General features: G+C 53.8%; 2 protein-coding genes across 7 annotated transcripts; one reads left to right on the top strand and one right to left on the bottom strand.

The window, feature by feature from the left end:
- Window positions 1–8,129: 8,129 nt before the first annotated feature.
- TMEM106C (transmembrane protein 106C) lies at window positions 8,130–13,494 on the top strand. 6 transcript variants are annotated; one of them, XM_032420580.1, is made up of 9 exons: window positions 8,160–8,277; window positions 8,445–8,555; window positions 8,779–8,990; window positions 9,891–9,954; window positions 10,444–10,603; window positions 10,695–10,835; window positions 11,284–11,333; window positions 11,825–11,878; window positions 12,758–13,494. In XM_032420580.1, the coding sequence occupies exons 3-9, from the start codon at window positions 8,807–8,809 to the stop codon at window positions 12,852–12,854; spliced, it is 750 nt and encodes a 249-aa protein (XP_032276471.1). In that variant the 5' UTR covers window positions 8,160–8,277; window positions 8,445–8,555; window positions 8,779–8,806; the 3' UTR covers window positions 12,855–13,494. The 6 variants fall into 6 exon arrangements, with proteins under 6 accessions (XP_032276475.1, XP_032276474.1, XP_032276471.1 ...); XM_032420581.1 differs by having other exon boundaries at window positions 8,160–8,319; XM_032420582.1 differs by having other exon boundaries at window positions 8,162–8,203.
- Window positions 13,495–23,710: 10,216 nt separating this feature from the next.
- On the bottom strand, window positions 23,711–54,287 carry COL2A1 (collagen type II alpha 1 chain). The gene is made up of 52 exons (XM_032421111.1): window positions 54,203–54,287; window positions 49,969–50,178; window positions 48,554–48,570; window positions 48,326–48,358; window positions 47,749–47,850; window positions 46,685–46,762; window positions 46,014–46,058; window positions 45,861–45,914; window positions 45,400–45,453; window positions 44,562–44,615; window positions 44,100–44,153; window positions 43,919–43,972; window positions 43,561–43,605; window positions 42,986–43,039; window positions 39,859–39,903; window positions 39,364–39,417; window positions 37,849–37,947; window positions 37,497–37,541; window positions 37,306–37,404; window positions 37,050–37,103; window positions 36,572–36,679; window positions 36,139–36,192; window positions 35,959–36,057; window positions 35,752–35,805; window positions 35,239–35,337; window positions 34,801–34,854; window positions 34,362–34,415; window positions 33,989–34,042; window positions 33,679–33,732; window positions 33,421–33,465; window positions 33,164–33,262; window positions 32,841–32,948; window positions 32,496–32,549; window positions 32,153–32,206; window positions 31,748–31,801; window positions 31,373–31,426; window positions 30,973–31,080; window positions 30,312–30,365; window positions 29,824–29,877; window positions 28,978–29,139; window positions 28,672–28,779; window positions 28,318–28,425; window positions 27,943–27,996; window positions 27,659–27,766; window positions 27,396–27,449; window positions 27,131–27,238; window positions 26,823–26,876; window positions 26,366–26,473; window positions 25,717–26,005; window positions 25,073–25,260; window positions 24,630–24,872; window positions 23,711–24,134 (listed from the first exon to the last, which is right to left on the bottom strand). The coding sequence occupies exons 1-52, from the start codon at window positions 54,285–54,287 to the stop codon at window positions 23,988–23,990; spliced, it is 4,380 nt and encodes a 1,459-aa protein (XP_032277002.1). The 3' UTR covers window positions 23,711–23,987.
- Between the last annotated feature and the right edge of the window lie 14,168 nt (window positions 54,288–68,455).

Here is a 68,455-nt window from a genome sequence, read left to right as displayed (position 1 = left end):
CTAGTTTATTTATTACTCTTTTCCCACCTCTCCACCCCTTCCCCACCAGCTGCTTAAAATATTTTTTCAAACAGAAAAATCCAACCACAGCTGGAAACCAACCCTAAAGTTAGTGGAGAACGTGGGAGCTGCCAGGGAAAATTGCCGGAGTTGGGGCGGGGCTGTGAGAGGAAGGGCCCCAGCCACGGAGACAGCCCCAGGGGCTGCAGAGGGCGCGGGGGGGGGGGGGGGGGGGGGGAGGACCCCGGGGGCCCCGGGCGGGTCCCAGGGGGGGGAGGGGGGGGGGGGGGGGGGGGGGGGGGGAGGCACAAATTGGCTTAAGTAAAAGAGGAGGACCGTCCCCTCAAGGAGCTGTGGGCTTAAGGAGGAGGTAGGGCACAGATGCGAGCATACCAATGACAACAGCCTCCATTGAGAGAGGATTTCCTGCGCACAAGGTGCTGGTCTAAGCACTTCACACGCATCCACTCACTCAAAGCCCTATCAACCCTGTAAGGAAGGTACTATTGTTATGCCCATCTTGCGGAGGAGCAAACTGAGGCACACGGAAGTTAAGAAACTCACACACACCATACAACTGGTATAACAGTCGGGCTCTGTGCCCAGGGGGCCCCGAATCCAAGCTCTCGGGCCCTGGGCTATGGTGCCTCTCCAGCAAGGCGAGAGGCAAAAACCCCCGGGGGAGAGAAGTATAAACAAATTAACGTGAGATCGTCCCTGGCAGAGGGTCAGGACTGAAGTGCTTCAGGGAGGAAGTAACACATGTGCTGCTTCTGGTATATGTGCTGCCGAAGCGAGCACCACATGTGCTGCTTCTGGAAGGAGAGCGGGACTGAGGGCCTAAGCTCAGGGGCAGGGACACACCGTAAGAGCAGAGAAAGCGGAGGCACGAGCAGAGGCAGAAACAGGACCCAAGAGGCCCAGCTCCCAACGTATGGTGCCCATGACGCAAGAGGCTGACCTCACAGCAGCCCAGGGCTGAGAGGAGAAGGATGCCAGGCCGCCACTGTGGACAGTGATCCGGATTCCCGCTCCATCTCTCCAGCACCCTCGGCTGCTTCTCTCCTCTGACACCTCCCTTACCTGCCCGGGTCTCTCACTCTCACTCTTGGTACTGTCCTCTACAAACCTGTACATAAGGAGGGGGGAAAGACAAAACAAGAACACTCAAAAACTCTTTATAATACAAATGTTTGGTGCCATTTAAGTTAGACAAAAATCACCAAGCTCTCTTGGTTGGGACGGATGGCCCGCTAGAGTGGCCACACAGCCACGTGGCCCAAAGACTCCAAGAGATAGGATAGTGGGTCAGTGGACTGGACCCTCCTCCCTGCCCTGCCTCTACTTGTCTCTGTGACCTTTACCAGGTCTCTTGGCGTCTCTGGGCCTCAGTTCTCTCTCTGGGTCTGTCTGGTGTGCTCCCTTTCAGATCCAAAAGCCCTGTGAGCTCAGAGTCCCTGGGTCCTCTTGTCCACACCTAAGGACTTGGAATGACCAGCTGGGGGGATGCTCCAAGCTAGTCCAAAGATGGCGACAGTACTGTCAGGACACAGGTCTAGCTCTTCTCCCGTATGCCTTCAACCGTAAGCTTCTTAGGGCCGGCTGATAGGGAATCACCATCATGACGATAGCTGTGATTTATTGAATGCTTACCACCTGATAGAGTCTGTCATGGAATAACTTATTGCATCATTTTAACAATGCTGCACATGAGGAACCTGAGGTACAGAAGGGGTTAAGGTCAGTGCCCAAGGTCTCACAGCTAGTGAGAGGCTGAGCCGGGATTCCCATGCAGCAGTATGGCTCCAGAAGCCACTGGAAGGAGGCAGGTGCCGGGCTTTCATGGAGGACATGGGGAGCACCTGACGGGTGGGGACTACGTCCTGTTCGTCACTGTCTCCCAGGACCCCAGACTCCCTGAAAGATTGGGTTGGGCTTCACGGGCATGGGGTAGAGCAGGGAGACAGCTGTGAGTTCTAACGAGTTGCTAGTGTCCAGGAATTTGTGCAAACTAGCTGCCCCCATGCCCATCATGTGAGGGGCTCTGAGCCCATTCCCAGCTCTGAACCAGTTCGGCCCCAGCCATAGCCACCAGCTGCAAGCCCCTATCTGTCCCAAGGTGGGCCTTGCTGTCCCATCTGGCCAGTCAGTCCCAGGCCTGCTGCTGCAGTAACCCAGCTTTGGGTGGGCTCCTTCCCTTAGAAGCTGGCCGCCTCCTGGACCCTTCTGTGGAGGAGAACAACGCCAAACCTCTGCAGGTTTTAAGGCTGAGCCTCAAGGGGAAGAGAACTTCCAGGGTGGAGGCCTGGGGTGCTGGGCCTCCCGCGCCCCCTGGCGGAAGGAACAGAGCTGTGCCCAGGCCTGTACTGCCACCTAAGTGCCCCCTTCCCTCCCCTCTCCTGCCCTCTGTCCTCTCTCCTTCTGCCTCTAGTCATTCACCTTGACTGCACGTCCACTGGGTACCAAGCACATGCCATGAGATGGGGACACAAAATGTGTCCTGTGACTATGACACTGTCCCTGCCCTAAGGTGCCTCCCCCCACACTCATTCACTCATTTCACTCAACAAAATATTTAGGCAGCTCCTACTCTCTGCCAGGCTTTCTTCTAGGCTTCAGGGACAGCATCCCTGCCCTCTGGGAGTGTACAGGACATCCACCCTGGTTCACAGGCAGTTATCATAAAGCGGGGAGAGCACAGGGGCTGGAGACGAGTCCCACGGACGGATGGGACGGCGGCGGCACTGACGCTGAGCGGGGTGTGTACGGGGACAGCGGGAGATCGGTTTGCAGGGAAGATTGCAGAGTGGCATCGGGGCTAGGCTTGGATGGCATGGAGGATGTCTCTGGGTGCAGGAAATGGGGTGTGGAGTGGGGTGGGGCAGGGAGAAAAGAATGTCCTACACAAAGAGGACAGAATGAGCAAGCACATACAGTGCTGGCATGTTCAGGGAGCTGCAAATAGTCCTCTGTGGTCAGAGTGTGTGGTTAGTAGGAAGAGAGCAGCAGGAGAGTGGAGAGGGCCTTGCAAGCTCTGGAAGGGGTTTGGGTCTTTTTCTGAAGCCTATGAGGAGCCTCTGAAGGTTTTAAGAAACAGGACGTCGGGGTGGCTCAGCCGGTTGGGCGTCTGCCTTTGGCTCAGGCCATGATCCCAGTGTCCTAGGATCAAGCCCCACATCGGGCTCCCTGCTCAGCGGGGAGCCTGCTTCTCCCTCCACCCCCTCCCACCACCCAGGCCACTTGTGCTGGCTCTCTCTCACTCACTCTCTCGCAAAAATAAATAAATAAAATCTTAAAAAAAAAAAAAAAAGAAACAGAATGACATGACTCCACTGGCATTTTATTAAAGGACCACAAGAGTAGACCACTCCCTCAATGGAGTGTGGGGGAAGAGCCGGAAGGGCAGGTGGCCAGACATGGTGTGGTGTTCAGATTCCAGCTGGGTGACATTGGGCAAGTCATTTCACTTCTTCGAGCCACAGATGCCCCATCCATCAAATGGGAGTGTTGATACCCAGCCCGCAGAGTTGTTGAGAGAACCAACCGTGAAGCTAGTGCTTACTACAGTGCCTGAAAGATACTCAGGAAACTATTACTTTTTTTTTTTAAGGCAGGAAACCTACTAAGAAGGCCATTGCATTGCCTCGGCAAAAGATGGACACGGCCTGACTGTAGATGGAGAGGAGAAGACACCAAGAGCAATTTCAGACGGTTGACTTTTGGGATGGGGTTGAGTATGCATTTTGTTTTTTCTCAAATCCTCTTGGAGCTCACCTCGGCTGTCTGTCCTCAGGCTCTGCCCTGGGGCTCCCTCACTCCTCGCCCACGGGTTTCATTGCCTGCTTTGCACGGGGCGTCCACTCATTCACGGCTCGTCCCTCTTCCATTCGTCTGGTGGGTCTCAGATAGAGGCTACTGGGGGCAGAGGCTCAATGCCCAGCACAGCGGCATACGCAGACAAGAGTTTAACGGCAGTTTCTGATAACAATCAGGTGTGGATCTGTTTGGCCACCAGGGTTGCCCCTGAGGCTGGCACAGGCGGGGGGGAGAAAGGCAGTGCTGGGGGAGGTTGACCAGGAAGACTGGCTGACTCCTGCTCGCCTTCCGTCAAACACTTGCTGAGGAGTTAAAATCCAGCAAGCCCACCCTCGGCTTCCTGATTCCCCGGCCTCGGCAACTTCCTCCCACATCTGGCCTGAGGCCGCCAGCTCCCAACACAGTGTCCATTCAGGAGGTCCAGAACCTCCAGGCAGGGGTGCCGAGGGGTGGCAGGTCCTGGAGCGGTGGAGGCCAGGCATGTACGTCACGGGCTTATAGCACGCACAGGCGTGACTCAGCGCGTGTTCCTCGGAGGTTGTCAGCGGGGGAGGGCCTTTTGGCATTTACTAAGGCCCAAGACCCCCACAGCCCTCACACGGACCCTGGGGACAGTTGTTACCAGTGTCCGCGGGCCAGGTATTTGTCTCCTCAATCTGCAAGTCCCCCTACAAGGGAATCTGGTTCTGGTGTTTGTTTTAAGACGTTAGCTTGTGTTTCGGTTTTCCTTGTACGACAGTCCTGCCTTCCAAAGAGATAACGGTCCTTTGGGTTTCTTTGATTTCTGTGGGGTGGAAATAGTTCTTAAAAGATTGCTTTAAGCAAATCCCCTCAGCTGTCTTTATTCAATGGCTCAGCTCTCTGGAGAGATGACACCGGGTGTTCCTGAAGTGCCATTGAGGGGAAAGGGGAGATCATGGGGAGGGCAGGGAGAGACACGGCCTGCGCCAGGCAGGGGAGCGAGCTCTGGCCGACCAGGCTGCTGGACGGTCCGTGAGCATTTGAGACCTAGGCCCTGGCATCGCCGTAGGGAACGGCTGCACCGGGCCCCGGGCCTGCTGGTCCCTGGGCACCAGCTCCGCCAGCCTAGGCAAAGATGCCCGCGGCCCAGGAAAGCAGTCACATCCCCCAAACCAGAGGCCCGTGGCACTCTGTACGAGGACAGGACGAGAGAGCGTGACACGGTGCTGGCCTGCTTCCGGGGCTCAATGAAGCAAGTGCCGACTCTTTCACATACCGGGTGTCACTTAACTTCAAGCAAGTTCTCCCGAGTGTGAATAAAGGGAGCAGAATGAAGACCTTGAAGAGTGCTCCTAGCTCTACACCCTCAGCCTCCATGTCAGTGCGGAGGGAGGTTACCAGAGTCCTACACGCTTCCCTGCACGGTCCTGGCCGTGGGTGTGAGGGGAGGGTACGGGGCTGAGCAGAGCCGGTCCCCCACCTCCCCCTCTCCCTCGGGGCCTTTCAGGAGGGCAGCCCCTGGACCTCTACCGCCCTCAGCCTGGGAGGCCAGGGCTACCTAGAGCACATGGAGACACTGGGAGTGCAGGGATCCCCAGGTGGCCCCACTGTGCCCTGGCCCACCCGGAGAGCCCCAGTGAGCTCATGTCTGCAGTGACCTCACTGCTCATAACCAGGATGGTGAGACAAACCTGGAAGCCAGGCAAAGGTGAGAAGTGATGGGTGGCTCCTCAGGAATGTGCTGCCCAATTAAAACTGCCTCCCGGATGGCACGGGCGGCTGCTGGGACTACTCCCCCAGGCAGTGCTGGCCAGCCTTCAGGCTGAGCCATCCTGCAAGCATTTATCGAGAGCCTACTATGCAGATGTCGAGCTGGGAGCTGGGGAGATGAGGAGATAGAAGAGCCACACTGGAGAGCGTAGTCTATCTGTCCCAGACACACTGTCAGAAGCAGATTGTCAGAAAGCCTCAGGGGTTCTGCTGGCTGAGTCCCCAGCCCCCTTCACAGCCCCTACCAACCCAAAGTCCTTTCTATCCTCACCACAGGCCCAAGTGCTTAGCCTGTTCCCTACCCTTTTCGAAGCATCCACAGCCCTCCATCTTGCTCTGGTCTCCACCTCCTCTTAAGCTGGTATAAATCAGGCTGCTGCCTCTTCACCCTCCCTGCTCCTGGGACAGCCTGGACCCTCTGTAATGTCCATCTGTAGTGTGGACATCAGTCCTTGGCAGGGTTCCAACAGAGGCCGCAAGGTGAGGCAACACCCGTATGACAAGAGGATGGGCTCATACCCCAGATTCCCCAGGTGAATTCCCTGTCAGAAGTGGGTCCTCAGACAAGAAAGCTGAACTTGGAAGAAAGGCCTCACACAGGAAAGAGGCCTCCCTCCTACTAAGAGCAGATGATAGGGGCGCCTGGGTGGCTCAGTCGTTAAGCATCTGCCTTCGGCTCAGGTCATGATCCCAGGGTCCTGGGATCGAGCCCCGCATCGGGCTCTCTGCTCAGAGCCTGCTTCTCCCTCTCCCACTCCCCCTGCTTGTGTTCCCTCTCTCGCTGTGTCTCTCTCTGTCAAATAAATAAATAAAATCTTAAAAAAAAAAAAAAGCAGATGTTAGAAGAGGATAGAAACCTAAGCGTGGCGTATGTAGTGTATGATTAAAGTCGTCATGCTGCCTGTGTTAAAACCCAGGCTTTACCCTTAATTAGGTCTGTGTCTGTATCTTTTAGGATTGTATCCCACGGTGAGAGACATGCCAAAAAGCACAATTTTGGTGGGGAGTGGTTATTTTTCTCATGTAATACGAAGTCATAAGATAGGTAGTCCAGGGCCTGAATGTGGCTCCAAATGCTACAGGGACTGAGGCTCCTTGTATGCTTCTACCCAGCCTCCCGTAGGATGCACTTCTAGCCTCGTGGTCACAAGATGGCTGCCCTGTCTCCAACATCAAGTCCAAATTACAAACAGGAAGAGGAAGGTGAAAGGACCAGTTGAGTTTCCGTCCCTTTTAAGGAGCTTTCCGGGAAGCACCACACAACCTCTGCTTATATCTCATTGGCTCAAACTGTGTCACATGGCAAGAAAGGCTGGGAAATGTATTTTTAATTGAGAATATTGTTTTCCCAAACACAATCAGATTTGTATAAAGAATATAAATTGGTATAGAGCTTGCAAAGAGAGAGGTGAAGACCAGATTTCAGGAAGGAGAAGGTATGGGCTGGAGGTAGAAAAAGAGGAACAATGGCTCCTTGTTGCTTCTGATAAAGTTCTTTGCTTGACCAAACTTTAGTCAGGCTCCTAAAACTTCTCATAGTCCCATCGGTGTGCTTATTGTAAAATCCAGTTTTAGCAAGAAAACTCCCAACTCTGGATACCTGATCTTTCTCCACCATCCCCTAGGAAATGTCTGATCACCCTGTCCTGTCTTCAGCAAGAATCCTGTTAGGTCAGTTTAGCCAGAATTCTCCTTACCCCTGATGTTTCCTCTTAGTAATTTTCCATCCACTGACCCCCACCCTGCTCCTTGGCTCTAAATTCCTACCTGCCCATGTTGTATTCAGAGCTGTGCCCAATCCCTCTCCCCCACAGCAAGTCCCCGTTGCAGCTGTCCCTACACCCATTGCCGTGGCCCCCTTTAGTAGAGTCTGCCTCACGGTCTTTAACAAGTGTCATTCGATATTTCTTTTTTAGCCCTTCTTACTCTAAAAGGCTCAGTGGACCGACTGTGACCAGGAGTTGGGCAGGTGGCTAGACAACAGAAGGAGCACCCAGCCTTCCCCACAGAATGAGGAGAGAGATACGGAGGTGGCGGACCTCGGAGGTCGCCAGCTTGGCTCCCATTGCCACCCAGTTCAGAATCTCTCCTCTCCCCAGTATCATCTTAAGCAATGTCACCTGATTAATGTCTGCCCTCTGCTGCAGGCTAAGCTCAAGCGGGTAGTCCGTACAAAGAAACCCACCCTTAAAAAAGTGTTCTCTAACCCCTTCTGTGCATGCCTTTGTGTGTGTGGACGACTCGCGAAGGGGAGGACTAAAAGCAGTAGAGGGGCAGGTTCCGTGTGTTCTGCATCCTTGTACCCTCAGCGTCCACACAGCCCCTGCACTCCAACAGTGGTTGAGAACGGCTTTGGCCGCCGCCGGCTCCTTCCTCGTCCCCAGGCAGAGACAACGCGGCTCGGGAACCTTGACTCAGGCCCCTCCCGGCGTTTCTGAGGAACTGCGGAGTGTCGCCCTCTGTCCCAGTCCGCCTCCCCCAAACCACTCCGGGCGCCGCTCTCCACCGCCCTCTGCCGGCGCCGCAGCTGGGTTCCGAAGAGCGCACGCGCGAGCGCACGCCGGCGTCCCCCTCCCCCCCACCTCCCTTCCCCGCGCAGCTTGGGCTTCGGCGCGTGCGCAGCCAGTCCCGGCAGCAGCGAGGACTGACGAGGCAGGTAATCCCGCCGGAGCGGGCAGGTGGCGGCGGCTGCGGCCCGGAGAGGAGCTGCCAGGAGTTGGCGCCCTGCAGGTCCGGGGACGTCGGCGTTCCGCTCACGCCTGGGCGACTCTGGTGGGCTCAGAGTGTCACTCTGCCAGGGGGCGTGACCTGAGCCCGCCTCCCGGGGCCGGGAGAGGAGGGGGATGGGGAGCTCGAAGCCCTGTTACTGATTTGGTGCCTGTTGTTTGTCCGGGAAGGTTTTCTCGAGGAGAGCACAGAGTTTGCAGATAGAGGACAGGAAGGGGCGAGGCTGGGACCAGGTGGGAGCTGGGGTGCGTCGAGTCCGCAGGCCGTGAGAAGCTGGACAGGTTGGCGGAGGGGGCTGTTCTCTGGCTTTATGTAGCGGGTGGGAGGGAGGTGGGGAACGTTGCTACAAAATGATCCTGGTGGAAATTGTGCAGCTGTTTGAAATCACGGGACGGCAGTTGGGTCATTTTTGTGTTTTCACTTTTCTCATAGAAAGATGCAGTTTCTTCTCTCCTGGTTTGGTGTGGCCACTAACCTGCATTCACTTACCTCTGTACCTCCTAGGACATGACACAAGTGGCACATCCCGGCCATGGGGTCCCAGCATTCCACCTCTGCTCGCCCCTCTTACTGCAAGCGAAAGAAAGAGGACAGGGAGGATTTGCTGGCCGACAGGGAGCAGGAAGAAGCCATTGCTCAGTTCCCCTATGTGGAGTTCACTGGTCGAGATAGCATCACCTGTCTCACATGCCAGGGGACAGGCTACATTCCAACAGGTGAGAATCTTTGGTAATCATGGGAAGAATTCCCAAGGTACCCACAGGGCTTCTCCGGCCTCCCAGACAGAGCTTTTCTTCTAGGCAGTGGTGCCATAGTCAGAGACAGTGCCTTGAACAGGAGCCAGTTGAGTTGATAAATTTGGGTAGGTTCCACTACTTCTGTTGGTCTCCTTTTATCTGAAAGCCTTTCTTCACTTCCATTCTTTTGTTCTTTGTTTCCTTGCTTTGGAACATTCAGTTTGCTCTGCGCTGTGGGATTTGTTGACAGGCACATCTTTTTATTGCTCTCACTCGTAAGGCCTGGCACAGCTTTGCAGGGGAGCCATCTTGGAAGCTTCTTTTCAAGGAAGCAGGTAGTAAATCATTAACAGCCTAAGGTCTGGAAAATATTTCAAGTGGGGAGAGAAAAACATGCTCAGGAGTGGAGCCTTGATTAAGGACAGGATCGTCTGTCACTAAGTTGGCCCTCAGAAAGTCTTAAGAGTTTAGATGGAGAGTCACACATGTTTACAGCTGGTAAGAACCCTAGAAACCATCTACTCCCAAGCCTTCATATGACACATGAGGAGACAGTGGCCTAGAGAGGTAATGATTACTTCCCCCAGGCCATTCAGCAGCACCAGGCCACGTAGTAATACTAGAACAGGATCCTAGATTTCTCAACCTCCATGTCACTGTCCTGGTAGGACTGATAGATGTTTTGTAATTTGTGGCACACTTTATAGATGTACTTGTTTCTTGTTCCTTAGGCCCAAAATGTGAAACCTGTATTATAGAAATGTCTGATTCCAGACAAGCATGTGTTGCGGCAGGTTGATGTGCGATGTAAAGGAGAGTGCCACCAGCGCATGGGATTTTTTTTTTTTTTACCAAAATAATTGTTCGGTTCTTTCCTAGAACAAGTAAATGAGTTGGTGGCTTTGATCCCACACAGTGATCAGAGATTGCGCCCTCAGAGAACGTGAGTTTTGTGCCTCTCTCCTATCAATGTCTACTTCTGTCCTTCTACCCCAGTCCCGTATATTTATGAGCACCAGCTAACTTTTCAAAAACTTTTACCTGTTCTTGTAAATGTCCCATTTCCTTTAATACTATGTGCTCAAGCAAGATATCTCTTCCCTATCCTAATCCGGGAGAGAAACTGCTAGAAACATTCTAAGGGCCAAGTGAAAGAGTTGACTTGGAAGACGTTGGAGAACAGGGGTATCGGTTTGTGGGAGGTGAGGGAATGTTTCTGTGCTCAGAGCTCCTCTCTTCAGCTTTTCTTCCCAGATGACAGCATTCAAGGGGGTTTTAAAGACTTCTCCCCCTCCAGTCATTCTTGCCTGGTTTGTGGTTCCTGGCTCTTTGTACTTTCCCTTTCCCCTCATTCCTGGTTTTGCATTTAATCTTGAGTAACTGGACCTTGATATCTGACTGCCTGGCCAATCATGTGCTGTGTCATTTGCAGCAAGCAGTACGTCCTCCTGTCTGTCCTGCTCTGTCTGCTGGCATCTGGCTTGGTGGTTTTCTTCCTGTTTCCACATTCGGTCCTTGTAGATGATGACGGCATCAAAGTGGTGAAAGTCACGTTTAATAAGCAGGACTCCCTTGTCATCCTTGCCATCACGGTAAGACGTAGGGCCTTGCTTCCCAGATCGTGCACCTGCAGGTCTTGGACCCAGGATACTCATCCTTGTTTCCTCACTTGCCCTGACGCAGGCCACCCTGAAAATCAGGAACTCCAACTTCTACTCCGTGGCAGTGACCAGCCTGTCCAGCCAGGTTCAGTACATGAACACAGTGGTTGGCACATACGTGACTGCTAACGTCTCCCTCATTCCACCTCGGAGCGAGCAACTGGTATGCTGTTCTCTTAGGGTCCTTGCTCCTCGGGCTTCAGGGAGGAGGAGTAAGGGCTGGGGGATGCTGTAGCCTCATGACTTTGCTTCCCCTCTCATTCCCACTGGTAGGAACTGGTTGGTGAGGAAGATCTGACATGCCCTGTAATTATGAGAAATTAGGGGGGAAAATCAGCATTTAAGTATTAGGGGAACAAAAGAATTTATAAGAGCAAGCAATTCGCTACCAATCAAGAAGAGGAGGTATTACAGTCTGAGGTCCATTGGCCTCCCAGAAGGGAAGAGGTTGCAGGCATGGTTAGAGGGACATGGTGCGTGTCAGGGACAGTCTTGGGGAAGTACTTTGTATGTGCTGGAAGAAGGCTCCCAGGTCTGTGGAGTGCCGATAATAGTACTGTTCTGTGTCAAGCCTGCCTGGCCACAGACTGACTCTGCTGTCTTACTTTCAGGTGAATTTCACTGTGAAGGCTGACATGGGAGGACCGTTTTCCTATGTGTAGTAAGGACCGTGTTCTCTGTATGTGTGCTCTCTGCTGGGTGAAAGGGATTCGGAGTATACTCAGCTGATGGGGGCCGGTCCCACCTTAAGTCCCAGCCTTTGGCCCGTAGGTTCCCTAAGCTTTGGCCATCTTGAGGTTTATTTGGAGGATATGTTGTTGGATATGCGACTGACTTGCTGGAATTTCTAAGAGAACATTAAGCCACTAGAAACATTTCCAAGCTCCAGCATTTATATGGTGGGTTTGAAAAAACAAAAAGGATCATGATGTGGGAGGGTGCATGGACACCGTGGGGGGGGACACTGTGGGGGGACACTCAGAGCTAGTGAGCCTTGGCAGCACTTAGGTGGGGAGGGGAGGGAAGGGGCCCCGAGCAGGACTGACCATGTAACTCAGCACTCTTCTGATGATTCTCTTTTTTTTTCTTTTCTTTCTTTCTTTTTTTTTTTTTTAAACCAAACTGACTGTCTCCATATTTGCTGTTTGGAAGTTTCTTCTGCACATTGCCCGATATCGTGGTGCACAACATAGTGATCTTCATGCGGTATGTGGCTCTTCTTCCTGTCCCCGTGGCCTTTGTGTTTGCTTCTGGACCATCAAACTGTGTGACCTCGCCACCTTTGCTCGGGAGGTGCCGTGTGACCCACCAGGCAGAGGCACCTAACCGAAGAGAGGACACCCAGTGCTGTACAGATACAGTAGACCCTTGGGTGTCCTCTAGATGCAGGGTCCAAATCACAAATCCCCAGATTCACAGTCAGCAGCTAGACAGTTCTCTCCATGAAGTCGGGTCTAGTTTTGTGATCCCTTTAGAATCCTAATGAGACTAGTAAAGAATAGAAAAGCTTCTCAAGGTGTAAGTAATGAGCATTTGGCCAGCTTACTTTCTGTCCACACAAGTGACCCTATGTCACGGATCTTCAGGGTTCGGCCTAGAACCATGACTGTTAAATCTACCAATGAAAAGCACCTGCTGCGGGCATTTGAAACATGAGGGTCTAGAGCAGGGTTTCTCAGCCTCAGCAAAGGATTCACAACCCTTTGTTGTGAGGAACTGTCCTCTGTGTTGCAGGATGTTTAACAGCATCCCGGGCCTCTATCTGCTAAGTGCCAATAACAGTCACCACTTCCCCCCGCCCTCAGTTGTAACACCCTAGAATGTCTCCAGACAATGCCAGAAGTTTCCTGTGGGGTAAAATTGTCCTGGGTTGAGAGTCACTTCTTGAGAAGGTCACCTCATGGCATAGCATTTCTGTGAAGGTACAGAGATCCTCTGACCTCCTGGTTATGTAACCATGAAGACACACATCTGGGACCCATGGATATTGTTGCCTGAGCTTGCAAGAAGTTATTTAGGCTATTGTTCTTACTTCATCTCAAAAACAGAATTTATTCTTCTTGGTTTTTTTTTTTTTCCACCTAGAACTTCAGTGAAGATTTCGTACATTGGCCACATGACCCAGAGCTCCTTGGAGACCCATCACTATGTGGATTGTGGAGCAAATTCCACAGCTGTTTAGAAACTGCTCTTGGTTCTTCCATGGCAGCACCTGCCAGAAGAGACACAGCATCTGTTCCCAGGGCCTGAGTTTCATACCTATCCCTGGTGGTAGAAGTAGAAGAGAAATTGGTTCTCTTAGTCCCCAGCAAACATTCTCCTGCTACTTGAGGGGGGAACTCCTCTCAGTGGCACCACCCGTGTTTCTCAGAACCAGCAGAATCACTGCCCAGTGCCTAGCCTGTGCCCAGCAAATAGCAGGCACTCAGGCAAGTTTGGAGAATTGAATTCCGATCTTTTCAGCTGTTCTTGGGGCATTGCGCCCTGAAATCCTGCCGTGGTTCTAGGTTGGCAGACCGTGAGAGACGTGGAGGTTGGCCTGTGAGGGCAGCCGCGGACTGGCCCCACTCCTCTGCACAGAAGAGGCAGCAGGGCGGGAACGTTGGAATACCTAAGAAGGCACAGACCCTTTAATATGGGAAATTTTTTCACCTGCTCTCAAATGCCTAGGAACTTTAAAAAAAAAAAAAAAAAGCAACTTTTTCCTGTAGAAAGTTACAATTGTTTTTACCAAGAGTCTGTGAGGCTTGATTTACCCCTCATCCATTGGCTGGAACATGGATTGGGGATTTGGTAGAAAAATAAACCCTGCTTTTGATTAATCTGCGTCTCCTCTGATTGCCCGGATATCTTAGGAGCCACCTCCGGGGGACTGTAGACTTGTTGCCTGCTAAGTGGGTCAGCACAGGAGGGGAGGGAGGAAGAGGAGCCCTGACTGCACTGTCCTCGGGAGCGCCCCTCGCAGAACGCAGCCTTGCTTCTCTCCATCTGGCTGGGATGGTGACAGGCTGCGCCCCCCTGCCCTTCTGGGACAGAGTGCTGGGCTCCCCCCCGGGCAGACGCCTGGCGAGTGAGAAGCTGCTTTCCTACGGAGGAATAACCTCCCGCACCCATTGGCTGTAGCGCTGAGAGGACCTAGTTTAAGGCTGAAAGCTTGAAGTGTGACCACCCTCTTGGCGCCCCAGGAATGGGCCGCAGCCCCATGACCGCAGTGAATCCCATTGAGTAGTTAGGTTTCAGAACTCAGCTGAGGTGGGCTCCCTAACAGAGCAATAGATGGTGGCAGGGAGTCTCTATTAGTTGTTGTCCCCATTCCTGTCGCTCGCTGCTCACGATTTGCTTAATGATTTTTGCACTCTGAACCTTCAGACAACCATTAAATTTCATGACTGTTTGGCCGATGTCGACCATGATTGAGTCACCCAAAGCTGAGGGTTGAAAGCCGCGGTTCCGCGTTCCACCGGCTCCTTTGGTGGTGTGCATGTACGTGCGCGCTAGTGATGCGCGTCGGGTGCAGCGATGCGGGAGCACGTCGTCATGTGTGAGAACATTGTCCCAAAGAGCGTGCCCTGAACGCATGAAGACGGTCACAGTCAGACGTCTTCTCTTTCGTGTTCCCATTTCCCAAATAGCCTCTAGCATATTTTCCGTATAATTTTGAAAAGGTTACTCAGTTTTGAGTCACATTTTATGGCCATGTGCCTCAGTAGCATTTCTACTACATAGTACCTTAGACTTCAGCTACGATATTCAAATGAGAGCACTTACAACTTTTAAACATATCTGACTGCGTAATGCTATATGCATTCTCGTGCCTGTTTATATCCCTGGCATCCCAAATGACACTTTGGGAAGTTCTGCATAGTTTTATTATGCTATGTGCCAATTACTGAATAAATGCATGTAATTTGCTGTCAGCAACACCAAAATAGAAGGGCAGGCGGTTGGCTTGGACATCATTGTTGTCACTGTTGTTTTTCTAGTGCCCTGAGATTTGGAGAGAATATGTTTCCTAGAGATGAGGCTTTACTAGAGATCTCTGTAGTTTCTGGCTTGGCCTGTACTCTGATCTTTCTTGCTCTCAAACTACTTCTCTGTCACCTGGTGGAAATCTCCATTTGTTCACTTACTCAAGCCAGAAAAACGTTTATTGAGCACCTGCTGTACGCCAAGGATGGCATTTTGTCTGATGCGTTTTGTCAAGAATCATAGCTAGAAGTGTATCTATCACAAGCTTTTGATATTTGCCAGGCCCCATACAGGCCACAGTTTGCCTCCACAGTCTATTCTGCAACCCCAGTTTCCCCAAAGCAGGATCCCCGAGATCCCTGGATCAGCTGTTCTAGGAACTCTGGCCTCGGGTGTGAACCAAATTATTTTAAAAGTTTTGCCTATTTGGTGGCGCCCTGGCTGGCTCAGTTGGTAGAGCATGCGACTCTTGATCTCGGGAGTCGTGAGGTCAAGCCTCACACTGGGTGTACAGCCTACTTTAAAAAAAAAAATGAAAATTAAAAACTGAGCCTATTTGTAAAAGCTCTACATGAATCTAAAGCATCCCAGATACTTCTTCTGGGCAAAGTAATTCTTATTCTTTGCCTTTATAAGTAAGCTTCTTTGTTTTAATTTCAGTATAGTTAACATACAGTGTTATATTAGTTGTAGGCGTACATTAGTAGTGAGTCAATGCTTCTATACATTACTGAGTGCTTATCCTAAGTGTACTCTTCACCCGCTTCACCTGTTTCCCCCATCCCTGCACCCCTCTCCCCTCTGGCAACCATCAGTTTGTTCTCTATAGTTCTCTATTTCTTGCTTTCTCTCTTTTCCTTTCCTTGTTTGTTTTATTTCTTCGATTCCACATATGAGTGAAATCATATGGCATTTGTCTTTCTCTGATTGACTTATTTCACTTCACATTATCCTAGTTCCATCCATATTATTGCAAATGGTAAGATTTCATTCTTTTCTATGGCTGAATAATATTCCATTGTGTATATAGACCACATGTTCTTTATCCATTGGTCAGTCAGTAGACACTTGGGCTGCTTCCATAATTTGGCTTTTGTAAATAATGCTGCAATAAATGTAGGCATGCATGTATCCCTTTGAATTAGTGTTTTTGTATTTTGGGGGTAAGTACCCACTCATGTGATAACTGGATCATATCGTAGTTCCATTTTTAATTTTTGAGGAACCCTCATACTGTCTTTCACCATGGCTGCCACAGTTTGCATTTCCACCAACAGTGCAAGAGGGTTTCCTTTTTCTCCACCTCCTTGCCAACACTTGTTGTTTCTTGTGTTTTTGATGTTAGCCATTCTGACAGGTGTGAGGTGACACCTCATTGTAGTTTTGATTTGCATTTCCCTGATGATGAGTGATGTTGAGCATCTTTTCAAGTGTCTGTTGGCCTTCCATATGTCTTCTTTGGGGAAAGGTCTGTTCATGTCTTCTGCCCATTTTTTAATTGGATTATTTGTATTTTGGGTGTTGAGTTGTATCAATTCTTTATAAATTTTGGATACTAACCCTTTATCAGATACGTCATTTGCAAATATCTTGTCCCATTCTGTAGGTTGACTTTTAGTTTTGTTGATTGTTTCCTTCGCTTTAAAAAAAGCGCAGAAGCTTTTTATTTTGATGTAGTCCCAATAGTTTACTTTTGCTTTTGTTTGCCTTGCCTCAGGAGACCTTTCTAGAGAAATGTTGCTACGGCCGATGTCAGAGAAATTACTGCCTATGCTCTCTTCCACGATGATTATGGTTTCAGGTCTCACATTTAGGTCTTTAATCCATTTTGAGTTTATTTTTGTGTATGGTGTAAGGAAGGGGTCCAGTTTCATTCTTTTGCATGTAGCTGACCAGTTTTCCCAACACCATTTGTTGAAGAGACTGTCTTTTTCCCATTGGATATTCCTTCCCCCTTTGTCAAAGATTAATTGGCCATATATTTGTGGGCTTATTTCTGGGTTTTCTATTCTGTTCCATTGATCTTTGTGTCTGTTATTGTGCCAGTTCCTACTGTCTTGATGATGACAGCTTTGTAATAGAGCTTGAAGTCTGGAATTGTGAGGCCTCCAGCTTTGCTTTTCTTTTTCAGAATTGCTTTGGTTATTTAGGATCTTTTATGGTTCCATATAAATTTTAGGATTGTTTGTTCTAGTTCTGTGAAAAATTCTGTTGGTATTTTAATGGAGATTGCATTAAATCTGTAGATTGCTTTGGGTGGTTAGATATTGTAATGATATTTGTGCTTCCAATCTATGCATGGAATATCTTTCCATTTCTTTGTGTCATCTTCAATTTTCTTTGTCAGTGCTTTATAATTTTCACAGTATAGCTCTTTCACCCCTTTGGTTAAGTTTATTGCTAGATATTTTAATTTTTTGGTGCAATTGTAGATGGGATTGTTTTCTTAATTTCACTTTCTGCTGCTTCATTATTAGTGTATAGAAATGCAATGGGGGGGCACCTGGGTGGCTCAGTTGGTTAAATGTCTGCCTTCGGCTCAGGTCATGATCCCAGGGTCCTGGGATGGAGCCCCATATCGGGCTCCCTGCTCAGCGAGGAGTCTGCTTCTCCCTCTCCCTCTGCTGCCGTTCCCCCTGCTTATGCTCTCTCTCTCTCTGTCAAATAAATAAATAAAATCTTAAAAAAAAAAAAAAAAAAAGAACAGCTTTTGCTGCATCCCAAAGATTTTGGACCCTTGTGTTTTGATTGTCTCCATGTATTTTTTTATTTCCTTTTTGACTTCTTGGTTGACCCTTCACTGCTTAGTAGCATGTTATTTAACCTCCATGTACTTGTGTTCTTTCCAGATATTTTTCTTGTGGTTGATTTCTAGATTCATAGCATTGTGGTAAAAAAGATGCACGGCATGACTTTGATCTTGAATACGTTGAGGCTGGCTTTGTGGCCTAATATGTGATCTGTTCTGGAGAATGTTCCATGTGCACTTGAATATGTATTCTGCTGTTTCAGGATGGTATGTTCTGAGTATGTCTGTTAGACTCATCTGGTCCAGTATGTCATTCAAAGCGCCTTCCTTGTTGATACTCTGTTTGAATGGTCTGTCCATTCATGTAAGTGAGTTGTTAAAGTCCTCCACTACTATTGTATTACTCTTCATTACTTCCTTTTTGTTGTTAATAGCTACTTTATGTATTTGGGTGCGCCCATGTTGGGTGCATAAATATTTACAATTGTTATACCTTCTTGTTGAATTGTCCCTTTATGATTATGTAGTGCCCTTCTTTGTCTCTTGTTACAGTCTATTCATAAGTCTATTTTGTCTGATATAAGTATTGCTCCTCTATTTTCTGGCTTTCTTTTTACTTCCATTTGGCTGATAAATGCTTTTCTATCCTTCCACTTTCAGTTTGCATGTGTATTTATGTCTGAACTGAGTCTCTTGTAGGGAGCAAATAGATGGGTCTTGCTTTTTTATCCATTCCATCACTCTATGGAGCATTTAGTTCATTTACAATCAAAGTATTTATAGGCATATACTTTTTGCCATTTTGTTACTTGTTTTATATTTGGTTTTGTGGTTCTTCTCTGCTCCTTTCTTCTCTTGCTCTCTTTCACAGTTTGCTTGCATTCTTTAATGATATACTTGGATTCCTTTCTCTTTATTCTTTGCATATCTATCAGTGGTTTTTTATTTGTGTTTACCATTAGGTTTGTCTGTAATGTTTTCTGCATATAGGAGTCTATATTAAGTTGATGGTTGCTTAAGTTTGAACCCATTCTTTATTCCTCTCCCCCAACCCCACGTTTTAGGTTTATGGTGTCATACTTTATATCCTTTTGTGAATCTCTTGACTGATTTTTACAGATATACCTATTTTTACTGCTTTTGTGCTTCCTACCTTTCTTATTCCTACTTATTATCTTTCTTTTCCACCCAAAGAGTTCCCTTTAATATTTCTTGTGTGACTGACTTAGTGGTCATGAGCTCCTTTAACTTTTGGGGTTTTGGTGTTTGTTTTTTTTTTTTAAGATTTATTTATTTTTTAGAGAGAGAGAGTAGGGTGAGAGGGAGAGAGAGAATCTCAAGCAGACTCCCCACTGAGCACAGAGCCCAGCACGGGGCTCAATCTCACAATCCTGAGATCATGACCTGAGCTGAAACCAAGAGTCAGACGCTCAACTGACTGAGTCACCCAGGTGCCCCTAACTTTTGTGGGTTTTTTTTTGAGAAATTCTTTCTCTCTCCTTCTATTCTGAATGATAGCCTTGCTGGATAGAATATTTTTGGCTACAGGGATATATCACACTGCTCCCTTCACTTTGAATATATCACACTGCTCCCTTCTGGCCTAGAAAAGTCTTCTAATAGCCTTATGGGGTTTCCCTTGTATATAACTTTTCTTTTCTCCTGCTGCTTTTAAAATTATTTATTACTATTTTTTGGCCATTTTAATTACTATGTGCCTTGGTGAGGACCTTCTTGGGTTGATTTTGTTGGGAGCTCTCTTTGCCTTCTGGATCTAGATTTCTGTTTCCTTCCCTCAGATTCAGAATGTTTCTAGCTACTATTTCTTCAAATTTTCTGCATCCTTTTCTCTCTCTTCTCCTTCTGAGATACCTATAATGCGAATGTTATTATGCTTGATGGAGTCACTGAGTTCCCTAAGTCTGTTTTCTTTCTCTCTCTCTCTTTCCCTCTCCCTTCCTCCCTCCCTCCCTCTCCTATTCAGCTCTCTTGCTTTCCATTACTCTGTCCTTCAGGTTGCTGATCCATTTTTCTGCTTCCTCTAGTCTACTATTTATTCCATGTAGTGTATTTTTAATTTCAGTTATTGAGTTCTTCATCTCTGAGTGGTTCTTTTTTTATGTTTTCTCTCTCTTTGTTAAGGGTCTTACTGAGATCCTCCAGTCTTTTCTCAGTACAGTGAGTATCTTTATGACCATTACTTAAAATTCTCTCTTAGTCGTACTACTTATCTCAATTTTGTTTAGCCCTCTTTTTGATTTTGTCCTGATCTTTCATCTGGGACATATCCCTTTGTCTCCTCATTCTGTCTAACTCTCTGTGTCTGTTTCTCTGTGTTAGGGAAGTCAGCTACATCTCCTGTTCCTGAAAGTAGTGGCCTTATGAAGAAGAGGTCCTGGAGTGCCCTGCAGTGCAGTGTCCTCTGTTCACAGAACCTGGTGCTTCAGGGGTGTCTCCTGTGTGTTTTGCGTGAGCCCTGCTGTTGTGGCTGAGCCACGTTGGCCTTCAGTCTGGTCATCTGCAGTGGCTTTCTTTGCCTGTTGTGGGTAGGGTTTGGTCCCTGTGTTGTTAGGGGGCCAGTCTGGGGCCACCATGGGCTTGAATCAGTCTAGATGTTTGCCAGTGATGTAGCAGCACCAAACTGCAGGGTGTTTTCCTTGTGTTGTCCCCTGAGAAGCTTTTGTTGGTGGGTGAGGTCAGCAATCACATCAGCTGTCTGCCCCCAGCCCACTGTTGGGGTGACTGTTGGACTAGTGTGTATGGTTATCTTCCCCTTCCCCCAGGGCAGCAGTCCCTTTAGAGTGGTGCTGGCCCCTCTGGGGGCTGTCTGCACACTGTCAGGCTTATGGCACCACTTTGGATAGGCTCTGGCCAAAGGCATATTGGAGGGAGCAGGTCCACAGGACAGCATGGGAGCAGGGCTCATGGCCAGTAACTTTTGCACCCTTCCGCTGTGGGAGAGGATATGCAGCTGCTCAAAACTCTGGCCAAGGCCAGTCAGGTTGGAGGGGGCATATCCACAGGAGAACACTGGGGTGGGGACATTGTTAGCAAGCTAGGTGGAGAATGTTGATGTCACACTGGTTCCCTCAGGTGTCCTTGTGTCTAGGCTGGGAGGCAGGGGAGGGAAATGCTGCCTGCTAGCTCCTTTGTTCCTAGAGAAGTCTCCCAAAGATCCCTGCTCCTCCAGCACATGCCCTGAGATTAGCAAACGAATCTCCCTCCCATACAGCCCAGGCATCTTTCAAACTATTGCTTCTGTGCTGTGTCTCAGCTGGGCTGTTTGTGTGCTCTCTTTAAGGGTGGGGACTCCATTCCCTCTCACTCTCCCGGCTCTCCCAGAGCTGAGCCTGCTTATTTTTAAAGTTCCAGGTATTGAGCTCCTGCTGATTGTAAGAACTACAGAGTTTTGCCTGTGTGGTTTTCAAAGCCAAATGTTATGGGAATTTGTTTTCCCTTTGCGCGTTCCCCATGCCTGGGATTTCTGATGTGAGGGTCTGTTCTCTCCCGTCTCCATGCCCCTGGTGTCCCTTCCTCCCATGGACAGTCCTGTAAATCTGTTTAGCTCTGGACCACATCTTGGCCCTTTCTACCGTTTCTGATGTGGCCTCTTTACATTTAGCTATGGAGAGTCTCTTCTACTACTATTTGTGTCATTTTCTGGGTTATTTACAGTGATGTGGGTGTTTCTAGATGTATCTGTGGGACAGGGTGAGCTTAGGGTCCTCTTACTCTGCAGTCTTCCCCAGAAGTAACTATAAGTAAAATCCTTCATCACCTTGACAGCACTCTTAACCTTCTCTCTGTGTTCCTTCACATGGTCAGAAGGGGACCCAATTTCAGAAGTTGTGATTTACCCAGGATCCAGGTGACTTGAGGAAATCTGAGCTCCAGCTCCTAGTTAAAGCCTTTTAATGCCATACATTTGTATGGATATGAGGGATCTCATTTTACTTTTTTTTTAAAGATTTTATTTATTTATTTGACAGAGACACAGCGAGAGAGGGAACACAAGCAGGGGGAGTGGGAGACGGAGAAGCAGCTTCCCACCAAGCAGGGAGCCCGATGCGGGGCTCCATCCCAGCACCCTGGGATCATGACCCGAGCTGAAGGCAGATGCTTAACGACGGAGCCACCCAGGCGCCCCGAGGGATCTCATTTTAGTAAACCAGGTCTGTCCACTCAGTCCTGCTGGGGTCAAGGGAGGCTATTCTCAGCAAAGAGAACTTTTGCCTTTCCTGGGGCATCAGGGATCTCAGGAATTAGTAACAAAGCTGGTTATTCTCACCTTCCCCTCTCGGCTAAGTTGGGACAAGGGAGCGGAGGTAGGTAGCACAGCACTGGCAGCCAAGGTTGTACGTTTTGCTTTGACCACCGAGGAAGCCGCTGCAGGCTTTCAGTGTGCATTCCTGGAGGGAGCTACAGGGCGGAGCCCAGTTCCACCACTCAGCTCCACCTTTGTCTAAGGAGTTTTCAGAAGCAGCTGTATACCCCACTGTTCTCCCCTTGCCCGCAGCAGCTCTCTTGGCAGATGGAAGGGTTATTTTAAATTATGAGATAGCTTTTCTTTTTTTTTAATTTTAATTTTATTATGTTCTGTTAGTCACCATACAATATATCATTAGTTTTTGATGTGGTGATCCACAATCCATTGTTTTCGTATAACACCCAGTGCTCCATGCAATACGTGCCCTCCTCAATACCCATCACCGGGCTAACCCATCCCCGACCCCCCGTCCCCTCTAGAACCCTGTTTGTTTCTCAGAGTCCATAGTCTCTCATGGTTCGTCTCCCCCTCCGATTCCCCCCCTTCATTTTTCCCTTCCTCCTCCTAATGTCCTCCATGCTATTCCTTATGTTCCACAAATAAGTGAAACCATATAATTGACTTTCTCTGCTTAACTTATTTCACTTAGCATAATCTCCTCCAGTCCCATCCATGTTGATGTAAAAGTTGGGTATTCATCCTTTCTGATGGCTGAGTAATATTCCATTGTATATATGGACCACATCTTCTTTATCCATTCATCTGTTGAAGGGCATCTCGGCTCTTCCCACAGTTTGGCTATTGCAGACATTGATGTGAGATAGCTTTTCTAGTTAGGTATTTTCACTTATGTTTTCATCTTACTCTTTTAGTTTGTCATGAATTAGCGCTGATAAGATAATTTATTGAACAGTTTACACTATAAGTTGAATATTAATACAAACAAGTCCAACAAAAATGTCTTAGGTATTTTTATTTTTGTTGTTTCTTTACTAGGAAAGCCATCTACCTTCGTCTGGAGGAAGGGGGAGGCAGCGATGGGAGACAGGGGCAGAGAAAGGGATGGCCCTCTGGTTTATCAGCAGTGCCAGGTATCTTTTGAAATGTATTTTATAAATTAGTACCATTGTTGATTTTGACTGGTTTTGTGTCTCCCGCCCACTTCACACATCACCACCACCATGCCCTCTGGTGAGGAAGGTGACCGTTTCCTCGTTGTGCCACACAGGAGTCATTGGAAAGCAAGGGACCCCTGATGGTAGGGAGAAATGGGAGGCTATCCATTCATAAGGCTGGTGTTGAGAGGAAGCTTTAAGTGCAGGCCCAGGAAGTAGAGAAGGGAGGGCCAAAAGAGGGGGCAGGAAAATGGAATAAGGGGTAGGGACAAGCATGTAACACTTCCACCTCTCCTTGACCTAAAAATCTTAGAGAAGGACACAGACGAATAGATCACCAAGACTGGCCGATTGTGTGCACTGATCACGGGTCCCTGTGGACTTGCTCCCCGCCCCACCTTCCCCACCCTCCCTCAGGAGCATCTCTGAGCTCCCCTATCCAGGAAGAGATGGCCCACACACTGTCCCATCCCCATGCCCTAGAGTTGTGTTTTGTGTTACTCAAGAACAAGGCCATGCCTATATTTTCTGTCCCCCTTCCCAAATCTTGGCCTCTGGTCCCAGTTCCCTCCTTGGTTCCATGCAGTGCGAAGGTTACAAAAGGAGGCAAGTATGTGTTTGTGTGAGGTCACTAAACCAGGCAGCGTGACTCTAGTGTCCTCCCTCCTGGGTGAAAAGTCAATAGACGACGGCCTTAAGGTGGCCATTTGGTCATGCCTACAGAATCAAAGAAAGACTAAGGGAAAATAAAGAACAAAAAGCACAGGTCAATATGTACTTTCCAATAATTTTTTTGTTTTTAATATCAATTGATGTTTTAAAAAATACAGAGGTGTTTGACACAGAATAGCACCATTGTGTAGGACACACACAGTTCCTGCGCCCAGCACCTGAAGGGGACTCTTCTGGCCTGGGCTGGGGACAGTCACTCAGGGGGCGTTTGACTCACACCAGTTAGTTTCCTGCCTCTGCCTCGACCCAAAGGTCTTACAGGAAGACAATAAATAAATAGAACACCGAGATTTTATTTTGCAGTCTGCCCAGTTCAGGTCTCTTAAAAAGAGAGGGGAGAAAAGTCCACACTGTGAGCGGGTGGGATGAATGGACATCAGGTCAGGTCAGCCCTTCAGTGCAGAGCCCTAGAGTGACTGGGACTGGAAAGTACTTGGGTCCTCTGGGTTGGCAATGGATTGTGTTGTTTGTGGGTTCGGGTTTTTACAAGAAGCAGACAGGCCCTATGTCCACACCGAATTCCTGCTCGGGCCCTCCTATGTCCATGGGCGCAATGTCAATGATGGGGAGGCGCGAGGTCTTCTGTGACCGGTACTCGATCAGAGTCTTGCCCCACTTACCGGTGTGTTTCTAGGGGAGAAAGAGAGGAGACACTGTCCAGCGCCAGCCGCCCAGGACCCCAAAGCCGAGCCTCATAGAGCACAAAGTACAAAACGTGCTCGGGGCCCCCCCGACCTCTCCTTGGCTTGCCAGAGCCCTCTCCACCTCAACTCCTGGCCTTGCCAGCAAAGGCCCCTCACGCTGCCCTCCCCTCCTGGCTCCCTCCCCCACAGCGAGCCCCTCTTCGCTCCAGCCTGGGGGCCGGCCCCCACACTCGACATGGATACACTCCTCCAAGGGTAACTGGACGTGCTGGGTAGGGCTTCTTTCCCCTGAGCCAAGGGAGGGAAGAAGACGGAACAGCACCCCTCCCTCACCTGTCACTCTGCCTGTCTTCTCTACCTAACCCCACCCGCTCACACCTCTGAGGATCCGTCCCTTTAGACCTGACACCAGCTGTGGGCCCGCCCTCGGCCTCAGGCAGCTCATCTCTCCGGAGGCTCCCATCCCCATGCCCTGACTCACCGTGCAGCCATCCTTCAGGACAGTGTATGTGAACCGGCTGTTGCCCTCAGCCCGGATCTCCACGTCATTGGAGCCCTGGATGAGCAGGGCCTTCTTGAGGTTGCCGGCTGCTTCGTCCAGGTAGGCAATGCTGTCCTTGCAGTGGTAGGTGATATTCTGGGAGCCCTCGGTGGACAGCAGGCGTAGGAAGGTCATCTGGACGTTGGCCGTGTTGGGAGCTAGGTTGTCATCACCGTAGCTGAACTGTTCAGGCAGAGAGCAGTGGGGTGAGGCCCAGGGGCAGCATCCAGCGGGATCACGGTTCAAACTACAGTCCCTCCCCTTTCCTTCCTCTTCAGCCCCAAGGAAAACGGGTGAGAGTATGGGTGGGGTGCCATCAACTCGGAGGGAGAAGAGAAAGGCTTCAAGATGGCGTCTCTGGCCTAGGGCAGCCAGGTACTCACGTGGAAGCCACCATTGATGGTTTCCCCAAACCAGATATGTTTCTTGTCCTTGCTCTTGCTGCTCCACCAGTTCTTCTTGGGAACGTTCGCTGGGTTGGGGTAGACGCAGGTCTCGCCAGTCTCCATGTTGCAGAAAACCTTCATGGCGTCCAAGGTGCAGCCCTGGTTGGGGTCAATCCAGTAGTCTCCTACAGGGGGAGACGCGACACCCCATCGGGGCTCAGACAGGCAGACACAACTGCCTAGGAGACACAGAAAGGCCGAGGGGGACGCAAGGGGCAGAGGCACAGGTGGTGAGGGCCACGTGTGGCCAAAGGGAGGGGAGATGCAAGGACCCAGGAGCAAGGAGACCCGGGCAGGAAAGTCCAGTGCTAAACACGGGTGCAAGCCAAAGGGCAGGAGCAGGGCCTGCCTGGTGGATGGAGTTCTCCCCTGACGTCACGTCTGCCACATGGCCATGGCACGACAGGACCCAGGGTTGGGCTTTCTCTGCTGTGAGATGGAGGAGTGGCCATCTGCCAGAACCTTCCAGGCCCGGCTCTGCCCTGTGCTAAGCGATGCCTCCTCCCTTGTTCTGCAGGGGCCCCGTCCGGTGGGCTGACTTCCTGCTCTCTGGGGCCAGGGGTCCTGCCTGGCAGGCTCACCGCTCTTCCATTCAGGGTGGCAGAGTTTCAGGTCCCGGCAGGTGCGAGCAGGGTTCTTGCGTGAGCCCTCGGGGCTGCGGAGGCTCTCGATCTGGTTGTTGAGGGACTTGAGCGTGGCGTCCACCTCGGCATCATGCTGTCTCAGGTCGCTGGCTGCCTGGTCAGCCCGCATGTACTGCAGGGGGTCAGGGCCCTTCTCTCTCGGGCCGAGGCCAGCAAAGGCAGACATGTCGATGCCAGGGCCAGGGGGACCTGGAGGGCCAGGGGGTCCAGGGTTTCCAGGAGGGCCCTGCATCAGGAAACACAGCAATCAGCCGGGAATTGTGGGGATAGGCCCCTCCTGGGTACATCTCCACCTGCTAGAATACATTAGAGTGTCTTCTTCCAGTCCCGTGGGTGGGGGAGGGGTGCGGCAGGCCAAAGACCAAGAAAATCCTAGCACCTTCCCTACTTCTGCATCAGCCCCTCTCTTCTGTGTCCCAATACCAAGCATGGGCCCTTTGAACCTCCTGGGAAGACCCAGGATAAAGGATGCCCTCATCATTAGCTGCAGGCTGATGCCCTGAAAGAGGCCCTTGGCCCCAGAGCACGCGAGCCTCCCGGATGCTGGGGACAGGCCAGACCGCAGGGAAGGAGTCAGGACACTTACCGCAGGGCCAGTTTCGCCTGAACGTCCACGGGGACCAGGGGGTCCAATGGGGCCAGGGATTCCATTAGCACCATCTTTGCCGGAGGGACCGACAGGGCCAGGAGGACCCTGCAGGCCAGGAGAGAAGAGCCATCACGGAAGGGGCGGTCGGGAGTGGCCGCTCAGGGGACCGTCCTGACATGAAGCCCCGCAGCTTCATGCTTCTCTGTCACAGAGCCCAGCCCGGTCTCTGCCTCGTGGCTCTCCTACCATCCTAAGCTCCTCCTTGTCAAATCCATTCCCGGGGGCCCATCTGACAGCCGGGGGCTGTTGTCATGTTCACCCAGCCTGTGGACTCAGGTGTTTTTCTGGTCCCGGTCACCCCAAGCCAGTCCTACCTCCACTGCCAGGTGAGGCCCCCTGAGCCTGAGGCTTCCCTCCCCGCCCCCCGAGGAAGGGCTCACTCCAGCTCACTTACTCTAGGGCCAGAAGGACCAGCAGGACCAGAAGCACCTTGGTCTCCAGAAGGACCCTGTGCAAAAGGAAGAGGCGAAGGTCAGAGGTCAGCACGGACAGGGCCCCATCTTCCAGGGTGGGAGGCCTTCTGGAATATACATATGACATGTCCTACTCCCATTCCCTTCCCACTTCCTCAGGGTCGGAGGGAGGAGCAAGTCCTGAAAATTTCCTAGGAGGATCCCAAGTTGACTTAGCGGCCTGGGACACCCGAGCGGGCTCTGAGCAACGGGAGGCCCTGGGGAGCCATGCATAGACGGCAACACTCACAGGAGGGCCAGGCAGACCCTGCAGACCGGTGAAGCCACGGTGTCCCTTCAGTCCCCTCTCGCCAGCTTCCCCAGCTTCTCCTTTGTCACCCCGGGGGCCTTGAGGGCCCTGGGAACAAGACAGACACAGGCCAGGTCAGGTTGGCCAGGGCGAGAGCATGCTGCTGGCCTCACCTGAGCCACGGAGTCCCGGGATCCACAGGGTCCCCACTGGCCTCCAAACCTGCCCCTGTTGGGAACCCCATAGAGGACACGCAGATACTCACTGGGATTCCCCGGGCTCCTGCCGGTCCTGCGGGACCCATGGGGCCTTGTGCGCCCTGTGAGAGGGAGTGTGGGGACAGCGTCAGAGCAGAGCCAGGACAGGGAGGGCCCTCCTCTGCATCTGTCCCAGGCTGGGCACCGAGGTTGCTGCTCCCACAGCCCAGAGACCGCCAGGGCCCGGGGACCAGGCCGACGGTGGGTGAGCTCCCAGCTCACTTGGCCACCCTCCTCCACTCCCAGCTTTTACTGAATTAAGGATACTCACAGCCTCTCCTCGGTCTCCCTGCTTTCCAGTCGGGCCAGCGGGGCCGGGAGAGCCAGGGGCCCCGGGGGCTCCGGGGGCACCCACGGCACCGGTCTCACCACGATCACCCTGTCAGGAGAGAGGACTCAGGCTTAGAGAGGAATGTTCCAGAAGAGACCTGGAGAAAATGTCCTTCCCAACTGAGACAAGAACTCTGACCCCAACCTGCCACCCCAGGCTGAGCTGTTAGGCCCGACAGAATGTCCTCCCTGTCCCACTGCACACAGAGACACCCAGATATTCACCTTGACTCCAGCCGCGCCATCTCTGCCAGGGGGGCCGTCAGCACCAGGGCTTCCCTGGGCAAGGGGAGACAAGATGCCATGAGAGGTGCCCCTGCCCGGCTCCCACACTGCTCGTCCACCCTGCCCTCAGGAGCCCCAGGCTTGCGCCCTTCCATCCAGCTGCAGCTCCGGAAGCTCCCCAAGCTTCCTTCTGCCTTCCTCCCCGAGCACCGGTTCTCAGTCTCCGCGCCCTCCCTCCCCCATCACAACCTTCCCATCCCAGCCGGCCACTTGGGCCTATCAGCCGGTCCTGCCATCCCCTCCTCCGGGGCGCCAGGACTGGGCCGGTCCGCCTCGCCCTGGTAAGGGCCACCCACCACGGGTCCCGCTGCTCACCTCTCGTCCAGGTTCGCCAGCAGGACCGGTCAGGCCAGGAGGACCCACGGGGCCGGGAGGACCTCGGTCTCCAGATGCACCAGGAGCTCCCTGCTTGCCGGGCTCACCCTGGAAAGACAGCGACAGGGACAATGAGTGTGCACGCCTAAGAATCCCAGCCCCAGACCTGCTGAGCCTTTCCAGAGAAAGGGCTGACAGAGGGAGAGTTCGGAGGGTGCGGAGTGGGTGGAAGCCTCAGAGAGCGGCGGTGTTTCTGCGGAAGCCAGGCCACCGCACCAAGAGCATGGCATGCAGAGCCCTGGCCTGAGCCAGACTGGGCCCGGCTCCCCAAAGGAAGGGGCGTCCTTCACTCACCGATGGGCCCGGCAAGCCAGGAAATCCTCTCTCACCACGCTGCCCAGGTAGACCGACGATGCCCCTCTGACCAGCCAGACCTTGGGGACCTGGGGGACCATCGGGGCCCTAAGAGAAGGGAGGCAGGGGTGAGAGCATGAGCTCAGAGCTCGAAAGGCCCAGCCAGCCACACCCAGCCTGGTGGCCGCTCGCTCACTAACCCCAGCCCTCTCCCCACCCCAACAGCATCCCCTCCCGAGCGGCCCCTTCCACCGTGGGCTCTGTGAGCTCCAAAGACCCCCTGGCCCGGGGCCGTGACGGACTTACAGAGGGTCCGTCCTCTCCAGGCTCCCCCTTCTCGCCGGGGGGTCCGGCAGGACCTTGGAGACCGGGGTCACCGGCACGGCCAGGGGGGCCACTGTCTCCTCGAGCGCCTTTGGGACCATCTTTTCCAGAAGGACCAGGGGGCCCCGGGGGCCCAGGGTTTCCCTAGAAGAGCAAATGCAAGAAATGAGAATTCCTCTCACCCTGCTCCATCCAGGCTGCCAAAGCCGTTGTGGCCCCAGGGACCGGGGCTCCGTCCACAGGAAGGACAGCCTGACCCCTGCCCCAGTGCACCTCTTCCATCCTCTCTCCCCTGGGGGAGCTGTGAGCCGCCAGCCCTGCGTTCTCCAGCCCTGCATTTGCCTTTTCTGAGCTACTTCTTCCTCCTGCCGGCTTCCTCTCGGCTCGATCCTACTGTTCTCGAGGAACCGCTCAAACCTGGCCCCTCTGACCCTCTGCACTCGGGGGCGGTCAGCTGGGTGACTTTCCACCACCTCTCCTCCCTCCACGGCAAACTCCCAAGGGGCGAGATGCAGAATTTGTACAGGCCGGGAACACAGGACGTGCTCAAGAAACAGGGCAAGGCAATTGTGCCCGCCTGTCCGGCCCCCTGAGGGTTCAAGCCCAAGTCAGCAGGGAGGGTTGCGCTTGGCCAACAAGAGGGCCACAGCCCCTGCTCCCAGCTGTTTGAAAGGAGAACAGGTCCCCATGATCAGTTAACTACTACTCGTCCCAGGAGGGGGATCGGTCTGAAGGGATGGGAGCCAGCCTGTTGGGGGTGCCAGACTCCAGCCGTCCGTGCCTCTCTCGCCAGGAGGGCGGGAGGAACCAGCCCGGGATGTCACTTACATTGGAGCCTGGGGGTCCGACGCGGCCAGCAGCTCCAGGGAATCCAGTGGCTCCCTGTGTGAGGGGAAGAGCGGCCGTGAGTCCCTCAGGGGGCCTGAGAATCCGAGGGGGGCAGGGGTCTCCGAGGCCGGTGCCGAAAGGGGCAAGGAGAGCTAGCGAGGGGGGGGGGAGGGCCCATGGGGTCTGGCCCTCGGTCAGGAAGCTGTAGCTTCCCTGTCTCCAGCTCCGGCAGGGGGCTGTCCCTGGCCAGAGATGTCCCAGGACCACAGCACGCCAGGAGCGAGGGCCCCTCCCCCAGTGGCTGTGGGCTGGGCTTAGGCTGGGGGCAAAAGCAACACTGGGAAAGGAGGCGAGTCAATCCCAGAACACCAGCGCGGGAGCCTCTGGCCGGGCCTTCTTCGTGAGCTGAGGCCAGAGTGTAGGCACGAGAAGCTGCCGCCCCCACAGTGCCCTCCACCCCACCTGGTAGGAAAGGGGACCTCACTCACCGGGGGGCCTTGAGCACCTCGGGCTCCTTTAGGACCAGTCACACCAGTAGGACCCTGGGAAGGAAGGAGGGAGGGACACAGCGAGGCCCGGTCACCCAGAGGAGGGCTATGGGCTTCTGGGCCTAGGGCCTGTTTGACACCCACCCCCAACAATGGACTCCCGAGAGCTAGGTTTTCAAAGATGTAACCTTCTTGGCACTAAAATCCCAGCCTGGAGAAGCCGTCACAGAGGGGCCTGCCACCCCTGCCACAAGAGACTCACGTTCTAGGAGACCTCAGGGAGGAAAGGCCCATCGGGCATCTGCAGAGCTGGGCCAACGTCTCCCCAGTCCCTCCCCAGGAGCCTGGCTGCTCTGTCCCAGGCTCTCTGTCCTCAGCCTGCACCCTGTGTCTGCTGGCCCCACACCCCAGCCCCAAGACAATGAAAGTCAATTTAGCTACTTTAGAACCTTTGTCCCCGAGTAGAGCTTCCTCCCCACAGCCTCTCCTTTCTGTGGCTGGGGCGGTGTCTGCCAGGCCGAGAGACTGAAACTCGGCGGAGGGGGGAGGCGCTACACACCACAGGCCTGCTGGCCATTCTCTACCTGTCCGCGCCCCTCCCTTGGCACCCAGCCATCCCTGCCCATGGGAACAGTTCCTGGGGGAGCTCACTGCTACTCACCTGAGGCCCAGGAGCTCCAGAGGGGCCCTGAGGACCTGGGGCACCAGCATCACCTTTCTGGCCAGCCTCTCCTTGCTCGCCCTTGGCACCTGGCTGGCCATCAGCACCCTGTCCCAGGGAGGAGGAGGCGGAGGAATGAGAGTCAAGCCAAATACTCCAGGTTCTTCCAAAAGGGCCAGAGGCTCTGGGTGGGTGGGTGGGTGAGCGAGTGTGTGTCCACCCTGGCCTGAAGGCTGCTCTAAGATGGGTCTGTGAGGTCAGTGTGGAGGTGCAAGGGGAGAAGGAAGAGGCCACTCCCGTCTTCTTTAAATTCTGTCCCTCCCGCGCCCAAAGGCTGGGAGGTGCCGCCAGGTTTCGAGCTGGCCTGAGTGGAGGGCTGGGAAGGAGGGTAGACACTCACGGGAGGCCCTGCAAATCCAGCGGGCCCGGGGGGTCCAGTCTCTCCGCGTTCACCCTGTGAGAGAAGAGGCCCAGGAGAGGTAAGGCCCCACGGCCGTCTGCTTCTGTCCCCTCCGGTAAGCCAGAGCCCTCTGGCCCCGCCCTTGCCCAGCCTCCCCAAAGGACCCCCAAAAGTAGCCTCCGGGAAGCCCTGTCCTAAAGACAAGGGACCCAAGTCAGAAAGCCTCTCTTGGTCAGAGGATCTAGCAACCTGAAGGCCCTCCACCTTGCCCACACCATGGGGAGGACAGGCCTTCTCCCTTCCTTTCTCATCCCTCCTCGCACCCCCACACCCAAAGCGCCAGGCTGAGGGCCCGGTTCCGGGGCAGATACTCACCGGGGCGCCGCGAGCACCAGCAGTTCCTGCAGGACCGGGGGGTCCAACTTCTCCCTAAGGTGGGGAGGGGGGACAAGAGCCATGGATAAGGGATGGGGGTCCGGGTAGGGCCCTTCAAGAGCCAAGTGCATGCAGGAGGCCTCACAAGGGAGGGCTTGTTTTCTCCCTGTTGCTTCAGGCCCGCCTTCCTGGGGCCTCTGCTGAGCGCAGGTCTTACCACCCGCCCCGCGCCCCACAGTGGCTCCGCTGCCCGGGGCACACAGCCAGAGACTCTGCTCTTAAGAAGACTCCCACCCCTCACTGCTTGCAGCCCCCCGTGGGCAGGAGGGTGCCAGGTGTTAAGTGAGGAGGCGAGACCGCAGTCTTTGGCGTGATGGGGGAGGCGAGCCAGAGAGAGGAGCTCACCTTCTCACCGTTGGCACCAGCGGGCCCAGGGGGGCCAATGGGACCAGTCAGGCCCTGGGGAGAAGACACAAAGGTGAGGGAGACAGAAGAGTTGACCAGGACTTGGAGCCCAGCAGGGAGTCTAGGACCTCACACCCGGTGGACCCTGGCACACCCTCCCCAGGCCCCCAGAACGCCCCCCACCCTGCAGCCCCGGTTTTGTTGGGAGAGTGCCCAGAGCTGCCCAGTCTGCACAACTGAGGTAGGACCAGGGGCTGCACTCACACACCGCCCTCCTGTCCCCAGAGTGCAGGGCTGGAGACCCATGGGGCCGCCAGGGCGCCTGCACCCAGCATTCACTTACTCGTCCACCGTCCTTCCCGGGGGCTCCCTCAGGGCCTTTCTCGCCAACATCACCCTGGGGGATAGAGCAGACGGGCCACCTCAGGAGGGTGCTCCCGCTCAGTCCCACCCTCACTGAGGCCCCGGGCAGAGCTCGGCCCCCGGCCCAACAGGATCTGCTGTGGGCTCAGGGTGAGAGAGAGGACTGAGATGGAGGGAAGGGGGGAGGGTGTCACTAGAGGGCAAAGAGAAGGCCAGAGGGGTCTCCAAGGTCCTCAAGAGGGTTAACGAGGGACCTCCTCAGCCAGGTGCCGTAGGGAGGCGGGAGGGGTGAGTGTGGAGGAGGCGCGGCCAAGCCGGTACTCACCCTGTCTCCCTTGGGCCCCGCAATGCCCGCTGCTCCCCTCTCTCCGGGCATGCCCTGCAGACCTGGAGGGCCCTGAGCCCCAGGGGGGCCAGCCGGGCCAGATGCGCCCTGCGGAGGAGGGGAGGGAGTCTGTGGTGGGCAGCACCTGCCCAGGACCCCAGCGCCCAAGCCCCCTCCTCAGCCAGACCTCCTTGCCGTCTTGCCTTCGGAGGCCCCCCCCCCCCTTTCCCCCTCCCCCCGGGGCCCCCCCCCCCCCCCCCCCCCCCGCCTCCCCTAGCAGGGCCTCCCGGGCTGGCCCCCACAACCCCAACAGCCTCACTTACTTTGGGACCGTCCGTGCCAGGAGTGCCGGGGAGGCCACGGGGACCCTGGAGGCCCTGGGCCCCGGGAGAGCCACGTTCTCCTGGGAAACCTCGTTCGCCCTGTCGCAGAGACACCATGGAGCAATCAGGTGAGAGAGAGGGGGCAGAGGCCCCGGGAAAAGCAGGGGCATGGCGGGCAGAGCACTAAGGAGTGCACTTGCAGAACGGCACAGGGAGAGGGCAGGCCCGGGGGGCCACCAGAAATGGCCAACACTCACCCTGGGACCCACGAGGCCAGGGGCTCCAGCTTCACCGGGGACACCCTGGGGAACAAAGAAGGATATGTGAGAGAGGGAAGCTTTTCTGTCCCCCAATCAGGGCGGAGCAGCCCTCGCACTGGACTGGAGGCTGAGCTGGGATGTGGCCCCAGACATTCCCGGCCTCCTGGGGCCCCAGGGGCCCTCCTGCCCTTGCCTCCTGGGCAGCAGAAGAGATCTTCCCTTCTAAACTGCAGGTTCAAAGAGCCCTGTACTCACCTGGTCACCTGGTTTTCCACCTTCACCTGGGGGACCAGGAGGGCCAGGAAGTCCCTAGAGGGCAAAGTGACATGCATTAGCCAAGGAGTGAGTCCACTGCCTCAGCCCTCCAGGGAGCCCCAGCATGGGGACCACAGGGAAGCCTCGTCCCCCTGTCCCCCTCGGGAGTCTGCACAACCAAGGTAGGACCAGGGGCTGCACTCACACACCGCCCTCTTGTCCCCAGAGTGCAGGGCTAGAGACCCATGGGGCTCCCACAGAGCCCTGGGCATGGAAAGAACTGAAGAGAGGGCCCAGTCCAGCCACCTACCTGGAACCCAGATGGCCCAGGAGCACCCTGTTCGCCTCGTTCACCAGCAGGTCCCTGCAGAGGGAAACAAAGGTGACCTGAGCCAGTGCTGCAGAGAATCGGAAAGCCTCGGCCAGAGGGGACTGTGGTGGCAGCAGGAGGGCTGCCCAGACACCTTCCTGCACTGCCCACAAAAGCTTCCCTCGCTACTCTCCCACCGATGATCTGCACCCCTGAAACAGTGGGGGGGTCCACACTGCCCTGGCTGAGGGTGGGTCTGGTGTCCCAGAGGAGCCCAGATCCTCATCATGCTAGGTGGGCCTGAGGTGCCTTGGCCTCTGTGCCACCACCCCATGCCCACAGGGCCACCTGGAGAGGCTAGGCAGGTACTTACAGCTGGTCCGGGGGGTCCTGCAGCACCTGTCTCACCATCTTTGCCAGGAAGACCCTAGAGGAGGGAGGAAAGGGTGATGGCATGACACACATCCTTCAGTTCTGCAGACCCCAGCGCTGAGCAGGTACACTTGGTGGCCCAGAGATTCCAGACCTCCATGATTCCCCAACCCAAATTCCATTTCTACCCCCTTCTTTCCCTGGGCCCCTTCTTTTCCCAGTCTTTCTCAGCATGGGACTCTTCCTCCTCTCCCTGGACTGCTGACCAACAGCAGCTGGAAGTCTCCCTGTGTGGACCCCCAAAGGGCCCAGAGCAGCGGGACCCCAGCCAGAGGAACCCCCACTGCTGACTAGGACCCCGGGAGCAGGCCGAGGGATGGGGCTCCCCTTGCACGTATCCAGCTAGCACCAACACGCGGACAGTGAGGCAGGCTACTTACTCTCAGGCCAGGAGCACCAGGCAGTCCCTTCTCTCCGGCCTTGCCAGGCTCACCCTGGAGGAAAGAGGGCAGGACCATGAAGGGAGGGTTTGGGGTGGGGGGGCTAGAGCGGGCTGGGGAGACTGGGGCTCGGGGCCATAGCCTGATGGGCAGCAAAAGCTCAAGCCGAGTATCTGCACCCTCTCGTGCTCGGGAGTGAGACAGCACTGCCCCATGGAACGATGTCATGGCTGAGGCCCTGAAGCTCTCAGGAACCCCAGGTTTCCCCAGATCACATGCACTCCTGCAGGACATGGAGGCCCAAGCTGCCCATGGCACCAGGGCTCCTGCTCCTAACTGCCCATGGGTTAACTCTACTCAGGAGCCGGTCCTTTCTCTAGGGCCGAGGAGGGAGGTCGCACTGTGTGCAAGGAAATGGAAGGGCAGGTTGTGACTTACATTGGCACCTTTGGGGCCAGGGAAACCCATGACGCCAGGCTGCCCACGAGCACCCTGAGGACCTGGAGGACCAGGGCGGCCATCTTCACCGGGGGCTCCCTGAAACAGAGGACGCCATAGTCAGAACGTAGACACTCCGACCACATTCGTGCATCCAGCATCTACCAAGTCCCCACTGTGCTGGCGGGCACACGGCACGTGGGGTTGATCAAGGTCTCAACCAGCAGCCCACACCACACACGCAGACCCTGGCAGCAACAAGGCGCAGCTTAAACGAGGAGCGTAGCCCCTAACAGTGCACGCCAGGCTTTGTCTTCCTCCAAGGAAAGGCCCCAAAGCACAAAGGCACACGAGGATGGCATTTTCAGAGCTCCACACCTGGCCTGATGCCCACCATCTGCCCCCTCCCCAATCCTCAAAATGCACAAGCTACCCCCACCCAAACTCCCATCTCTCATCCTACTTGCCTCCCCAGGGATATCCCCTCCCAACTACCCCAGATGGGAGACTTACAGAAGGACCAACTTTGCCTTGAGGACCAGCATCACCAGGGCGACCAGTGAGACCCTTTGTTCAGGAGAGAGAGAGAGGATGGGTGTCAGGAAAGGCCCCAGGTCCTCCCAATCCTGGCCGCACAGGGCTGGAGGGAGCAGGTGGGGAAGGGCACGAGGACTTGGCTCAGAGCTGGAAGTCAAGAGCAAAAGCAGCTTGGCTACTTACCCGGGCTCCGGGAAGGCCAGGCTCTCCAGGACGGCCAGGGTCACCGTTGGCTCCTTTGGGACCAGCAAGGCCGCTGGGCCCTCGCTCTCCAGGGGCTCCCTACACAAGGGGAGGCAGGGAGTCAGCAGGAGGCCATTTGACCAGCAGTGCAGGCACCCCAGCCCCTCTTCCCCCACTCACCTTTGGACCTGCTAGACCATCCTGACCTGGGAAACCACGGTTGCCAGGAGCACCCTAGAAGGAAGGGGGAGGAGGACGGGTAGTGAGTTAGAATGGTCCCTGACCCAGCCATACAGAGAGCCCCGCCCCGCTTCAGGAGATCAATCCCACCAACCCACAAACCACCATTTCTGTAGGTGGGTAGCTATGGCCGGCAAGATTCTGAGAGATTAACTTCTCGGGCCTGTCCTGGGGAGTAGCTCAAACTGTTTCATGCCATCCTGGGGGTGGGGGGCACAAACAAGGAGGGCTCCCTGTCCCCACAGCAGTGAGTGGAGAAGAGAGGAATCGGATACTCAGGCCACAGGACTTGGCCAGAACACAGAGCCACAAAGACTCAACTTCCACGTCCAGGACACACCCCACAGAAAGTGGGAACTCCCAGCCCACTTACTCTCTCTCCAGGGGGACCGACGGGCCCAGCACCACCAGGCTCTCCACGGGCACCTCTTTTGCCTTCTTCACCAGCAGGACCAGGGGCTCCTTGGGGGCCAGCAGGGCCCTGAGAAGCAGCACAAAAGAGAAACAGGGTGAGTCTTCACCTGGCGCTGGGTCCGTCCCTGGCCTGGCAGGGGAGGGAGAGGCCTTGGCTATTGTTTTAGGGCTGGGGACTGGGGAAGAGGGGCCATAAAGGATCGGCCCAGGGAGAGCAGACGTGGCCCAGTGGGAAGAGAGAGGGTGGAAAGTTGAAACTGTTCAAATTGGTCAAACCAAAGATGGGAGCTTAAGCTGCATCAGCTTCTCAACCTGTTATGTCCCCTCCTCCAGGCACAACCTGAGGAGGCCCCAGATTAGGGGACGGGGCTACAGAGGAGCAGGGCCGTGGGCTGGGGGATGGCTCTGGGCCCGAGAGCTGGCGGGCAGATACTCACAGGTTCTCCTTTGGGGCCTTGTTCACCTTTGAAGCCAGCGATACCAGGCTCGCCCTTGGGAAAAGACAGAGGCAGGTTCTCACACTAGGTTCTCTCCATGGACCCTGCCCACCTCCAGACACCTTAAAGGCAGCCCCTTCCTTCCCCCGCCTCCCCGCCCCCCCCGCAAGGACACCAGTGTGAGCGCAGGAAGGAGGGATGGCAGGGTTTGACTCCAGGGGTATTAGTGGGACTTGGGGTTCACATTGGGCCTTACCGTCTGACCTTTCGGGCCCAGAGGCCCAGTTGCACCTTGAGGGCCAGGTGGACCACGGGGCCCAGGGAAGCCGGGGGCACCAGCAATGCCAGGAGCACCCTGTCAGCATGAGTAGAAGAGAGGCGCATCAGGAGACGGAGCAAGGAGGGACTGACCCACCTGCACGAGCCAAGTCCCAGGGCCACACTCACAGCAGATCCTTTGGCTCCAGGAATTCCATCAGTTCCGGGGTTACCCTGAAAAAGAAGATGGTGTCATTATAAACTAAGAAGCAAAGAAAAGCCCCAGCCGCCCCCCAGCCCTCCCAGGCTGCTGATCCAAGGGCTGTCCATTGCAGACATGGCCCTGCTGGATGTTTCAAGGGGAGGACAGGGTTGGAGGGAGAGGTGTCCCTAGAGCTCAGGATGCAAGTGCTGGGCCAAAATGAAGGTTTGGTGGGTGGGGTTCTGCTTGGGGCCCCACTGCTCTCAGAAGTAGACAGAGTCAAGAGCAGCAGGGGCCACAGACCCCAGGTGCTTCAGGCCAAAGGGAAGCTGCACTTACAGAGGCACCGGCCGGCCCGGGGGACCCAGGAGTACCAGGTTCGCCGCGAGGACCTTGAGCGCCCTCGGGACCGCGAGCACCAGTGGGGCCAGCTTCACCCTGGGCAGAGACGGAGGGATGGAATGAGGAGACGACGGGGGGCACAGACCTCTCGCGGGCAGCCACAGGCACGCACCAGCAGGCTGAGACACACACGCACCCACCGTGTGCAGGCGTGTGCCCTGCGCGTTCCCACAGGCCCCGGCCTGATGACCTCGTCCTCCCGCCTCCTGCGCTCGCCATGTCCCCTCGACACCGTAACTCCCCCCCCCCCCCCCCCCCCCCCCCCCCCCCCCCCCACCCCCCCCCCCCCCCCCCCCCGCGGCAGATGCACGCCTCTGTGGGCCCCATCAGCGCCCCTCGGGAAGGCCCTGCTGGGGGGTCCTGCCCGCAGCGGGCAGTGCTGTGGGCTGATGGGCGGGCAACCGAGGTGGGCAGCCTTTACCTCCCCCCCGTCCACCTAGTGCTTTTCCTGAGGAAACGGAGGCCCTGGGACAGCTCGGCTCACGGCACCCCTCCACTCGTATCAGGCTGTGGCCCGGGCCGGCTTGAAGCGAGCCAGGCAGCCAGGGCAAAAGCAAGCTGGGCCGCGGCCCGATTCTCCTGGGCTTCTGGCGGCCCCCGCAAGCCCCCAGCATGGCCTCTGCTTGTACTGTCCCTGTTTTCCTGAAAGGCACAAGCGGCCCAGCTCTGGGCTGTGTGGCCCGCAGAGAGCCCTGGGGAGGCCGCTGAGCCGGAGGCCGGGCAGGGCCTGCTCAGGTTTCTCCTCGGAGCGCTCTCGCTTCACTTCTGTAGTTATTATTTCTAAAGGTCAGGCCCCCTCACCTTCCGCTGTCCCTCCTCACAATGGGTCTCCTTCACCCAGCTCCCAGGGGCCTCAGACACTGTCTGGTTGCCACGGAAACCCCGGGAGGGGAGAGGCAACCTGATGCCAGTGACCACACGGAGGCTCCTTATTCATCTCGGGAGAGAATTCCCAGGGAACGTGTGCACCGGAATCCCCGCTTGGGCCGCGGGGGCCTTTCCCTGAACCGGCTGGCCTCCCCTGGCCCCTGTTAATCCTCGGAAGCACTCTGTGAGCACTGCTGGGCCGCGCCGAGCCCCCCAGCTGAAGCGGGGCCCAGGGGAAGCTCGGAGCCATCTCCCTGCCCCCGTCCTCCGGCTCTCCTCCGGGGCTAGAGGCTGCGGAGCTTTGCCTTCTTCCCTTCGGGTCCTGGTCTTCTGCTCCCTCCCAGATCTCCGATGTCTCCCCGTCATTTTCTGCCTCCCCCCCAATCTCAAGCTGGAACTGTACCCCCAGCTCTGCATCCTGCCGGCTTACTTTCCCTTCTAGCCGGGAGCTGTGAAACGCCTGGCCCTTCTTTGCCTCCACGGAGAGCAGCAGTGGGTGGGGGTGGGAGACACCCCTCAGAAGGGAAGGGGGGACTGTCTGGGGGGCAGTCAGCAAGAACAGGGGAAAAGGGGCAGGGCACGTACCTTGGCCCCGGGAGCACCAGGGAAGCCAGGACCGCCAGCGGGACCCACGGGACCCTGGAGGAAGGAAGGAGGGGGAAAGTGAATGCCGTTTCTGGGTAGTATTTCTCCAGCCCCCAGAGTGAGCCACCCCCACACCTCACACTCCTCCCCACCTCTGTACCGATTTGACTCTGCATCCCTTGTGGCTCAAAGTCCCTGGATGAAAACTGTCCCCACGGCCAGTGTCCCTGAGCCTGGCTTCCCAAGGCAAAGCATCTAACTGTATATATGGTGAGAAGCAGATGATTCTTTGACCTCCCTATCGGTCCCTCCTCAAAAAAATGCCCAAAGCGTGGCTAAGAAAAATGACCCATCACTTCAAAGCTTGTTATCAACATACTAGGGTAACAGGGAGAAAGCGTTCCTGCTCCCCCGCCTTGGAAGGCCCACCCTGCCCGCTCCGCTGTGCTGCTGAACGGGGCTCAGGAGAACGCAGCACGGGTGAAAGGCACTTACCGGAGGGCCTGCGGGGCCTGGTTGGCCGTCGTTGCCCCGGGCACCCTGTGAGAGGGGAGAAGGAAGCAGGCACGGTGAGAAGCCCCGCACGGCCAGGCCCTCCCGGTCAGCAGTCCACCCCACAGAAAACTCGGGCAGCGCTGGGCCCCCGGGGCCCCAGGGAGGAGGGCGAGGCTGGCCTGGCGCCAGGGCAGGACAGCCCCACAGGAAGGAACAGCCGGGAACCCCTCCGTGGTGGCTGCAAGGAAGCGCGCTGCTGGGCAGCAGTGGGCAAAGCTTGGGTGATTTCCTCGCTATTCCATCATTTCTGAAACTTTCATTTAGACCCCAAATATCCCCAACTTCAAGGCCAAGTTATCACTTAAAGACTCAGTGAACTGAGCCAAAGAAAAATGAAAGAGCCAAGCAGCAAACCTAACTCAATTCCTCCCACCTGCTCGCAGTGGGAAACACTTTCGGGGGGCTTGGTTAACCTCCTTAGTTAAGGCTTGGTTAAGGCCTCTCCTTGGTTAACTCCAGGATGCCTCTGGGATCCACCCCCTCCCCACCCCCTCCACACAACCAGGAAACACAGATGCCCACAGGATGCACAGGATGTCTGCCTCTGGCCGGGAAGAAGCCCTGTGAGGGGGACACGGCACTGGGCACAGCCTGAGGAACACATCTGAGCTCATGCCCCTGAGAGTCCTTTACACTGTAAGACAAGGCTGCTAGTTCTTTCTCTCTAGGACTAATTTTTTGTGTGTCTTTTTGGTAAAGATTTATTTATTTATTTGAGAGAGAGAGACCACACGTGAGTGGGGGGAGGGTCAGAGGGAGAGAATCTTCAAGCAGACTCCTCGCTCAGCGAGGAGCCTGACGTGAGGCTCGATCTCATGACCCATGAGATCATGGCCTGAGCCAAAACCAGGAGTCAGACGCTTAGCCGACTGAGCCACCCAGGAGCCCCTAGGACTAGTTTTGAGGGTTTTTCCCCCCCAGGTTTGTGGTGAGCATTCCCCAGTTTCTCTCTCAAAGCCCCTCAGGACCTAGAGAAATTTTAGCCAAACTCCAGGAACCATTAGGCCGCGCGGAGCTAGGCCTGGCCCCTGGTCCTTGGCAGGGGACCAAAGCCAGCCAGAAGGTGACCTTTCCTAAGGTGAGCCCTGCCCGCCTGCCTCTACCTTTTCTGGGGTACTGAAGAAGGATGCTTTCGGGGGAGCTCAGGTTTTAAAAAAGACTCAAATCTTCTTCCTGGCTATGGTCCATTTCTCCTGATAGAGACTCTCCAGATGGGCATTAAACAGGAAAACAAGAGCAGACTGGACAGAAAAAAGTGTCAGAGGGCACATAAAGCCTCAGCATTGGCCAGAGCCCCTTCTGGGCCAGGCTGGCTGCTTCGGGAAACTCTGGAGCCCCTCCCTCCAGCGGCTGGCCAGAGGAGAGGCCTGGGGCCCAGCATGGGCAAAGGGGAGCTGAGCACTGCTCCAGGAGGCCTGCGCTGGGCTGGCGTCCGAGGCCCTGCATGCAGCACGGCTGGGAGAGGGCACCGTCTGGCCCAAGCGGGCACGTGACCACAGCGGGCAGAGGCCAACCCGGCCCAGGCCCGGGCCCAGCCTTGACAGCAGGCCTGCACTTGGAACGATGTGACGTTGTCAACTTTCTATGCCAGATCCTATGCGAGGCCTGCCAGCCGGACTACTGTGGGGACAGGAACCAGCAAGGAGGAGCAGGAAGCAGGGCCTGCTGTGGCCAGGAAGGAGGAAGAACAGGGATGCAGCTCATCTTTGCCCCTCACAGGGTGCAACCACCGTGGCTTCGAGCCTGGCCAAAAAGCTACAAGCCAGGTCTGAATAATCCACCGAAATAGCAGTGTTTCTTGGCAGCCCCAGGCCTCTCTAATCCCCTCACACAAAGTGACTCCAGGACAAAGCCCTTCAGCAGCGCTGGCTGACAAATGGGGGTCAAGGCTGCCTGTTATGTCACTGATCTGCTTTTGAGGGAAATTTCTGCCAAACAGATACATTATCTGGAAAGCTGCAGAGTGAGTGAAGCTGATTTACTTAGGCCAGCCTCGCAAGGGCCTGTGAGGAGGGGCCTCGGCGCTTGGGTGGCTGGGGTATGAGCTCAACAGAAAGCATAATCTTTCTTAAACACAGCTTTCATCACATCACCCGCCTGACCGAGCACCTGCAAGTGCTCTCTACCGCTGAGGGGTCAGAGCTAAACACCTGCATGCGCCTCTGGCTGCAAATGCCCTGCAGATCCCCACGCCCTTCCCTGTCCCCACCAGCAAGAGGCCACCAGACTCTGAGGCTGCCGAGCATGGCTTTAAGCAATTTAACCTTTCTGGGCCTCAGTTTCTTCTTCTCTAAAATGGGGAGAATAGGGGCGCCTGGGTGGCTTAGTCAGTTAGGCATCCGCCTTCAGCTCAGGTCATGATCTCAGGGTCCTGGGATCGAGCCCTGCCTCTGGTGGGGTTGGGCTCCCTGCTCAGTGGGGAGCCTGTTCCTCCCTCTCCCTCTGCCCCTCCCCCTCCCCCTGCTCATGCTCGCTCTCTCAAATAAATAAATAAAATCCTTAAAAAAATAAAATAAAATGGGGAGAATAGACTCTACTGCACAGGATTTGAGGGACGATTAGATGGGACGAAGCACATGAGGTATTGACCCTAGGAAGTGCCTGAGCCACGGCGGCCACATACGTCCCGGTACTGCCAGCCACAGCAGCGATGTCAAGTATAAAGGCCCTATGAGGTGACGCGAGACTGTTACCACTCTTCTAGAGCATCATCTCAACACCAGAAAGTAGCACAGCACTGTAGCCAACTGAAGTCTGTCCATAACTTCAAACTGGACTGACTGGGAGTGCGTGGGGGCTGTGAGAGGATGACCGGAATAATCCCAACTGCTAAGGGAGAGCCCTGCCCCCACCAACCAACCCTTCCACAGTCCACCCCAGTCCTTCAACTGTGCAGACCGGGCCTGGGAATTCGTGACAGGCACACTCAGAATCCATCCCCGCAGGATGACAATACGCTCTACACCTCCCAGGGTGGTTTGGAGGGTCAAGGATAGCCCTATATGAAAGTGTCTTGTAAACTCCGAAGTATGGGCCAAATGGTGGCTTTGGCCTTGTCATTACTCACTGCCGCACCAGCAGGGCCAGTCCGTCCTCGCTCACCGGGCAGGCCGCGGGGACCCTGGAACACGCCAGAACACAAGCATGAGCTGGCTCAATGACACTCTGCCAGCCCTCCCCAGACACGAGAGCGGGGAGCACGCACATGCCCAGGAGGCAAAGGTGTGGCTGCCCCTGAGCCTGCCTTCCCACTCGTCTAGGTCTCCCCACATCACATCAAAGGTGTTTCTGCCCTGGCAGAACCACCAATGCTCCCGTTGCTACTGGGAGCCTTGTCGCCGGCACGTCCCGCTTCGTGCCACAGATGAACCCCCCCCCAGATGTTGAGAAGAGACGGAATTTTTTAAAACTGAAACACATCTTAACATAGGGCTATGTCAAGGAAATGCTGGGGCAACTTGAACAAATCATCTATTCGATAAATTTACCTTTTCGATCTAATCATAATCAGATCAGATCTGCAAAGCTGAATATCTACTTTGCCCGAAGGGAGCGGTTTATATAGCCGAGCCATCTGCTAGGCTTTAGGAGCTGCCTGAAGAGTGTCTGGAGGCCCTCCCAGGGGGTGATATTCATACTCACCATTGGGCCTGGAGAACCATTCTCACCCGGTGAACCACTCTCTCCCTGGGAAAAAGATGCACAGGGTCAGTGAGCAGGTCCCCATTGGCAGCCCCCAGAAAACTCCCAAGGAAGAAGCCAAAAGCTCTGGTCAACTCAGCTAGCACCGAGACCCCCCAAACTTCAGTTCTGCCAGGGACAACTCCCTGAGCTCTCCCAGCCTGCCGTTCTTCCAGCAGGATATTGGGAACTGGGTGTTCCCAACCAAAGCTGACCTGATGTGCTAACTCACTGGCTTAATAGGATCTCCTTGACTGGAAAGAAAGGTGTCTCATCATCTCCCTCTGTCCCCCATCCCCATGTGCTCCTCGGTCCTTACCTTCACACCTGGAGCACCAGCTTCTCCCTTAGCACCATCTAGACCTGGGTAGCCCTAGAGGACAAGAGAAAACGTTCCATCACACTTCTGGGAAACCCTATTAGGAAGATTCATGCCCCCAAATGCTTTTCTCTCCCCTGGGCAATAACTTCCTTCCAACACCATTGTCCATGATACTTACTCTGTGACCCTTGACACCAGGAAGGCCTGGGGTTCCCGGGAAGCCTCGAGCACCCTGCAGTGCAGAGAGGAGATGTTCAAGGCGCAGAGCAGAGGACTGAGTCAAGGCTGCCCTGCTCTGCTAGAGAACCTTCCGAGCCAGCTCCCTCAGGCCGGCAGGGCAGTCAGGAGCCCAGCACTTAGACAGCTCTTGCAGTAGATCCCAGAGCCCCCCCTTACTATGCCTCGCCCCATCCTATGCAAAATGGGTGTAAACAACAGCTGCCCAGCATCCCCCCGCCCCGTGGGCCTGTGTGAGGATCCTACACATCAGCATGAGGGCGGAGGTGTGTCGGGGCTGTTGGAATTCCATTCTAGAAGTGAGCGAGCTGAACCAGATGCGCTGGGTGTGAGGTCACTGCCTCAGCTGCAAAGGAGGGAGACTCGGAACAAGGTTTGAGGCTGGGGGGGGGGGGCGCTTTACCTGAGGGCCAGGGGGGCCTCTTTCACCAGATTTTCCAGGCTTTCCAGCTTCGCCCTGAAGGGAGAGAGATGTGTTTCAGCTTCAGCAGAAGACAAGTTAGCATAGTGGGCACTCTCCAGATCGCATCTCTCCTCCCCATCTTCTATGCCTTTTGCCCACCTGCTTATTCATCTCCCTCACCTCCTTGGGATTCCGGACTTTGAATGCCTTTCCTGGGTCATGACGTATTCTTTCGGACAGCTGCACATTGCATGGGCAAGCTCCTCCATCCCGACCAGCCTGCAGCTTCCCCAGGGGACTCTCCTCTCTCCCCTCCGAGGCTCTGCAGACTGGGCTAGGCTACCTGCCCCGGGGAGACTTTCACTGTCTAATGTGATTCATAAGAACAGCTCGAGAGCCAACTCTTATCTTTTCACTTCGTTTGCATCCTTTGCAGACATCCTGACTCAGGCTGCGCTTTTCCTAGCTCATTTACAATTAAGATAATGTTGGGCTGTTGAGCGTCTTCCTTTTGTTTTCCCTTCTCAACATCTTTCCCCCTGTGTTTTCCCTCTCTTTCTCCCGTTTCTCAATTTCCCTTCCTGGAGCTAATGATGTTTTAATCATTTCCCTTCCCAATGGGTCCAAAGCAGTCCCCAGGCACTCGTAAGCTAAGCTGCAAGTGGGAATGTAGATGGTAGACAGAGTCTGTGGCTCTGATTGACCAGTCCTGCCCCTAAGGACACTTCCACCCTGGGCCAGGCTGAGGGCGCTTCCGCATCACTGCCCCAGTACGCACATCCTCCCCACACCCTTTCAAAGGACGCAGCAACTCATTCAACTACTCAGGGATACTCACATCATCACCAGGTTTTCCAGGGGGGCCAGGAGGACCACGGGGACCCATGGGACCCTACAAACGAAGTAAGAAAGTTTAAGAGATGGTTGGAGGGGGATGATACCTAATCAGTGGACAAAACTTCGGGATTGTAGCCTTTGGAATCTAAGTTCTTCCATAAGGAAGAAAGATGGGGGTGGGGGTGGGGAAGCCCACTTTGTGCTGAGAGAAAGCAAGAGTGCAGAGCTGATTATCCTGGAAGGCAGCACAGGCCACGGGTGACCCAGAAAGGGGACTGTTGTGACAGAGCTCTGGTGGTCCTTGCCACCTGGGCTTCTCTGGGAGAGATCCCGGCAGAGCTAAGTGGCATCTCGGGGCCCTCCACTGGGAAAGCTCTGGGCAGTCTTGGTGTCTGCGTGGTATATCACTGGAGACACCGTCCCCCCGCCCCGGGGGAGGGCAGGGCCCATGCAGGTACTCACGGAGACACCGGGTTCTCCGGGTTCGCCAGGGTTGCCCTGAAATCCTTGAGGTCCCTAAAAAGTAACATGAGGACACCAGGTTAAGCCCACAGACTGACACGAGAGAGCTTGAACGCGTCTGCACTGCACGGAGCAGAAAGACCCAGGACTTACGGGAGCACCGGCGGGGCCTGGAGGTCCTCGAGGTCCCATTGGGCCCTGCGGCAAACAGAAGAGGAGGGGGTTCACTGGAAATGCTTCACCAGCGGCCACCAGCGGGCCCCCGCCTCCCAGCCAGGGGCCCAGACAAAGGACAGACAGTTACTCTGTGGGCAGGGGCCCTACAGTGGCTGCTCCTTCTCATTTCCCACTCCCCACGCAACAATCTATTTATTTATAGGCACCATTTGGATCGAGAGGCTGGCCTTGCTTTCTCCTGGACCCCAGCCACGTTTACTAAAGTCTGAGTTTCATTTAGCTGGTGCCAAGCTGGAGCTGCAGGCCTGAGATTTCCTGCTGGAAGTCCTGTGGGCGCTGGAGGACAGTGGCTGCTATCTGCATTCTTCAGTTCTCATTCCAAGAGCAATAGCGGCTGGCCTTCCAGCCTCAGCCTAGATGTGTCTCTCCATCCTCATTCTTCTTGGTCACTCCAGCGCGTCATTAGAACTGGCATCCATCACCATTAAAAACCAAATGCTTGGGGCTAACCCCATGGGAGGTTACATAACTGATGGAGAAGAGCTGCTCTAAGCAATTATCTGTAACGTGAGGTTGTCAGATTCTCTGGCTCTGCTAAGGGCCACCTCCTGCCATTTTGGCTGCAAAAAACTGGTGTCTTTCCTTACCATCGGCCCTTGCATCACTCCCATCTGGGCACCACCAGCCTTCTCGTCAAATCCTCCAGCCATCTGGGCAGCAAAGTTCTGCAAATAAACCCAACAACATTAGGAGCTTGAGAGGCCCCAGGTTGTTCCTTCTCAACTGGGTAAGCTATAAATTGGGATAGAAAAAAAAAAAAAAAGCCCTCTATTTTAGATGAACTCTAATTGTTGGAGACTAACCTAGCATTGAACAGAATTGCCAATGATTCCTGAAAAATCGTTCTGGAAATGTGTTACGAGATGCCAGTGGCATAATCATTTCCCTGGAAGATAAAATGCTATTTGGAGGAGTATCAGTTACCCGCATTTCATTGCACAGAATTATTTTTTAAATTCTAAAATAGTAAATACATTGTTCAACCTACATTGAGAAACAGAACTAAAATATCACTTTAAAGTTTGTTTTTTTTTTATTTGATTCCCAGGAATTTACTGCCCGGCAAAAGACTAAAATCAACAGCCTTAAAATATTTCAGCAAGGGAAGGCGTAGGCATCTGCGAGCCTCTTAAGTTGAAGAACTCATAACCTAGCAAGCAGCAAAACGGCAAACGTGCAAACACTGGACAATAATATGATCCGTTGACTGGCTTAATTCCAAAAATGACTTTCGCCACACACCTTCACTCAGTGGGCCTCTTTCGTGAGAATGAATAGTTGCTTGGAATGGACCTGGCAAGGACCGGGATTAAATGTTTTCCAAGGACAGTGGTCACTCTTCTTCCAGGTAACCACAAGCGCCCGGTCATCCTCTCCCACGGCCCCCACGCCCACGCCCAGGAATCAACCGCACAGGACAGATGCCTGGAAGCCAGGTACCTGAAGACTTTCTTTGCAGAAACCCGGTGAGTGAAAAAAGTCATCCCTGAATGCCACGGTCTCAGGCCTAATATGTGACTCCACTAAATTACAGGCCCGGGGAGAAGCCCGTGGATAGGCTGTGGGAGCCGGCCAGGTAAGTGTGAGTAGCAATTTAGAAGCCACAGTTCTGGAAGGACAGCCTGAAGGGAGGGGACAGAAGGATACTTACTCCACCAAGGCCAGGGGGACCAGGGGGGCCAGGAGGACCAGGGGGGCCAGGATTTCCAGGGGTTCCAGGCTCTCCATCTCTGCCACGAGGTCCAGGGGCACCCTTGGCAGAAAGAGAAAGGGGCACCCAAGTGAAGCAGGGCTGATGCAAGAACCACCCGGCCACGGGCTGTCCCTGAGGCGGTGGTCACGCACATGGGGGGAGGGGGAGACGTTCAGAGGACCTGGGGAGGCCACGGGGGGTCGGGGAGCATTTCTCAACTCACTTTTTCACCTTTGTCACCACGATCACCTCTGGGTCCTTGTTCACCTGCTGGTCCCTGAAGGTGAAGAAAATGTTGAGATGATGGCAAGGCTGGGGGCCTGCAGATCAGTTACTTGAGGAAGGGATGGAGGAAGGGATTTCTCCCTTTCTTACCTGAGGCCCAGGAGGCCCTTTAGGTCCTACAATCTGTGGAGAGAGAGAGAGAGAGAGAGAGAGAGAGAGAGACGCACAGGATGGTGTATTAGAGGGAGTCCAAGGAGCTGACCCAGTTAGAGCAGGAGAGGCAACTGGTACGAGAATAATGTGTACTTACATCCTTGATGTCTCCGGGTTCTCCTTTCTGTCCCTGCAACAGGGCACAATCTGAGGATGGAGCTACGCAAGCCCACCAAGGCCTGAGCACAAAACCCCTGGCCCGCAGCCCAAGCACTGAGGTATCCCCTAAAACAGCCCTCTGCAGCTGCCTACCAACCACAGGCTGGGCGCGCATAACACTGCTTCTGAAGAAAGCCCCAAAACAAGAAGAAGGAAAAGCCCTTACCTTTGGTCCTGGTTGCCCTGCAAATGGAAAAAGAGAAGAATGAAAAATTGTGAGATGAAGAAGTACGAGTTCTTGTTGCGCAAACACTCTTTAACAGAACAAACACAGGACACAACCCCGGAAGGGGACAGCTTCCTGTCCCCTCTGCTGGGATGTTAGGGTCACTGGGGTCCTGGGGTTGCTGAGGTCCCTTGAGGAAGGGAGCTGACCCAGACTTTGTTATGGAAGAAGCAGTCAGCATGCAAAAGAATGGAGCAGGGCCTACGAAGCGATCTAATTAGCTCCAAGATAGGAAGCACCAAAAGCTGGCGGAAGGTCCAAGTCTCTTCTCTCTCCACAGAGTAGGAAGCCCTTCCCGCAGCCCGAGCCCTCCTGGAATAGGAGTTAGGTGGTCAGAGGGGCCTTACATTCAAGCTGCGTGTCCTCGAAGCAAGCACATGAACACAGCAGGGCATGGGACTTAGGGCATTGCAGCCAGGGCCATCCCAAATCAGTGAGCCCGCCCCCCTCTGTAGCAGCAAAGTGGGGAGGCAATCAACACTTCCTGCACGCGGGCCTCAGAAATGACCCGGAAATCTGGACCAGAAAAGCAGGTCACCAGTGTCGGCGAAGTGTTAAGGAAAGGCAACTCCTTGCTTCGCTTTCCACTTTCTTCTCCGTTGGAGTGGGAGGGGGACAGTGAGGGCCACCCAAGGGGCCTAGGCATGTGACCCCCCCCATGCGACCGGGAGATGGGGCCTGTGTCCAAGTGCTGGGGAGGGGTCACGGACACACCACGCAGCACTGGTTCTGGCTGGGAGTCAATAAACTGCACCGGAATGCAGCCCGCGGGGTCCTCGCCCAGCCCCACCTCCCAGCACCCAGCTCCGCCTTCTCTTATTAACTCACATCTTAATTGGCAGTTAACTCCAAAAGAGGTAAACACAAAAGGAAACTGCCAGGGAGGGTCCATATTTCAAAGAGGGAGCCTGCCCTCTGTCTCCCCACTAGCCGGCAGAGGTTTCTCCCCACTGAAGACCAGATATTTAGCGGCCTTCTACAGAGAAGATGAGCTGTGGGTCATAGAGGAATTCGTCTGGGGTCGGGCCCACAGAGCTTGTGCTCTCCATCGTGGCTCCCAGTGATTGGCAGAGATGATTCCAGAGAGGGTACTTCTGTGGAATCACATCTGTCCTTCCAGATGTCGGAAGTGTATCTGGGGGGAGGTTTGGGGTGAGGAAGGACCCCTCTAAGTGTCTCAGGCTCATTCAGGGTCAACCTGCAAGCAAGAAGTGGCCTTTCCTTTTGGCCTCCGCTACTGGGGTCCCATGGATAACCAGTCCCTGTGCTTCGCAGAGAGGACCAGCATCCATGGGAGGGCATGTGCTGCACCTGCGAGTAATTTATTTATGTGGAACAGGAAATAAATAAATTACGACCACTGGCCGTGGCGAGGTCAGTTGAGCAGATGGGGCAGCACTCTCCGAAGGGGGTCTCGGGGCTGAGGCAGTCTTTCATGTCTTCACAGATTATGTCGTCACAGAGCACGGTCCCAGTGTCACAGACACAGATCCGGCAGGGCTCGGGCTTCCACACATCCTTATCATTATACCTCTGCCCGTCCTGCACACAGCTGCCGGCCTTCTCTGCACCAACGGCCCGGCAGGGGAAGCAGGGGGAGCGAAGGGAGGGAGGGGGTGGGGAGCCAGAAGAGAAAAAGAGAAAGAGGTTGCAGTCAACGTGACATCATTCAAATGCTGAAGAATGCGGGCTCCAGCCACCCGAACATGGAGGACTTGAAAATTATTTTTCTAAGCCATTCTTCAAGTTACCTTTATTGAGCACCTTGCATTATGCTCTCTATTCACCACTGAAAATCCAGACCCAGCAGGGAAGGGGAGGGGCGGGGCTACTGTGGCATGTTCTCTTCCGGCATCTAGCCTGGGGCAGAGGTGACGGGGCAGGGGCAAGCTGGAGTGGGAGCGGGGGGTGAGACCCCGAATGGGAACTCAGGAACTGCAAAGACAGAGGAGAGGAGAAAACAGAGACACCCCCCCCCCACCACCCCAGCACAGGTACAGAGGCCTTGTTTCTGCCTTCCTCTAGGAATTATGCGATTTGCTAAATACAACTGACAGGTAAAATGCAGAAGGCATGTAGAAAATTCTACCCACAAAAATTAGAATCTATAAACGGCCAGACTCCAAAAGTGTATATATGGGGTGGGGGTGGTGAAAGGAGGAGCTGTTAGAATCAGGATTATGTCCCATTATTTAAATCCTATTAGAATCAGGACCAATTCGGGGAGGAGGATAGGCCGAGTCAGACAATAAATACACTTGGGACCGCAGCAGCCTAACAGAATGCTTGGGAGGCAGGAAGGGCCAAGGGACACCCCCTCCAGCCCCCGAACTCCCCCACCCGTGCTGACCTCCAGCCGTTCCCCTCCCTGGAGAGACCCTAACTTCATCCGAAGACAACACCTCAATATGGGGGGTGGGGCGGGCGCAGGGTGCTTTGAACGCCTGGCCTGGGCTAAGATGAACCAGTCCAGGCCTGTCCTCGTCCAAGAAGGCAGACCAAGAACGGCACGGACCAGTCCCTCTCCACTAGCGCCCTGCCGTCTGGAATTCACCCTGCAAACGAAACCTGTGCTGACAAGAGCGCTCCCGAGAGCGCCAAGGGCTGGAGAGCCCGCACCACGTGCTAGGGAGCGCCCAGCGCTGTTTTTCTCATCAAAATCCCCAAAGCAGTGGCAGCTGCAGGGGATGAATAATAGGAAAGAGCCACAAACCAGGTGGGCGGAGAAAGAAATGGGCCTGCCTGGGGCTCTTGAAGGAGGCTCTGAAAATCTAAAGATAAACCTTTTTTTTTTTTTTCCTTTGCCACCAGTAGGAACCCGCTCAGCCTTTAGGCCAGATAATCCCGGCGAGGGTAGGGGGATCCCAGGGTGTACACGTGTCCCAGCGCGGGGACACGCCCACCGCTAAAATAGCTGGAACTGCAGAAAGCGGGCGGTGGGGCAGGGGAGGGGGAAGAAGGAGAGGTTCATGGTATTCCGTCCGGACTAAGGAAAAGCCCACTCTCACCCAAGAGGGCTCGGGGTGGAAAAAAGAAAATGCCGGGAGAAGGGGGTGCACCCGAATGCGGATCGGATTTCCCTGGGAAGGGCGGCCCAGGGATGCGCGGGGGCGGGGCCAGGCGGCGCGGGCTGTGGGAGCCGCTGGGTGACTCTCCCGGCTGCAGCTCTGGACGCGGCTCGCCCACAGACCCTGGGAGGGTGAAAAGTAGGATTAAATGACTGCCCCAGAAAGGAGCCAGCCCCGTAACCGGATCCCCTAGGTGTGGACGGAGGAGCCCAGCACCTCCATAATTGCTGTTCCAAACGGCTGCCGATAGCATCCCGGCGCGCCTGATCCGGTTCCCCTCGTTACCGCACGCGGTATAAAGTGCCCCTTTGTAGCAGGCCAATTAAAAAGTTACCTCTTTCGGGGAACTGTTTTTGCTCCGCCGCCGCTGAGCGCAGGGCTGGAGCCCGGGAGGCGATGGCGGGCGGGCACAGGGGGGCATTGTGGAGAGGGGGTCGGGGAGTCCGGGGGAACCCACCGGACCTCGCCTCTCATGAATGGGGCTTTTCTCGAGCGCACACAGAGCCCGATTCACAGGTCTCCGCAAGGAACCAGTTTAAATAAATACGGGCAGCATTTCAGCCCCATCTGGAAGCCATCGCTGCCAATCTCCCAACGCAAACAAGCCTCACAAAGGAGGATTGAGGTCTCTCCCCACAGCCGAGGGGCACTTTCGGAGGCGAGGGCTGTGAAATGCAGATGTGGGTCAAAGACGCCGCCTCCAATGAGTTTCTCCAACTCGTGGACAGATGGGAGGGGGGGTGTGCCCGAGCTCTAGGGTTCTGACATCCCTGACGTCCACGCAGACCGTGCCTTTCCCCCACGTCACTTCTCTGGGTCCACTGACCCGGGGGAGGGGGTGACCGGGCTGGGATGCGCCAGGGAGCAAAGTCAACGGCCCCGATGCACTCCCCCCTGGAGAGAAGGAAGATCTGGGCCCAAGAAACTGTGGAATTCACTCTCTCCCGGGAAAGCTGCAGCGGTGAGAGCGCTCTGCCACTGAAGTGAGTGCCTCTAATACCAGATGGAGAATTTGGGAATTATTTTAACGTCACTTAGCTAATTTCACTGTGCACTAAGTTTCCGTAACGGGTGTCCGTGCGAAATGAAGACAAAAATATAGTCAGTCCGAGCCGGGATCACTTATAGACACACCGTATTCCAACAAGTGCCCGGGAGCGCGCGGCCAGTTCAGCGCAGCGCCCGACGACTGGCCAGAATCTCCTGCCCCCGCCTCAAAGCCGCTCTAATGAAGGGAAAGTCCTCCTGGGCCCAGAGCCTTCGCAGGAGAGACCAAATAGAGCCTGGTCGGCAGAGGGATTGTGATTCCCCCCCATCCCCCGCCCCCCCAAAAAAGTTTCCTCTGCGATTGATTTACAATCTGTAACATACAAAGACAGGGCTGGAATCCCAGCCATCGGAAACGTGCCCAAACACGCGGGGAAAAAAAAAAAAAAGTCCTCTCTACCTAATACACTTTCCAGGCTTCGTTTGTCCTGAATATAATCCCAGACAGTGGGACTTTACCAAAGGAGGCGATGGAAAGGTGCGATCCGAACCGCCTTTGGACTAGACTGTAAAACTGCTATCTCTAACTATATTCGGTTGAAATTGTTACAGCAGTCGACCAACTGTGCCCGCCTCCCCTGCCACACAGACACAGACCCACAGCCCGCAGCCTGGCTCAGCGAGCTCCAGAAACTTAGAAGAGTAACTCATTGTAGTACCTCCGGGGTTTGGAGGGGAAGACCGCGGGGAGGGGGCGCTATTTTCTGGGGCGTTTGAAAAGCACAGTCTGGTTGGAATGTTATCGCCTTTCAGATGGCCTCTCCGACGGGAAGTTTCTGCACCCGTTAGAGGCCGGGCGAAAGCCGAGATGAGAATGAGGGCTGCACCTTGCTCCTGCGCCAGCCGGGAGGGGGAGGAAACTGCCAGAGGCGCTGAGGTCTCAGAGCGCCTCTCCGAAGCGTCTTTGTGGCCTCGGATTTCAGCCCACCAGTTTCAGAGCATCTCCTTTGTCTAACTCCCCTTTGAACCCTCCAGCCACCAACCCCTGGACAAGATTGCGAGGTCAGCCCTTTGGCCCTTCCTCACTCCTTCGCTAGTGCCCGTTCCAACTTCTAAGATCGATGGGCCAAGACCTGTTTTTGCTGAACTCCGAGTGCTTCGAGGAGGTGAGTTGTGTGCGTGTGCGTGTGCGCCTGCCTAATTATCAAAGCTGGTGGAAGAGAGTGCGCTTAAATCTGTGCTCAAACATCTCAACCCCCCGACACTTGGCACGTTTCAAATTCCTGCGCACCGTAGAGACCTGCAAATGCCTCCAGCTGCGACCCGCACCGGAGGACTCTCGGGCAGAGCCCCTAACTTGCAGAAGTCCGCTAGGTGAGCTCCTGCGCATCTTGCACCCAAGTCTCGGCGCGCCGTGACCCCGGGAGCCACTCTAACCCGGACCCACCGGCTCCAGAGCGGGAGAGGGCGTGGGGGGGGAGGGTGCGGAGGGAAGACACAGAAGAGTGGCAGGCAGGGGCGTTGGGCGACTTACGGACATCCTGGCCGTGACATCGAAGGACAGCGGCGACGAGCAGCGTCAGCAGCACCAGCGTCTGGGGAGCCCCGAAGCGGATCATGGCTCACCGCGGGGCCTGGCGGAGCCGGCCCGAGCGGAGCGCAGCGAGGCGGCAGGAGCACGGCGTGGGTCCGGGTCTCTACCGCGCCCTCATGCAGGAGGCCTTTGGAGCAGGAGGAGGAGGCAGGAGACCCGGCAGCCCAGCAGCGCTCTGCGTCTTCTCCCGTCCGCCGAGCCCGTTATATGCGCCCGGCCCGCCTCGAGACTGGCGAACTCGCCCAAACCGCGGGCCGCCCCCGGCCCCCCGCGGGGCTGTAACCTGAGACCCCGCCCCCGGAGCCGGCCTGGGCCCAGCCAGAGCCCGCACCTGCCTGGACCGGACCCCCCTCTCCGCTAGCCCAGCTTCCCGCCCCCCCCCACCCCTAGTGTGCTGAGTGGCCTGATCGGGCGGGGCGCAGAGACGGCTGCTGTCCTCCCCCCAACCCAGAGCTGCGGCGCTGCCCCCTCCGACCACAGGCGGGAAGGGGGGCCTCCGGCCCCTCCCCTCGGAGTTCTGCCCGGATCGGAGGGGCGGGGGGTGTTTGCAGAGGCGCAGGCCGCGAGCCCTAGACCGTGGACGGAAAAGACTTGGGAGGGAGCGGGCAAAGTGGTAGAAAGGAGCAGCGGTGGAGGGTTAGGGGGGCTCCGCGTTGGGACCTTGGGCGGAGGGCAGGAAGGAGGGCACACGGGGAGCTCGCGATGGTATCTGGAATCCTAAATCTTGGAGCCAGTCAGGCAGGACCAGGTTTGGGGAGTTGCCCCAACCTATCTTCTGGCCACTTCCCGGAGTACCTGGCCCCTGGCTCCCACCTGAAGGTTCAGAACAACAGCCCCAAACCCATCCCCCATCCAGCTTTGAGAAGAACGAGCCTCCTCTGGAGCCTTGGCAGACATTGGCCGGAGCCAATCGCCAGGAAAGGGGCCGGTGTGTTACCGCACAGAGGGAGACCTGTGTGAAGGTGTGGGGGCGGGGGCAGGCCCCGGGAAGGGGGCTCGAGCAGCCACAGAGGACGGAGGGAGCCGAGACTAAACCGTGCATGCTGCCCAGGTGGGGGACTGTCTAGTTCCAGGCTCAGACGTGGTGTCTGCTCTTCCTGGCCAGGGTCCGGGAGTCCCGGGGGGAGTGGGCACTGCTGCCCCAGATTGAGCAGTTCTGGCCAGGGATGGTTGGTCACTGCTGCAGCCCTGTCCAGGGAGCCAGGAGGCTGCTCCAGCTGGACGGAGTTCTGTGAGCCAGGGGAGAAGCCAGACTTTCCTAGTTGGCCCCCTGGCCCTCTGCTTCTTCCCCTCACCTCACCTTCCCTGGTGAGCGCCCTGGGGCACCTTGGCCCGCCGCTGCCTTCTCCCCGGGGCTCAGCCATGCTCTTCTCTAGACTCCTGGTGTCTCCATTGATCCTAGAGAGGAAAGGACCCCAAACAGACCTTCTTCCTCTTGAGGTGATGGTCTTCTCTCCCTGAGGACTGTCAGGCCCCTCAAAGAATTTTAGGAAAAGCACAAACTTCCATGAAATTTGGACTTTGGGGTCTGACTTGACCAGATCTGCCCTTCCCGGCAGTGGAGTTTCTGCTGCACTTTCCTGTCGGGAGTTGAGGGCACTGAGAAGAAGCTACTTCTACCCCCCAGGCTTGCGGCTGCCCCACAGGGAGTTCGGGGCTTCCCCTCCCTCTCTCCAATCCCTCGTGCTTTGAAGCTTCTCAGAGTAGAGCCCGGAATTCCAAGCGTGCAGAACTTCTGTGCACGTGTGCTGGCCAGAAAGAGAAAGACGTCTCATTGTTTAAAGAGATGCCTCCATGTTTTGTGCAGCCTGGATGGAGGTGGGTGAAGGATCGAACCACTGCTTCCAAGTGCTCTGCCGGCCATGGGCCTGCCTTCGCTCTTTTCCCAACCTCCTGTTCAAGGCCCGGCATGAAGCTCTGAGCCTTTCCTCAGCCCCAGCCTCTGCCGGGAGAAAGCAGGGCTCAGGCCTGCAGTGTCCCGGGCCCTCCTTGGGGTCATGGGTCCTGTCTTCCACCCCACACATTTCTCAAGACCCCCCCAGTGCAAGCCCCCCTGAGAAGCCTTCTCTGTTATCTCTAGAACACAGCATCTCCCTGCCTTTCTGAATCCCTCTGGCATTTGTAGCCTGTATCCAGTTTAATATTCTATGCTACTTACTTTTTGTGTGTGGTTTTCTTTTTTTCTTTTCTTTTTACCTTTGTATTCATTGGTCTTATCTTAGCAATGAGCCCGGGAGCCCCGCTGGGGACAAGAACAGTGCCTAGCACCATGTCAGCCCACAGGAAGACTTAGGTAAACCCCAATGGACTAGTGCATGTCGATGCAAAATATGATTTCTTTTATGATACAAGCAGTACATAGGCAGCCCCACAAAGCTAGGCAGTCATTGGGTTGACCTCGAATACAAGTGGCCATTAAAATTCAACCAAAAAAAAAAAGTTTTGGTGAAAGCACTAAAATATATGAAAAAAAATTAAAGCCTATTTCAAGGTGATCTAGTTTGGTAGGCAGCTAAGTGCTACATCCTTCGGAGCTAAGCTGCTCTAGATTTCATCCCCTAACTCTGTGATTCCTCTTTGCCAGTAAACTCTTTCTACATATAAGAGTTCTGGATTCTTTCCAGTAATCATGGTTCATCTGTGAATACAATTTTGTTCTCCACTCCCTGTGGGGGAAAACAAAAGTTTTTTAATCAGAGATGAGAATTGACCAAAGCAAAATAAAATTTAAAATTTAAATCGACAAAGCCAAAATAAATCATGGAAATTATTTAAATTCTAAAGTCAACTAAACACCAATATTAGTATTTTACCCATTTGTGAATCCAAACAGCTATCATTTAAAAACCTCTAATTTGTTGGGGCGCCTGGGTGGCTCAGTCATTAAGCATCTGCCTTCGGCTCAGGTCATGATCCCAGGGTCCTGGGATCGAGCCCCACATCGGGCTCCCTGCTCGGCGGGAAGCCTGCTTCTCCCTCTCCCACTCCCCCTGCTTCTGTTCCTGCTCTCGCTAACTCTCTCTCTGTCAAATAAATAAATAAAATCTTTAAAAAAAATAAAAATAAAAATAAATAAAAAATAAATAAATAAATAAAAATCTCTAATTTGTGACTCAGACTAGAATTAAACCTGTATGTGGCCAAAAAAAAAAAAGATCACGGATTTGGAGATTACTTACCCAGCAATCTCACTACCCAGAACATAGCCAAGAAGCTGAAAAGAAGAGGAAATAAACCAGTGAGCAGGAGAAGAAGCACCGCTCAGAATTCTGAGTAGCCAGGATTCAGGTCATGTACTAAAGTATATCCATTTTATGCATCCTAGAGTCCCTTTTGCTCGGTGTCTATTGACTCGTAGTTTAGATATTCTATTAACAGGTAATGTCATCTGACCTCACCAGTTAGATGCAGAAACATAGAGGTAAGATAGGAGAGCAGTTGTGGGATGAAAACACAATAAGGGGGTGCCTGGGTGGCTCAGTCGGTTAAGTGTCTGCCTTTGGCTCAGGTCATGGTCTCAGGGTCCTGAGATCGAGTTCCGTGTCGGGCTCCCTGCTTGGCAGGAAGCCTGCTTCTCCCTCTCCCACTCCCCCTGCTTGTGTTCCCTCTCTCGCTGTGTCTCTCTCTGTCAAATAAATGAAATATTAAAAAAAAAAACACACACACAATAAGAACAGCAAGAAGGGACAAGAAGAGAGGAGACAGAAAAGCAATATGAAGTTGACACAGTGAATAAAAAACATGGTCGCCTAGGGCCAATAGGGTTGGGGTCAGATGCTCTGTGGTCTTCAGTGGTTCCAGGGAGTATCCTGGTTTATAGCATCTGCTGCAGGCCTGTGGTTCGTAAAGATGAACTTAAACGTCCAATAAAATGTTCATTGCAGTTTAATATGGTCTCTTTGAAGAAGCAGGGAAATGTGCATTACATTTTAGGAAAGTCTCCATTAAACTTAATGAAAACAAGCGTTTGTTCACCTCACATTAAAAATCTTCTATCCCAGCAGCGCTAAATAGATGAGCAGGCACCGAGACGTGCAGAACTGGACTCGGTGGAAGAAGGGCATCGATGACTGAGGACGAAGCCCCCACATGGCCTCATCACCCACTCATACCCTTGAGAATAGCGCATGCCTCACTGTAGGGAGAACATTGAGCAATCAGACATAATCTGTGCATCTACTCCAGATCCGATCGACTCAATGAGACAGATGGATTCAACCAGTCATTTTGTATTGTGAAAAGAACTGTTCCACTGTGTTTTCCTTTTTAGGGGGATATTAAATTTAGACTTCTGTAGACACAGACTTACTGGGCAAGATATTTGTAGGTAGACTGTAAAGAAAAGATCTTTCTCTCCCTCTGCACAAATTCCGTTTAAAAATAGTGATAAAGTGAGGAAGGATTCACATTCCAGAGAGGTAAACCCAGCCCAAATATGGCAGGTGGTGAATGCACACACTTCACTCAGCCTCCAGCCACACTTCCCCCAGACGGCCGTGGTGGAGGGAGAGCGGGTCGGCTCACTCAGTGACATTCAGCTTCTGTTGGTTGGGCTCAGTTCAGACATCCTTTCAAGATGTGTTTATGTTTTCCTTTGGCATTTTTGGGGCAGAGTAACAGAATCAGGACTGTCCAGGATAGGGTTTCCAGATTTATGGTGTACATTCCTTCGCATAGGAACATAAATGCGTCACTATGTATTCTCAAACACAAACAGCATCAAGAATCCCATTCACTCCCCTCGGTCCCGTCTCAGCACCCTGAGAATCCAGCTTAGCACTCACACTGAACACCTAACTGCCGTATGAAATGGGGAGACAGAGGGGATTAAGAGACTGCCTTTGAGTTTGTAAGGGAAACAAAAACAGACTGTGAAAAACGCTGTAAGGAAGGTACCCTCCTAAAAAAAGGAAAGAAAAGAAACCACAGAGAGAGAGAGAGAGAGAAAGAAAGCAAGAACAGCTTTCTGGAGGCCACAGCAAGCTGGGGAAGGCTTCCTGGGAGAAGTGAGCCTCGGGGATGGGTGGGGTTTTGAAATGCACAGGGATGGCGAGAGCACAGGATGGCTCCCATGACATGGCCAACAGGCCCATGACCCAGAAGACAGGCAAGGGGCCCAGAGCAGTGTGGAGTCAGCCATGGGGCCCCCTGGGAATGAGACATGGACCCATGGATGAGATCAAGGCCAAACACAGAGGCCGCCATGAACACCACTGGTTGTCACTGAGTCTGGCTCAGACCTGCCTTTCTTACTTCTCCTTTTTCCCTCTTTGATTTCTCTCCTACTAGATAGGCTTTTGGGAGAAAAAGAGAAAGATGTCTGGGTTTTTTAAAGACTTACTTTTTAAAAAAACATAGAAATGATCTTCCCATTTCACTTTTTTTTTTTTTTTTAACAGAAGCCTTTCATACAAAATCTTGCATTTTCTTAAAGTGCATGGCATTTGGGCTTTAAGGAACATGCGCCTCTCTCATCAGCTCTTGATGGTGCTGGGGTGAAGGGAAACGCATAAAAGCCTCCATGCAGAGATGGTCAAGCACTCCCAACAGAGGTCGTGTGGGAAGCAGTCGGTTCCACATCAGAAGGTTGTCCAGCCACAGCCCGTCTCCAAGAGCCAGAGAGCATTTGCTCTGGGCACACATCAAGCAATGGCCCAGTGCAGGGGCTCCAGGGTCACCCTTTGAGGGGCCAAAACCCTGCCAGACACATGGAGGTGGCTGGCTTCTGCCTCCCGTCTCTCTCCCTCCCTCGAACTCTGCACTTACATACAGCCAGTACCGTGGAGTTGTGCCCTTAGTCATTTGTTCATCGTTCATTCGTCTGTTCCTCAAACTAGCAGAGAAATCCTATGTGAATCTCTTCTCAGACCTCCTTGAGAACAGGGCCCATAACTTAGACTTCGAGTCTCCGTAGCACAGTGCTGGAAGTGTGGTCCATGGACAAGCAGTGCCCACCTACCCTGGGAATGTGTTAGAAAAGCAGGATCTACTAAATCAGAATTGGCATCTTACCCAGATCTCCAGATCAGTCATGCCCAGTAAGGGTGGTCAAGTGCTGGCCTGCATATTGGTGGCTGGCTAGCTATTTGTGGCCCTAGCTAACGGGGTGGTGTGGTCTGCAGTTACAGAGGGCTGGGATCACACGTGACTGCCTCTGCAGGTGTGGCGGGGGGGCGGGGGGGGACGCTGAGTTAAGGGGTGGTGGAAAGGAGAAACGAGTTGAGGGCATGGGATGGACAGAAGGTTGTAGAGGAGGCATGACCCGAAAAGCCTGCTGCTGGGGGTGTGAGTGTGTGAACTCTCAAAGGACATCTCCTGAAGTAGGTGGGAGGCCACTTTTCCTATGTTCCATGTCCCCGATAGGAAATGGGATCAGCGCGAGGCAGAGACCAGGCTCCATGGGGACAGTGTCAGGACAGAGCGGGGAGCCGAGTGGAGGCTGATGTCCTACCTCTTTCTCAAAAGCCCCTCAGCCCTGCCTCTCCGGGGCTGCTCACCCATGAACTTTTCTGGGGTGGGAAGTATCATGGGAAGCAAGGAGCCATACGGGGATGCTTCTGGGCCTGTCAAGGGCACGTTCACCTTCAGAGAAAGCCAGGTGCCTGGAAACCAAGTTTATTCTACCCCTCTGGGTGGGATGGGCCTGCCCTCCAGGAAGTCCCTGAAAAGCTCAAGGGAACGTGTGGTAAGCTTCTCGTGGGCTCCCCTGCCAAAAACAACCTCTGGAGGGAGTAGGACAGTGTGTACTGCCCTCTCCACGCCGCACACCCAACGAGAGCACCTTGTCTGACCTGCCCACGGCACCTGTCCGGGGGCCAGAACACCACTCTATTCTGCATGCCCACACCCCGCTGCGGCCTGCAGGCCTGCTCCTCGGCTCACACCCGCCCACTGCCCTCCGCACCCCTCCCTGGCAGATGCTTCTGGACGGCACCCCCCTGGCTCTGTCCTCCTTCCTGTCCCCTCCCCGTCCCGTGTCTCGCCAGCATTCCTTCAGCTCTGCTGGGCTAAGCACCGGCAGTGCACTAGGCACTGCTAAGTGGTGTGGGGGACACAAAGAGAGATCTATCCAGTACGGATCCGATCCTCAAGGACATTACCCCCCTCAGAGGAGATGCTCACGTAAGAAGCCAAACTAAGAAGTCAATAAGTTCTAATGTGTTGTGATGAGGTACGATGCAGCACGTCTGGAAGCACTCTGTTCTGGCCTTTAACTGGGAATAGCTCTTCTTCTTCTTTTTTTTCTCATCTATTTTTTTAATTTTTAAATTTTTTTTATTACGTTCAGTTAGCTGCTGTCTAGTACCTCGTTCGTTTCTGATGTAGTGTTCAGTGGTCCATCAGTTACGTAAACACCCAGTGCTCATCACAACATGTGCGGTCCTTAATGCTTCTTGACAGCCTTGGGCAGGGAGGACAGCGTGGCCACACACGTGCCACGGGGTTACTGATCTCGTTAGGATCTCCAGAGATCTGCCCTCTTCCACCCCCACCTGCACCCCCGACTGTAAGTTTCTTCCTCTAGCAGTATAGTTCTGTGACAGGCGAGGCCCCCACAATGGCCTTTGCCCCTTGTCGCGTGGGAGCCCAGCCCTGGAGTCCTCGGCCGGTGGTACAAGCACTTCCTTCTCATGCGAACGAGAGTAAGGAATCCCTTGTCACCTGTGCCGGCCCGTCCAGATGCCAGTCTAGCGTCCTCCTCGAAGTACCTAGAAACACACATATCCTTCCTGCTGTCTTGGGGAAACATAAAAAGAAACGAGGGTTGTCCTTCAACTTGCTCAGGTTCAACATGGCAAGTGCACTTCCTAGCTTTTCCCCCTGAGCGAATCACTCAGCTTCCCTGAACCTCCTCTACAAAACAAGGATAACAGCAATCTGCTCCCGGGCTCACTGTCAGGATAAATGAGGTAACGGATGTGGAGCATCCGCAGGGTACGCAGGGTACGTTACAGAGGAGGCTCGGAGTCGTGTTTCTTATCCTCGGCACTGCTTTTCTTGGTCACCACCCTAGTTACTGACCCTTGTCCCATCTGCCTGCCACATCATAAAAAAACAATCGCACTTCTCTGTTTTTCATTGAGTCCCATTAACATGTTTGTCTTTTTCCTGTTATGTTTCCACGACTTTGGTTGACAACTGATGGAATCTAGGCCGATCGGTGAATATCCTGGAATTTGAAGCTTTCAGTTGAAGACATTTTAATTATTTTAAAATTGGGAACGCAAGCTCTGGGTGCACAGACTTTCAATACTACCTGAAGAGCATCCTTGGCGTGGGGGATACAGGGACCTGATCCTTGGACACAGTTTTTCCCTAAGAAGGAGAACGCGAGCTTGTCACATTGTCCTGAAGACAGGGAAGATGAAAATAGCAACTGACCTTCTCAACAGTTATCAGGTTAAACAAAAACACACGTTTAATTGAACTGTGGAAAGATAAAGATTTGGGGGAAACCACCTGCAGGGCTTTTTGATCCGGTTTGATGAGCAGTTTGAGAGGATCTAACTCAAAGACATGAGATGGAGAAGCTGCTTCTTCTCAGGTCAGGATAGCACCAATGTGGTATTTCCCAGACCGGGAGAACAATTCAAAATAAATGAAAAAGAAGCTTCATCATATCTAGGTGTTTCTGTCTTCAAATCTTGCTTGGAATTGTGTAGTTTTATTTCTAAATTACTTATTCTGCTTCTCTGTGATCTTTATACTTAACTGCATTAACAAAGGGTCTTATTTTGTCTGGGAAGATAGACTTAAATAAAAAAAAAAAAAACTGCATGGGCCAGATTATTCAAACTGTCTACAGATAAAACCAAGTGTCCACCTGGTGGCAGAGGGTTGCAATTGCAGGCAAAGTGCCCAGGAACCCAGAGCGCGACTTGGCAGGTGCACCTAACAGCGAATGTCACATCACTCTACTCTTCCGTAAGGGTTGTAAATACCCAGCAGTCTCCTTGTGAATTCAGTTACTGTCTTGACGCTTGGTGAGCACCTACCGAATGTTTTTTAAATGACAGCACTTTGCAGACGTTAGATTCCCCTAATATTAATGCCTGTGAGTGTCTGTCCAGTCTGGTGTGTTTGTTCTTGGCATTAAGCTAAAGGGCAGGGATTACTTTTGTCTAGCACAAATTCTCAATAGAGATTACACTGAATGGTGATAACTCTGGGATAGTTGTCTAGCCTGAGAACTGGTAAGAACATGATCCAGGCCAGGGTAGGGAGAAAGAAAGGAAACTTTGAGAAATGCTGGTGGATATAAGTTCATGTGTTTATTAAGAGTGGACTTTTTACCACTTTGGTGCCTTGGGCTGCATAGTTTGCAAAGGTGCGGGGGGGGGTGGTGTATCCGTAGGCTCACAAAGGGCGCTACCCTTCTCTACTTCGCCAGCTTGGAAACATTCCCTGTGGTTGTGGTGCTCTTTGCGTCTCCTTTCTTTATGCATGGTGAGTTACTCATTAAAGATGTTGCTTTAACGCTGAGATATGTGAGGTGGGGGAGGGGGACTAGTCATCCCAGAAGGAGTGTGTGCAAGGTGAATCCTGCAGTAGGATGTGGTGAGTGGGAGTGAGAAGGCAAGAAAAAAGCAATTTCATTACCATCTTTTCCAGCAAACATTTCAAGAACACCTATATGATGTATTATACTAGAGACACAGATTTATGCAATCTTCTCTTTCTTCTTTTGAATGGCTTATACATTCTTGCAAATCTCTTGGGCATGCAGCAGTGAAAAGAATATTGGCTTTGGAGTCAGGAATTCTAAACTTTACACTGATCTGTGCATCTAACTTGCTGTGTGATCTTGATCCAATTGCTTTACTCTGTGGGCCTCAGATGTTTCATCTGGAAAATGGGGTGGCTGAGTGCAGTTTTGTAATGAGAGGCACTAGCTTCAGTTTGTTTGACTCTCTCCTTTACCCTAATCCTAGCAGAATTTAGTTTTACTATCATTGACCCATCAGTTGAATCTGAAAATCAACCACCATGAAGCTAAATAAGAGATCAACTGGCTGAAAGTTTTCCCACCCAGTGTGGCTAAATCAGAGGGAAGCTCCTCTGCCTCTGGGACTCAGGACCCCTCTCCCAGCCCCACTTATCTCCTGGGTCTGTGTCCGTTGCCCAAGGAGAGGCAGAGGGGTTACCTAGAGGAGGCAGGCTGTCTCCAGGCACTCTCCTTTCCCCAAGGCCCAAGAAAAAAGGCCTTGAGAGAGAGGTCATGTCCAGATTTATCTCCTCTGAATTGGGCTCAGAAGATGAAGAGTCCCATTCACTGCACCTGTGCATCTCAGCCCATCTTCTGAGTTGTAATGACTAATGATGACAGGTGCTCTGGCAGAGATCACCTGGGGCCCTGCATTTTCTTGCCTGATTCATGGGCCAGGCAGGGGTAGGGAAGGGTTCCCAGTGCAACCTGGTCATTAACCTCTGCCATGCCCATTGAGCTGTCCTGGATACAACTCTACAGGAATGGTAACTGATGGGGCGCCTGGGTGGCTCAGTCGGTTAAGCATCTGCCTTCAGCTCAGGTCATGATCCCAGAGTCCTGGGATCCAGCCCCATGTCAGGCTTCCTGCTCAGCAGGGAGCCTGCTTCTCCCTCTCCTCCCCACTCCTGCCCTCTCTCTCTCTCCCCCTCTCTTTCTCTCTCTCTCAAGTAGGCATCAGTTAATCAGTCCGTGTTTATATAATGGTAGGTAGTCTGTTGACAAAAGCATGAGTGCTCTAACCTAAGCAAGCATTAACTGAGCACCTACTTACTATAGGTCCAGTGCATGGGCACTCTGTGAGGAGAACAAAAGAAATGTGATCTAGTCCCTTCCATCAAGAAAGCTTCAATAACATTTCAAGAGGTAGCCATTTGAATGGGATGTCTGAGACAAAGAGATGCTCTAAGACAGAGCTACCTGATAGAACTTTCTGCGATGATGGAAATATTCTATATCTGCGCTGTTCAATATGGTAGCCACTAGCCACATGTGGTGATTGATCACTTGAAGTGTGGCTAATGCAATTGAGGAACTGGAGTTTTGAATTTATTTAATTTTAATTTTTTTAATTTTAATTAAATGGCCATAGTTATCATACTGGACCATGCATCATGTCCTTGCTACTCAGAGTGTGTTCTGGTCTGACATGCTCCCAAGTCAGAAATACAGAATTTCAGACCGCACCCCTACTGAGTCAGAACCTTCCTTTTTTTTTTTTTTAAGATTTATTTATTTGAGAGAGAGCAGGGGGAGGGGCAGAGGGAGAGAATATCCAAGCAGACTCCTGCTGAACGCAGAGCCCAACTCGGGGCTCAATCGCACAACCCTGAGATCACGACCCGAGCCGAAACCAAGGGTCGGATGCTCAACTGACTGAGCCACCCAGGATCCCTAGAACCTTCCTTTTAATAAGATCCTGAGGTCATCTGTTTACTCATTAAGTTTGAGAAGCAAACTAGTTTAGGGCAGTGCTTCCCAGTTTGACTGCATCTTAGAATCACTTGCATATTGGGAAGTTGGAAAACTCCCAATGTTGTGACTGCACCCCAGACAGATTAAACCAGTGTTTCTGGGGGATGACACCAAGGCACCAGTGTTTTTTAAGCCTCTGGGTGATTCCAGTGGACACCTAATGGTGAGACCAGCTGCCCTGGGGCCATGCAGCCAGCCAGGGTCACACTCTGATGGCTGGATCCCTGTGAGGGCCAGCAACTCAGCCTTAGCCTCTCAATTCACTTGTTGGGCCCTGCTGGCTGGAAAGCCAAAGGGAGGTATTCATTCCCAGCAAGTGTAAGAACTGGCTGGGGCTTATGTTTGTTTCCAGCACCTAAGTGAGATGTTCATTAGTTTTTGACAAAACATGTCCAAATGCCACAGCACCAAGGGGTGCTGAGCCAGCCCGATGACTGAAGACTGGGAAGGGCTGATTCACTTCCTCACTCTGAGGCCTGGATACCCTGGCATCCCAGTGCAGCCCCATGAAGGGAGCTATTCTTCCCGTCAAAGGTGGAGGCGGCTGGTTTTTCCAATGCAACTCATCTTCAGCTGCCCCTTCCTGCAGCTCAGCAAGTGCCCAAGGGTCACTGGGGCCAGAGAGAAAAGGTGGGTTTTCCTGAAGAGCCAGACTCTCATCCTGTTGATCTGAACAGGACCTGAGAGGCCCCAGCCACTTTCTAGTGATGAGTGACATTTGCAGAGATGAGTCTTCATCTCCCAGCGGGCAAAGGTTCTGGAAAAGCACATCTGAAGTCAGGCTCTGAGGACATTGGGTCCCACTAAGGCTGTCTCAAGGGATGGAGCAGCAACCCCTGCGCGGGGCATTGATTTTCAGAGTCTCACTGAGGAATATCATCCTTGACTTGGGTGATATGGGGACGCAAATGATTCACTTAGGAAATGAGATCCCCAACTATATGACTGTTAGCTCATTTGTCTTGACATGTCCTAAGCTTTGTATCCATAACTCTTCTCATGCATTCCATGCTGACCTTAGGAGACTCAGTCAATACAAGGGTGCCCTCAGGCAGGCCATGAGAGAGCCAGCCATGCTGTTTTGCCCATGTTGGGGCAAAGGAGGAGCAAGGGCCAGCACTGGGAGGGTCCCAGGACAGCCAGAGCAAGTACCTCTTGCTTTCCCCTCCACGTCCATGTCCGCCTCCACGTCTACCTGCAGGTTAGCAAGCGTCTTGCAGATATCCAGATATCCTTAGAAAGCTTTGTTAGCCAGCAGGCCCCTAGACCACAAGTGACATCTGAATGAGGCTCTCTCTGTGCTTTGACAGGATATGAGCCCATTTCCTGGGGAAGACCAGAAAGGAGGCAGGGGGAGGATTTTCTCCCCTCATGGCTCATAGGTGAAGTTGTGCCTAGCAGAGAGAAAGCTGGCCAAAGGTTAGCACCTCCAGCTTTCTCAACTCTATTGCTACCCTGTTGTCTCTCAAAGACATGTCACCCACCTGCAATGTCTGGGCTGTGCAATTAGCACTTTGCTAAATGCTCCCTAATTCTTCAATGGCACTTCATTAGCATGTCCTAAAGCATCAGGGCCCAGCAGGCTACTTGGAGGCCAAATAGTCCAACCCTCTTGACTTAGAGATGGGAAAAACAGGGCCTAGAGAGCAGCGCTGTGAGCCATATTGGAGCCTAAAGCTAAAGGAGAAATCATTCCATATCTATTGAAAAGTTTGATATTTTGTTCATCATGGATGACTTAAAAGTGTCTTTATCTTAATTGCTGAGCTTTTTGGTGCCCCTTAAAGCTTACACCAAGGTGAGTGCCTCACTCCAGGCCTAGCCCTGACAGGAAGGGTGGAGAGTTGCTCAAGGCAACACTAGTTTTGACCAGAGGCCAAAGGAGAACTTGGGTCTTCCAAATCCGAGAACTTCCTTCTTTTCTGTTGGCTTCAAGAGCAAAGTCCTAGCTCTCCAAATAAGTGGAGAGTTTTGGTGGGCAGGGAGCTGAATTGGTAGAATAATAACACACTTGCAAGTTTAGTGCCCAGCCAGGGAAGTAATATTTGAAAATTCAAGACACTGCAAAATCATTCCCTAAATACGGGATTGTTATTGATGGTAGTGTCAAAATATTGTTATTGCAGTGAGATAATAAGAGATATAGGGGCACATGCCAAGATGTGGACCAGGTCCCCAGCCCACCACTCTCTTACCTATACTACTTTCCAAGTGAGGAAGCCCCCTCCATTCTTTCCAAACCCAGGCTGATGATGTTCTTCAAGAGTTCTGCTACTCACCCCATGCTCCCAGCATAGAGCAGAGCCTTAGGTACGGGAAGAATGACCAAGAGTCAACAGCTGAGCACAGAGGATCACCTCTTCTTTCTGCGTAATGGCTGCATGTGGCACATTCCTCTGTATGGATGCACCATGATGCACCAGCCGCTCATTGATGGACATTCAGTTGCTTCTTTTTGTTCTCTCCTTCCCTCTCCTGCTGTCCCCTTTCCCTCTCCATCTCTCTTTTTCTCTCCCCCTAACGTTGTGGCTGGGGATAAGCCCCTTTTTTCCTCCAGGGTTCTGCATTGCAGAGGTATGTAATACACATAGTTTTCTCAGAGTACATGTTCCCTGCCCAGAATCAATGCTGTTGTGGTTCATGTCCTCTATCTAGAGGGTCAACAGTGCCCCCACTCGAAGGGAAAGCCTGTAAACCCAAATGTATGGAAATCCTGGTTTGGTGGGGAGCGT

This window comes from Phoca vitulina, unplaced genomic scaffold, assembly GCF_004348235.1.
Source record: "Phoca vitulina isolate PV1807 unplaced genomic scaffold, GSC_HSeal_1.0 scaffold23, whole genome shotgun sequence".
NCBI lineage: Eukaryota > Metazoa > Chordata > Mammalia > Carnivora > Phocidae > Phoca > Phoca vitulina.
This window is presented reverse-complemented; position numbering and strand designations above follow the sequence as displayed.

Excerpts from the sequence above, each read along its gene's own strand:
- COL2A1 (XM_032421111.1), bottom strand. The coding sequence starts at position 54,287 with ATGATCCGCTTCGGGGCTCCCCAGACGCTGGTGCTGCTGACGCTGCTC. Across the intron at positions 45,454-45,860 it reads CCGGAGAACCCGGTGTCTCC|GGTCCCATGGGTCCCCGTGG; the intron begins GTGAGTACCTGC and ends CTTCGTTTGTAG. Across the intron at positions 25,261-25,716 it reads CCACCCTGAATGGAAGAGCG|GAGACTACTGGATTGACCCC; the intron begins GTGAGCCTGCCA and ends CTCCCCCTGTAG.
- TMEM106C (XM_032420584.1), top strand. The coding sequence starts at position 8,807 with ATGGGGTCCCAGCATTCCACCTCTGCTCGCCCCTCTTACTGCAAGCGA. Across the intron at positions 10,604-10,694 it reads TTGTCATCCTTGCCATCACG|GCCACCCTGAAAATCAGGAA; the intron begins GTAAGACGTAGG and ends GCCCTGACGCAG. Across the intron at positions 10,836-11,283 it reads CACCTCGGAGCGAGCAACTG|GTGAATTTCACTGTGAAGGC; the intron begins GTATGCTGTTCT and ends TCTTACTTTCAG.